The sequence below is a fragment of the Anastrepha ludens genome, chromosome 3 (assembly GCF_028408465.1).
Source record: "Anastrepha ludens isolate Willacy chromosome 3, idAnaLude1.1, whole genome shotgun sequence".
Classification (NCBI taxonomy): Eukaryota; Metazoa; Arthropoda; class Insecta; order Diptera; family Tephritidae; genus Anastrepha; species Anastrepha ludens.
The window spans coordinates 79,907,609-79,979,697 of NC_071499.1; the positions used below are offsets into that span (position 1 = coordinate 79,907,609).

At 36.0% G+C, this 72,089-nt stretch overlaps 4 protein-coding genes across 5 annotated transcripts; 3 read left to right on the forward strand and 1 right to left on the reverse strand.

Moving 5' to 3' along the window:
- Positions 1–4,824: 4,824 nt before the first annotated feature.
- LOC128857570 (probable cytochrome P450 309a1) lies at positions 4,825–24,477 on the reverse strand. The gene is made up of 9 exons (XM_054093322.1): positions 24,416–24,477; positions 21,262–21,477; positions 19,556–19,694; positions 14,706–14,816; positions 14,547–14,648; positions 11,128–11,550; positions 10,927–11,050; positions 10,597–10,860; positions 4,825–5,115 (listed from the first exon to the last, which is right to left on the reverse strand). The coding sequence occupies exons 1-9, from the start codon at positions 24,475–24,477 to the stop codon at positions 4,949–4,951; spliced, it is 1,608 nt and encodes a 535-aa protein (XP_053949297.1). The 3' UTR covers positions 4,825–4,948.
- A 3,394-nt stretch (positions 24,478–27,871) lies between these two features.
- LOC128858279 (probable cytochrome P450 309a2) lies at positions 27,872–39,091 on the forward strand. 2 transcript variants are annotated; one of them, XM_054094429.1, is made up of 8 exons: positions 27,872–27,977; positions 35,390–35,528; positions 37,434–37,544; positions 37,638–37,739; positions 37,795–38,217; positions 38,282–38,405; positions 38,470–38,733; positions 38,797–39,091. In XM_054094429.1, exons 1-8 carry the CDS (start codon positions 27,931–27,933, stop codon positions 38,958–38,960), a joined length of 1,374 nt encoding a protein of 457 aa, XP_053950404.1. In that variant the 5' UTR covers positions 27,872–27,930; the 3' UTR covers positions 38,961–39,091. The 2 variants fall into 2 exon arrangements, with proteins under 2 accessions (XP_053950404.1, XP_053950403.1); XM_054094428.1 differs by lacking the exon at positions 27,872–27,977 and adding an exon at positions 30,042–30,269.
- Positions 39,092–45,722: 6,631 nt separating this feature from the next.
- On the forward strand, positions 45,723–53,803 carry LOC128858280 (probable cytochrome P450 28d1). The gene is made up of 8 exons (XM_054094430.1): positions 45,723–45,977; positions 46,221–46,359; positions 50,743–50,850; positions 51,313–51,405; positions 51,489–51,941; positions 52,056–52,173; positions 52,259–52,528; positions 53,586–53,803. The coding sequence occupies exons 1-8, from the start codon at positions 45,775–45,777 to the stop codon at positions 53,750–53,752; spliced, it is 1,551 nt and encodes a 516-aa protein (XP_053950405.1). The 5' UTR covers positions 45,723–45,774; the 3' UTR covers positions 53,753–53,803.
- Positions 53,804–62,749: 8,946 nt separating this feature from the next.
- On the forward strand, positions 62,750–68,526 carry LOC128857571 (probable cytochrome P450 28d2). Its single transcript, XM_054093324.1, has 7 exons — positions 62,750–62,779; positions 63,068–63,175; positions 65,623–65,715; positions 65,809–66,276; positions 66,385–66,499; positions 66,573–66,842; positions 68,179–68,526. The coding sequence occupies exons 1-7, from the start codon at positions 62,750–62,752 to the stop codon at positions 68,343–68,345; spliced, it is 1,251 nt and encodes a 416-aa protein (XP_053949299.1). The 3' UTR covers positions 68,346–68,526.
- The last annotated feature ends 3,563 nt before the right edge of the window (positions 68,527–72,089 follow it).

Genomic DNA, 72,089 nt, shown 5'->3' on the forward strand with positions numbered 1-72,089 from the left:
TGTTACCAAATTTATTTGCATAGCCTAGAATTTCTTCAAAACTTTTGTTTTTTTTATCGACAGGACTCGACAGAAACCTTTTCAATAGTCGCTTAAAATCTATTGCTGATCATGGAAGTACTTTCAAAGAAATTGAGTTCCATGTTCAGCTACAAATATTAAGTTTTTAATCAAAATTAATATCAATTGATCTTTTATATTTTCAACTAAAAATTATCGTTTCATGAGGCTTGGCATCAGGTCAACTCCGCCAATGTGGGAGCCATATTCTCGGATAATTTGCGGGCAGCTGAATTTGGTGAATCTCGTTCCTTTTCAATCCTATGGATTTTACATCTGAAGATTGATTCTAAGTAAAAAAATCAATTTTTCAAGAATTATTTTGCGAAACAGATAGTGCTAACTAAAGGGTAATCAAGTTAGAGGTAACGGATTTTAAATTGGAGTAAAACAACGGAAACTCAAAGTGATGGGCCAATCTATCAGGTCAGTCCATAAGTTCGTGCGTTTTTTAAAGGTGGTTTTAAAATTAATAAAAAAGATGTTTAAAGTATTTATTAATCAATGATATATTTCCCTTCGTTATTTACAATGTCTTCCCAACGTTTAGGCAAATTTTTAATTCCCTGCTCAAAAAATTGTTTGTCCTTGGAGCCAAAATACGCTTCGATGTCCCTTTTTATAGCTCCTTTGAGGAATAATTCTTGTTACTCATATGGGATTGAAGTCCAGGAAAAGATGATAATCACAAGCTGCAATATCCGAAGAGTATGGTGGATGTGGGAGTAGCTCCCATCCGAACTCGTTCAGCTTACCTAATGTTTGCCTTGCGGTATGAGGACTTGAGTTTTCGTGCTGAAACAAAACTTTGCGTCTATTCACTAGAAACGGTCGATTTTTTTTAAGTGCCTTATTCAGGTTTGATAGCTGATGGGAATAATAATCAGCAGTTATCGTCTGGTTTGGTTCCAGAAGTTCATAATAAACAATACCGGCCATATCCCACCAAATAGAGAAGAGAATCTTCTTGGGGTGAAGGCCATTTCTAGGGGTCGGTTCTGGTGTTTCATCTTTATCTAACCATTGGCGTTTCCGAACAGGATTATTGTAAAGGACAGATTTTTCATCACCAGTAACGTTACGGTTCAAAAAAACTTTCATTTTCAAGCCGTTGCAGCAGCTGAGAACACACATTCACTCTCTGCTGAAGGTTGCCGACGGAAAGTCTATGCGGAACCCATTTTTGGAACCCAGCTTTGAAACCTTTCCCAACTGAACCAGGTGTCTGTGAACTGTTCCATTCGATAAATTTAACCTCTGAGCTATCATATCGACTGTCAAATGTGTCTCAGCTTCCGCGAGTTCGTGCAAGGCGTCGTAGTTAAGGACTTCAGGACGACCAGCGGGCATCCTCCACGTCTCAGTTACCACTTCGGAATTTTGAAAACCACTTTTGCGCAGTCCTTACACTCACGGTATCCTCTCCGTGAACAGTGTTTATTTCTGCAGCAGCAGTTGTTGTATTTTTACCACTTTTATAAAAAAAATACAAAATATGCCTCTTATACGCGTTCGAACGTTCCATTTTATTTTTTAACCACACGTGCTTCTATCCGCGATTAAAATCACTTGTTGAATGCACAGTATATCAAAGAAAATATGTATAAATAGTTCCGTTATATTCCGCGAATAATTTTTTGTATGCAAAAATCGTACAAAAGTGAAATTATGGTAAAATACGCACGAACTTATGGACTGACCTGATATTATATTTTTGTGTAGAACTATTCATGACATTTTTTTAAGGATATATGTTGGCCGCAACTGCGCCGTATTTCGGCCATTCGCAAACACCAATTTGTAATATTGGCTTCCAATGCCTCAATCGAAGGTGGTTTATCCACAAAGCAATTATCCCCAACAAATAAAAGTCCAAATGTGTCACATGATCTTGGTGGCCAACCCAGTGGTGAGAGCGATAAATATCTCACCGAAACGGCGACACAGTAAATCCATTGTTTCATGGGATGAGCGGCAAATGTAGCCATATTGTTGGAAGAAAATATTGTGGAGATCACGGATCTTAATTTTCAGCATCAAAAAGTAGATAGCGTTGGTCATTCATTGTTACATTGACGCCAGCCTCGTCTTTGTTGAAATATGGGCCGATAATTCCTCCAGCACATAGGCCGCACCAAACTGTTGCTTGAGATGGATATAATGGGTGTTCTTGAATGACCTCGGGGTGCTCTTTAGCTCAAATACGGTAATTTGCTTATTAATGTAGGGCTTATCGCTCAACAAAATTTGGGTCACAAAATGCGGATCTTCGGCGAGCTTTTCAAGAGCCCAACTACTGAAAGCTTGATCTCAATCAAGATTTCTCTATACGAGATCTTTGGGTAAACCCTCCCAAGTAGATAGACCAAGTTGTTGAGACCGTCGCCGAATCGATTCACCTTCGAGAAAACTCTCATAAGCTACAATATTATCTTCACTTCGGGCTTTACGTAGTCTAATCGATCAAATGTTGTGCAATAATGTAAAATTATTCTTAATTTAGCAGATGGTTTGTCGAATAGTGCGTTCGGTGAACACTTTTCAGAGAACATCGAGTTTTATAATAGGTCTATTTATAAGTTCGTGCGGTTTTACAACAGATGGCGTAACTTGATTATTATTCCATCGATCCACATTTCCAAACATTCATTGGAGAGCTACTGTCGTAAGGCACAAACGTCAGTATAAGTTTTTTATTTGAAGCGTAAACAACAATATTTTTACCACACTTGAAAATGTCGAATTTCGTGCCAAATAATGTGTTTTTGCGGGGAATTCTTCTTCATTATTTTAATATGAAGAAAAAAGCAGCCGAAAGTCATCGTATCTTGGTGGAAGTTTATGGTGAGCATGCTCTATCTGAGCGAACGTGCCAGAAGTGGTTTGCACGCTTTAAAAGTGGTGATTTTGGCTTGGAAGACGAAGAACGCGAGGGTGCGCCGCCAAAGTTCATGGATACCGAATTGGAGGAATTGCTCGATCAAGATCCGGCTCAAACGCAAGAAGAGGTTGCAAAAACTTTGGGAGTTGATCAATCAACCATTTCCAAACGTTTAAAAGCCATGGGAATGATCCGAAAGGTAGGCCATTGGGTGCCGTATGAATTGAAGCCAAGAGACGTTGAACGCCGTTTTATGGCATCCGAACAACTGCTTCAACGGCACAAAAGAAAGGGTTTTTTGCATCGAATTGTGACTGGCGATGAAAAGTGGGTCCATTACGACAATCCAAAACGTCGGGCAACGTATGGATACCCTGGCCATGCTTCAACATCGACGTCGGCGCAGAATATTCATGGCCTGAAGGTTATGCTGTGTATCTGGTGGGACCAGCTGGGTGTTGTGTATTATGAGCTACTGAAACCGAATGAAACGATTACGGGGGATGTCTACCGACGACAATTGATGCGTTTGAGCCGAGCACTGCGAGAAAAACGGCCGCAATACGCCGATAGACACGACAAAGTTATTTTGCAACATGACAATGCTCGGCCACATGTTGCACAAGTGGTCAAAACATACTTAGAAACGCTCAAATGGGATGTCCTACCCCACCCGCCGTATAGTCCAGACCTTGCGCCATCCGATTACTATCTCTTCCGATCGATGCAACATGGCCTGGCTGACCAGCACTTCCGTAATTACGATGAAGTCAAAAAATGGATCGATTCGTGGATTGCGGCAAAACCGACCGAATTTTTCACAAAGGGAATCCGTGAATTGCCAGAAAGATGGGAAAAAGTAGTAGTAAGCGATGGACAATATTTTGAATATTAAATTTGTAACCATTTTACGTCAATAAAGTTTCAAATTTCGAAAAAAACCGCACGAACTTATTCATAGTCCTATTATTTACTACGATTGTACGATTTGTAATCGATTTGTAATGTCCCGACTAGAATTACAGTGAGGCATGCCAAAGAATTAGGCCCGAATTCGGCAGGCCTTACTGAGGCACGCCTTACTATTACCTTACCAGGCCCACGTTAGGCAAGGCAAAGATTGGCATACCAGAACAATACGAAATTTGGTTGTGGTCACGAAAATCTGTGGCAGTGTCTCACTTAGGCATAAATTGGAATCCCTAACTTTTTTGTAGAAGGGCATCCGGAGTATTACCGAAGTTCGGTTCTTCGAACCTGCGCCTAATGAGGCAGATGTGTGGCGATAACTTTCGAGAGTTGAGCCTAGTTTGGCTGCCTTATGAGGCCCAAATTTGGAATGCGGTCGGCCATATTTGCGCCTAATCACAGCCTTACCAAAATTTTAGTCGGAGTCTCAACATAAGTCTCTCCGTGATGAAATCTTAATAAATAATGAAAAAAAATAATATATCATTCATCTGCAAATCACCATTGCCATCCATCTATCCAAATTTGTAATTACTCGTATTACAGTTCTTTTCAACCTTTCTCAAAAAAACTAAAAAAAAATCATACGTATGCATGCTTGTGCGGCCGCCGTAGCCGAATGGGTTGGTGCGTGATTACCATTCGGAATTCACAGAGAGGTCGTTGGTTCGAATCTCGGTGAAAGCAAAATTAATAAAAAAAAAACATTTTTCTAATAGCGGTCGCTCCTCGGCAGGCAATGGCAAACCTCCGAGTGTATTTCTGCCATGAAAAAGCTCCTCATAAAAATATCTGCCGTTCGGAGTCGGAACAACATCAAGACGCACACCACAAATAGGAGGAGGAGCTCGGCCAAACACCTAACAGAAGTGTACGCGCCAATTATTATTATTTTTTTTTTTATGCATGCTTGTGTTATATATTATTAATTTTATTAATTTCATAATTTTATTATATTCCGAGTAGTAAATCTACTTAGTTCAGTATCCTTACAAATAATCCATTTGGTGTACATTCCACGCTTTTCCGCACCTCACCTCATAGCCTTTCGTACTCTAGCCAAAAATCCCCATCGACACCCACTATGAATGTCGGTGAATCAAGTCTCTTTCCCAGAATCGGACCTTCTTTTCCGCATTTAACTCTATAAGCTTTGAATATTTCTACAATACAGCTTTTGATTTCCAGCAGAGCCAAGTGCATGCCTGAAAAAAAAATGTCATGTTATAATAATTGAAGAAGAGTGGAGTTTAATCAGTAAAGAAATTTAAATTTTGAAATATACTTGCACGAGCATGTTACAGATATCTCGTGTATTTAAAAAAAAAAAAAGATGAATTTTAATTTTTCTCAAATAATACTGATTTATTTATTATTTATTTATTCATCAATTTCTATTTTATCTCCTTTAAAGTAGTCCACTTCGGATATAAAAAACTTGTGCCAGCGCCTTTTCCAATCCTCGAAGTAATTCTGATAAGCATTTTTTGGTATGTCCTTGAACTCTCTCAGCGATTCGGCTTTTATCTCCTGAATTGTCGCAAAACGCCGTCTTTTCATGTAACTTGAAGTCAGTATTAAATTATGGTTCGGAAACCTAGAAATGTTCAAAATTTATTGATCATAAGATCGTTTATTGATCACAGGACTTGAGTCCTTGTAATAGATTCAAAAATTTTGGTGACCTACTCGCACATCAAACGAAGAGCTCTGGTATCCCAGAACAATGAGCAGCAATGAAATTAAGAATCGGAAATGGCAATAGACAGAATGAGCAATGGCGATAATAGATGAGATTTAGAGGGATTGTCGAGTCCCTATGCTTCACTGGGAGAAGAGGAAAGCAGTAGCAGATGAAGTACTTTGTTGGGGAATATTATAATTTGTTTTATTTTACAACGATTCATTTGCTGTTTGGCAAAGGGGAAGTACTCATTCGATAGAACTCTTTCTGATGTACAAAACTATATTAATTGTATTTTTGAGTTATTTAATTTTTCATTAGTTTTGAGGCTTAGAAATGGAATACCCAGGAGGCAAAAATGAACGTTTTCGACACCTGCCCTTCTTTGCTTTTCGTCGAGGTCTCAAAGCTGCCGAAGAGGTCTGGGAAATTTGCGACGCGTATGGAGAAAATGAATCTACAGTTTCAATCCGTCGCCAAACGGTAGCTATTTTTTTATGAGAAGCTTTTTTATGGCAGAAATACACTCGGATATTTGCCATTGGTACTAGAAAACACTTTCTCTTCATTTTGGTATTTAAACCGAAATTCGAACCTACGTTCTCATTGAATTCTGAATGGTAGTGAATTGGCATTCAATGGGATTTACTGAACAATTGCCTCAAGTTCAAGCCTTCAGCTCAACGAAAAAAACAAATTGCTTCTCAACATCTCGCCTGCAATCGAGCAACACGCGGTCGTAAACAGCGATTTTTGTATCGAATCGTCACGGCATATGAGAAATGGTGCCTATATATTATAGTAATACAAAGAAAGGAGTGGGTGGCTCCAGGAGATACGCCAAAGCTAAGGGTCAAGCCGGATCTTCATCCAAAGAATATGAAGATGGGCCATGTAAAATTTGCTTTTTGAATCGGCTATAAAAAAAAAAAACTAATCAATATTTTTTCAAACTTTTTGTTTTATTTTGAAGATTGAACATTGTGATTTGAAAATTTGAATGAAAAATAATATCGTTCAAATGACTACCAGGACTGGCTTTACAGTAGGGCATTCGATCAACCCAATTTTTAAGCACATTTTCGATTGTTTGGGCTCCAATTTCATGAATGGCATCTTCGATTTCGTGTTTTAAAGCATCAATCGTCTCTGGATGGTTCGCATAGCATTTGTCCTTAACGGCTCCCCACAAAAAATAGTCCAACGGGCTTAAATCACAGCTCCGAGGCGGCCAATTGATATCGGAATTTCGCCTGATTATTCTGTTTTCAAAAACGGTAGCCAAAAGTTCGCGTGCAACTTTGGCAGTGTGACAAGTTGCACAGTCCTGTTGAAACCAAATGTCGTCCATGTCATCCTCTTCAATTTTTGGAAACAACTCGTTGATCATGTCACGGTAACGCTCGCCATTTACTGTAACCGCGGCTCCTCGCTCATTTTCGAAAAAAAATGGCCCGATGATGCCGCCAGACCAAAAACCGCACCAAACAGTGACTCGTTGTGGACGCATTTGCTTCTCTGCAGTAACGTGTGGATTTTCTGAGCCCCAAATCCGACAATTTTGCTTATTGACGTAGCCACCGATGTGAAAATCAGAAAAGAAGAAGAAGACTTACCACTTTGGAAATAGGTTTTCAATATTTCCCAATTTTGTTCAAGCGTATAGCGTCCCATTTCGTAAATGTCAAACCTTTAAGTAAATTATGAACACATTTGACATGTCATTTGAGTTACCATTCTCAAAAAAATTGGTGGTTCAAAAAGCAAACGCTATATGGCCCACCCTATATGTGTTTGGTGGGGCAGGGAGGGCATGGTGCACTGGGAAGTGCTCGAAAAGAATGCCACGGCCAACAAGGAGCTATATATTGTCCAGGTCCCATTTTGTAGAAGTCGTCGAAGTCGCAGTCCAAAAGCTCGAATAGGAAGTACTTCAGCACCCGCATTACTTTCGATAACAAAGAGGTCCTTAAAAACTGTCTCAACAACTTCTTTGACACCAGACCAACCGATTTTTGGCAGAACCGTATCAACAAATTGGTCGAGAGGCGGGAAGAGATTGTTAATAGCAACGACGAATATATAATTGATTAAATTACTGATATAATTATTTTATTCTAAAAGTCTTCGATAAAAACGCTACGATCTTATTCCCCAACTTAGTAGATGAGATGAGGTGTAGGCACCACACGTGGCTTCTTTTTATGTTGGACATACGCCCAGTTTGTTGAGGTTTATTCTGGAAAAGTAGGATTTTAACCAGTTACAATATCCAGCTCGAAGTGGTGCTGGTGTAACGCGGTTGGTTTTTGGTCTCTGATGTCTGATCAACGGTTAGCATGTACATACTTATAGATTACCAAACCTCCGAGGCGACTCGATTTCGGTTAATACGGATCAGCCAATGTTCTGAATGTTACAAATAAGGTGTGCTTGCCTTTGTTACCACTGTTGCCGGTCAGCGATTTAAGGACTGTCTTGCCATACTGTAATTTGGTTTTCGGCTTATTTACGGTCGATATGGGGCGTTGCTGAACTAACTATAAGCGTCCAGCTTGACCTCTTTTTCCAATGTTGTGAAACAAATAGATGTTGATTTCGTAGGGCTGAGTTTAAGGCTGGTGGCAGGGAAGAAACAAGAAAGATCAGCGAGGTAACCATTTACTTTCGTATACAAGCCATCAGTGCCATTACCTGCCATGATTATTGGGCGGCCAGAGGAAATTGAGATCAGGGAAATCATTATGACTTTCGAGGACTTCCGAAGGATGGAAGTTAAACAGGAGTCCCAGCAGACACCACGCTGCCACTCAAGCAATTCGCAAACTACGGCTTGAGACCAAGGGCGTTAGGTGCTTTCAAGGTATTTCAGCCTCAATTAGCCTGAGCTATTTCATTAAAGTAATCCAAGTATTTTGGGCATTCGATATTCACGAATTTTGGTTTATTTGTAGACCTCAGTTTAAAAAGAAGTAAACTGAACATATTTCAAATAAATTTTATAATTTATCCAGTGTTAAGTACTTTAGTATGGAGTTCTTTAAAGTAACATATCTTCGATCCTTTTGCACATCTTCAATTTTTTGTTTGTTATTTTTTAGGATTAAATGTATTTCAAAAAAATTTCTTAGAAAAATATAAATTATATTTTGTTAAACATTTTTGCGAAAATCTTATTTTGAGAATTTGTGAAAAATTTGTGATAGAGCTAGATTTGTTCCTTATTTTCATCATTAATAACATAAGCTCCGGACACGAAACATCAAACGATAGAACAATTTTTTTTCTAATAGCGGTCGCCCCTCGGCAGGTAATGGCAAATTTCAGAACATTTCTGTTCCTCAACAAAACCTTCTAATTGTAAAACAACATCAAAACGCACAGCTCAAATAGAAGGAGGAACTCGGCCAAACTCCCAACAAAAGGTGTGAACGCCAATTATATATATATATGCATTAGGACGGGTCGATTTAAAAATCGCTCATTGCTCTGTGAAAATCGTATTCTGGGGATCAAAATAAGAAATTTTGCCGAAGGAACCATACCTCTAAAACGAATTCTGATGTCCCCCAATTTGGGTCGAACTTTTTAGTTTCTTTTCTCATGTAAATGCCTGCTCAGAAAGCTAGCCCTAGCACAACCCTCAAATCCCAGTTTGCGGATGGAGAGATCAGTGCGAAGAACAGAGAAGAAAGGGGAGACCTGCTTCAATATGCTACTATGCCCTACAGGAAATTGTCTCCAAAGGTCAATTTCCTTCAACCTAATAGCACTCTGAGCAACAATGAATTTAATCTGCAGATCCACAGGAAGTAAGTGCAGAATAATGTTGAGCGCAGCAGTGGGACATGTTTTGGACCAGTGATGTCCACACAGCAGTTTTCTGCACTCTCTCTAGTTTAGTGGTGTTGTAATCCTTCTGAAGAGCTGCCCACCAAACTAGGCAACCGTATGTCAAAATTGGCAGAATCACTAAGTTGTACATTCAAAGTACGACACGTGGCTTGATACCCCATTTTTTGCCGAACATAGATTTGCAAGCGTAGAAGGCTATATTGGCCTTCTTAGCACGGTTTTCTATGTGCAGCTTTCAGTGGAGCTTGGGGTCAAGTATTACACCAAGATACTTGACTTCCGATGAGAGTAAGACACTGGTTGTGTAGTCTTGGAAGCTTAAAAGGTGGAGGCTTGTATTTTCTGGTGAATAGCATCAACTCGGTTTTGCCAGAGTTGACTCTGAGACCACAACTGGCAGCCCATCTACTGAGTGTAGCCAGTGCACCTTCCAAAATTTCAGCCATTACTGATGGGAAGGGACCTGAGACCATTAGGACCAAGTCATCGGCATATGCTACCATATACGAGTTAAGGCTTCATCCATAGCTACTAGCCCAAGGAGAGGCGAGAGGATGCCGCCCTGCGATGTACCCTTATGCACGAACCGAGTGATTCTAGCTCCTCCTGCCACAGCATTTATTTCCCTACCACCAAGCAGGGACCTAATCCAGAGATAGATAGATAAGTCTTTCTACCCCTAGCCTATTTAGAGCAGTGACAATTGACTAAGCCATAATATTATTAAAGGCGCCCTTTATATATATAAAAGCCGCCAAAGTAAATTGTTTCCCTTCCAGAGATATCTCTACGGTCCCTACTACAATGTAAGGCTGACTCGATAGGTGTTCCTTTCAGGTAAGCGTGTTGGGCTGGATAAAGTCTGGTTTCAAAGTGCTCTTGGATGTGATAGTCGATCACTCTTTCGAACACCTTGAGAATAACGGAGGTAAGACTTATAGGTCTGAAGTCCTTGGCCAGGATGTGGCCCCTCCTTCCTGCCTTAGGAATGAAGACCACCTTGGTTTTCTTCCAGCTTGCAGGAAAGTGGTTTAGCGAGATACACACCAAAAAGATCTTTTGAAGAACGGGAACCACCAAGGTTTTAGTCATCTGAAGCATTACTGGCATAATACTATAATAATATTTTCTTGAGCCCAATACTTACCCACGCATATGCGCGGCCCGCTTCCGAACGGCTGGAATATACCCTTTTTCATTAAATCCCAAGGTGTCTCATTATTGAAGCGATTAGGATTAAATTCGTAAGGCTTTGGAAAGTAATCAGGATCATGATGATAACTAAAAATTGGTACACTGACTACTTGACCCACGCGAACAGGTATTTTATGTCCATTACCCACTTCTAGTTCAGTAGGTTCAGTGCAAATGCGAGTATAAATAGAAACTACGGTGAGCAACCGAATGGTTTCTAAATCGAAAACGCAAAATTAATAATAATAAATGTGGAAAGAAAAATTGTTACGGGAACTCTTACCATTAACGCACTGATCCAAATATGACAGACCACACAATTTTTGATAGCTCACAAAACCATCCTCTTCAAGATTCGCTAATATTTCCTCACGCAACTTCTCTTGATACTCGGGATGATGCGCCAACTTTTAATAGAAACAATTATTAAAATTAAAATTTTATAATTTTTAAGATTTTTCAAATATTCTACACTGAAGCTCACATAAAAAATCGTATGGGAGATCACACTCGCCGATGTTTCGAAGCCATCCAACATCGTCGTCAACATATGTCCAACCACATCATCGTGTGATAAATTTTTCTTTTCTTGCATCTCTCGCATGTAGTTGAGGAAATCTGCTCTATTCTGGCTATTCGCATCACTTTGCCGAAATCTAAGAGCATCTTTAGTTACTTCCGAAAAAAATTGATTGGTTTCTATAGAGAACAAGCGAGGTTGGGCAAAACGACGCAACCAAGGTACTGGCAGCAATTTAAAATAGCGATCTAGTGACTGTAAAATGCTTGACATCCACTGGTGTCCCATTTGCAGAAAAATATTGGGCTCATCTGGTTCGGCGAGCGTATTCGTTTCAATTCCCCACAGAAACTCGCCTAAAATGTTGGAGGTGAAGCAAAAGCTGAGCTGTGAGGAAGAATTAAGTGACATAAAAATTATAAGCTATATTATAATAAAGCTTTAGGACTATCGTATATATTTCAAAAATTTACAAAAAATGCTTATGAATGAATCACATATATCAGAGAAGCAGAATATAATAAAACATTTTTTTTTTAATTTTGCCAGTCTGTAATTAGGAATCTCCGGAACTGATGAATTGGATTTTATGAGATTTTCGCTGATAGGTGTAGCAGTTACCACGCTCGGATCTACCAGAAATTTCTAATGCATGCTACGAATTGACTTTTGGTGTTGACAAACGTCGTTGAATTAAAAATAAACAGGAGGAATCGAATATACAGGGTGCATATCTATTTGTGGCTATAAGTTCCCGAAACCATTATTTTTCTTTTTGCTCTTTTGCAAATAAGACGTAGAGGACTACAACTTAAATAAATAAATTAATAGATATATCTGCAAATCGCATCGATTTAGAAAACTCTAATTTTCTTAAGTGCACTCACATTTTTTTTGTTTTTTGAAACCATTTATTTATTGCTATCTGTTTTTTAAGATTCAGCATAACTTATACTTAAAACTAAGACATTATATTAGGCATGCATGGAAAGCACCCAGTGGTGCAACCATTTCTAGATTTTTACTTAGTAGCATAATAAGTCCGTTATTGACTTTCTCTTCAGTCTGTAAAAGGAGATCAGATTGAGAGTTAATCCTTCAGTTAAAAAGTTTGGGTCCGTAGGTCCATAGGTAGGTTTTATTATGGCTGTGTAAAGTGAGATCCTGCTTTTGATAGAAACATCAGAATTTCGATTAAGTAACCAGTATAGATTTTGGAGTTTGATTCCAAGTGACAATCTTTCTCCCATCTCTTAGCCATTGAGTTAAATTATCAAGTCCTTTTTGGAGTTTACGTGAAATCTTCTGGGGTTTGAGTCAACCGCGAGAACAGCGGTGTCATCAGTGACTGGTAAATCGTGGGTGTAGAACAAGTATAGGATTGAGCCCATTATACTGTCCTGGGGTACACCAGCTAAACTTTCACAGAGCTCAGAGTGTTATTCGTTTTGTTTAAAAAGGAGGTAGGACAGTGTAATAATTTATGAGTAGAGTATCTTTTATCAAAGGCTTGGGATATGTCGAGAAATCTTCTGCTTAAAAGCTTTGTGTGTACTACGATACTTATGTGTGTCTGTGCAGCTGTTCGATAGTACCGTGTTTCTTTCTGAAACCGAATCGGTGATTTGGGATTAATTTCCGTTCTTCAATTTTGGACATTTGTGGGATAATTTTTATTTGTGCGACTTTCCATTTGGGGAGGAACAAAGCCAGTTAATATGATAGCATTGTGTATGTACGTTAGAAAATAGATTCCTTCATCTGGTAGTTGTTTAAATACTTCTCCTGTGCTGAGATTAAATCCAGGGGCTTTCTTTGTTTTAAGCTGGCACTACTTTTACTTCTTTGTTGGAACATTTTTTTTTGCGCGCGGGTTCATTTGGAGAAAAAGTTCTAGGGTGTTTCTGACTTTATGAGCAGTGGTTAGCGAGGGTCATTCATTCGCTCCGCTCATTTGTTCATAAAATTCTTCATGAGTTGGAAGCATTAAGCAGCGATGCAGAATTTGTTGCAAAACACAAAAAACACGAAGAACGTTCTGCCACTATTCGATCTGTGAAATTTATACGACATGTGTAAGCGATCATTTACCCTGAGGGTCCTTGCGAGGACATTGAGAGCCCTTGCGTGGAAGCTTAATGCTTCTGAGGGCTTTATTCATCGAGATGTCCATGAAGATCTCCGATATAGGACCTAAATTATACGTAGAAGACAGTTTATATCGGAGAAAATACGAAAATATCCGAACAAAATTAAATACCCTGAAGCGCCAGACGAAAAAAATTTAGACCAAAACCAAAAGAATAACCGCATAGTCATCTATGTTTCAATCCTACAGAGCTTCCTGCCTTCATGCACATATAGTTTTCACCCACTGGTATGGTTTTAGGTGTAGTGATCAACAAAATATATGTCATGCCACCCCACTTCTTAATTCAAGGAGTTCGAGTTAATTCTGCTGCATACCTGTGTATCGAGGTTCTAGGAGTAGTAGGAAACCCTGAATTGATAGTGTACGGTTGACAGACCAGCAAGACTCTGCTCATCCACAAAAAGCGATGACGACACAAGATTGGATGGCCTCTAGATTATTATGTAGAAGGCATAATTGACGTAAAAGCATTCTCTCAAGTTGTTCTCAAATACTGTACGCACCCTTTATGAAAAGAATAAAACAGCTTGCCAGAAACATGAGTAGAAGGTGAGCGCATCAGTAGAAAGTACAGATCGGAAATAAGTTATAATTAGACATCGGATTCTTATGCAAGTGCATATTTTGATTAACATCACATGAAGTTCGCACTTACGTAGAAACTCATCATAATAAAATATTCAATTTGCATAAAAATCCGATCTCTAGTTATAATCTATCAGTATTTTTGAGCAGATTTTATAAGTTGGGATTGATTGTATCGCGGGGTAAGGCCGAAAGTGCACCATGTTGAGACGTCGCGGATTTCACTTTGAACTAAAGTGTACCTAGTAAAATTTAAGAAATTATTTGCTTGCAAGGACATAACAGAAAGTAAATTTTGGCCCGCAAACCACGTTTATTTAAACATTTGAAGCTTTGAAATTACTTGGAAAAGATATATCTAGTTTTAGGGCTTCATTTCATCAGAATTGTTATTTCAATGAAAATATAAATGTCTTATTTTTACTTTCTACTTAGCTTCTGTCTAAATACAAAACTGAGTTTCTAAATATTCGGCACAAAAAATGTTAGATCTAAGCGGAGGCTGGATAAAGCAAAATCAAATGGTTGTAAACCAACAGCTCACATGTCATACAAAGAAACTGGGAAAGAATTAATTACGTCTATCAGTTTCGAAAGGAATAACCATTGATGATGAAGCTCTATTCGGTCTTAGCTTAATACTTACATTCTTAGTTTCAATGATGGCATTACCCTGTCTAGTTCTTTCCTCAAGGTATTTGGCCAGTTTATTGGCGCAGCACTTCCAAATTGGATAAGCCAGACTGAGCTGGAAATAAGGTATGAAATAATTATTTTTCTCACATTTCGATGAGAATTAAATTACCTTATTTTGCGTTATCCCTCCATTCACTTCTGACCTTTTCGATTTCCACGATTCATCGCTGATGAGGAAAGGATTACAGGCAGCGAGTTTATCTTTCTTTCTATCGTAAATCTATTTAAAGTGTAAGAAAATAAAATCGGGCATTTTTACACGTACGTATACATATAAATTCCCATAGGAATATCTATAGAACCAGTAAGTATAAGTAAGCATATATTTTAGACAACTGTAAATAAAAAGTTAGCTGAAATTGCTCATAACTTTGAAAATCACAATTTATTCTTCTATTTTAGAACCTTACAAATACTAAATCCAGCATATACATACAATACTGCGTTTAGCACCAAATGAAATTTCCCTGCAGGCACAAACACCTTTTAAAATATAACATAAAGTGATGGTCCTGAGGTTCGTCAGCTGTTTTCTGATAATCAGCAGTTGAAGCGAAACTTGCCTTAAATACAGGGTTTTTAATAAGAGGTGTTATTTTGATACGTTCACGTTGGCAGCGGCGAATATCGTAGGCTGTATGAGCTTTACGACGACATAGACATAGCGCAGCGAATAAAGATCCAGCGGCTACGCTGGCTGGGTCATGTTGTTCGAATGGATACAAACGCTCCGGCTCTGAAAGTATTCGATGCGGTACCAGCTGGTGGTAGTAGAGGAAGAGGAAGACCTCCTCTGCGTTGGAAAGATCAGGTGGAGAAGGACTTGGCTTCACTTGGTGTGCCCAATTCGCGCCGGTTAGCACGAGAAAGAAACGACAGGCGCGCTTTGTTAAACTCGGCCAAAATCGCGTAAGCGGTTATAGCGCCAATTAAGAAGAAGAAAAAGTTATTTTGATATTCGAAGAAAAATGCTATTTTTTATATAACTGATCGGCTGTTTATTTCATTATAAAGAGAAAGGTATGCCGTTAATAGTGGAAATTAACATCAGGCAAATGACCACCACGACCTACAAGACGATACCCTTTTCATGAAATTTTCAATAACCGAGTGGATGCAAAGTGGCTGCCCTATGTCTACGATAGTCTCACGAATTCCATCTGTGAGGCCTTGAATCTACCCAGGGCTGTTGGCGTAGACCTTCTCTTTCACATGGCCCCAAAGAAAAAAGTCTCAGGGTGTTAAATCACAGGATCTCGGGGGCCAATTATGATCACCTCCTCGAGAGGCAACACGGTCCGGAAACTTTTCCCGTAAAAAATTAACGGTTTCGCTGCTTGTGTGACACGTAGCGCCGTCTTGTTGAAAATAAACGTTGCCCAGATCAATACCATCCAATTTTGACCATAAAAAATCGAATAATGTCTCGATAGCGCAATCCATTCACCTGTAACACCTGTTATTGGAAAGCCCTTTACCTAACAAATGTACACGCTCAATCGAAAAATAACATTCCTGCTGTATACTCGTACAATGTACCTATGTAGTATGAATCTTCAACCCGGCCGACAATAATGTTGTGTTTGTCGGTTCGGCATCATTATGTAAATTCTTGGAAATTTTGTCTAAAATTCATATTATAGTGAACAAATTTATTATACTTATATATTAATATCTATATATATCTATATATCACTATAATATTATAAATTAATATAATTGTTGGTGTTCACTTGAAATAGATTCTTGACAACATATAAGAGATTAATTTTCAAAAAATGGATTTTTTTTTTATATTTCGAAAGTACAGGCTTCTAAAAATACACTGTCAAATTTTTGTATTTTCGATTCTACAGCCGTTTTAACAGGTAGAACCAGATTCGTCACGTGGGGGCATCAATGGAAAATATCCACTCTCAGAATTTTAAACTCAATTATCTCAAAGGTACTTTTTTCGAACTGTTGTTCTCAAAAAAAAAACAACCAATATTCGACAGAATCGTCTGAAATTTTAATATGTATTTTACAACGTCACTGGCTATCGCCCGTACTATAATAATAATATTATTTCAATTATTTCGTATTTTTTTTATTAAAAAACTGAAAACCAAACCTGATTTTTAGAGTGCCAAATTCAAAACCGCGCCATTTTGTCAATTTTTATTTTATTTTTTTATACAGGGTGGGGAATATAGCGTTTGCTTTTTGAACCACCTAGTTTTTTGAGAATGGTAACACAAATGACATGTCTAATGTGTTCAAAATTTACTTAAAGGTTTGATATTAACGAAATGGGACGCTATACGCTTGAACAAAATTGAGAAATACTGAAAACCTATTTCCAAAGTGGTGAGTCTTCTTCTTCTTTTCTGATTTTCACATCGGTGGCTACGTCAATAAGCAAAATTGTCGGATTTGAGGCTCAGAAAATCCACACGTTACTGTAGAGAAGCAAATGCATCCACAACGAGTCACTGTTTGGTGCGGTTTTTGGTCTGGCGGCATCATCGGGCCATTTTTTTTCGAAAATGAGCGAAGAGCCGCGGTTACAGTAAATGGCGAGCGTTACCGTCACATACTCAACGAGTTGTTTCCAAAAATTGAAGAGGATGACATGGACGACATTTGGTTTCAACAGGATAGTGCAACTTGTCACACTGCCAAAGTTACACTCGAGCTTTTGGCTGCCGTTTTTGAATTCCGATATCAATTGGCCACCCAAACAATCGAAAATGTGCTTAAAAATTGGGTTGATCGAATGGCCTTCTGTAAAGCCAGTCGAGGCAGTCATTTGAAGATATTATTTTTCATTCAAATTTTCAAATCGCAATGTTCAATCTTCAAAATAAAAAAAAAAGGTTGAAAAAATATAGACTCTTTTTTTTTATAGCCGATTCAAAAAGCAAATTTTACATGGCCCACCCTATATCAGTAGCGGGGCACAGCTACAGTCATACTGATTAATATTTTTTTTGGTTTTGGTGTTTGAGATAAATAGAAGAGCCAAAATGGACAACACCGTCCAGTTCCAGGTTTTTCGGGAGGGCTTGCTTCCCCGCCTTTTTTTTTAATTATTAAAATTAAAAACAAATTTTTTTTTTTCAATTTGGTTGTAAAATTTGTTAAATAAAAAACCTAAAAAATTCAAATACCGTTTTTCATTTTTTTATTGTAAAAGAAAAATTCCTGAAAATAGTGCTCAAGGTCGAGCTAGGGGTTCGCTTATGACTGGCAGTATTCAGGCAGCTATTCAGCTCTGTGGCGAACGGCTCTTTGTGAAAACTGTTTTCGATTATTGAAGACTTTTGGCTTTAGTAAACAGCGAAACCTTAAATAATCAATTGTGCATTTTTGAGCCCAAAATCATAGATATCCTTAATGCGTTACTTATCAGTTAATTTTGAGGTTCATTTTGGACGAATTTGCCTCTTCTTCTCTAACTTCCAATGGTGTGTCCCACTTGTAAAAATTTGTTTAAATAGTGTGAGCAAACGAGGCTCTCTGTACCGCTCAATTTTTCTGTGATGAAAAACTAAAATTTCACTTACACCCTCTAATTATAGAAACATATTTAGAAAATTAATGTTTTGTGCGCCAGAATTACAGACACTTCTTCTCTGGGGTCATGAGCCTCATTCCGATAATAAAAAATTACCGAATTTGGAGTTAAAAAAATTACCAGTAAACTTGGTAACCCGAAAATGTTCCAACTAAAATAAAGGAAGGGTATTAAAAGGGTTCCCTTTTAAAAAAATACCTAAAAAAATTATAGCTGAAAATTATATGTGAGATTAGATTAGATTACAGCGTTTGCCACTCTTCATTTGTGCTTAGATGGACCCACTCATGACTGAAATACCATCGTTTTCTTCCTCTAATTTTCAATGTGGTGAAGCCACTTCGTCTCTACGGCAATGAAAGAAATATTGTGGATGCTATGTCTGACGAACACCCAAAGAAGTATACAAGAGTTTAGATGGCGATATCGCGTTCACGCAAAAGTGGGATAGTGTAAGAAATAGTGCTCAACACTCAACATCTGTGGCAGAAGTCATTGGAAGGATATCATGTTGTTGTGATGATATCACCTAATGTACTATTCGATATTGATCGGAAGGTCTGTCGAGATTGGTGAGATACCTAATTTTCTTCTCATTCATTCTAAGACCGATCTGTCTCGCTACCTCGCAAATGGGCTCCGTGATCCAGCTATTGTTGACCTGCGTGAGGTAGACCGAGCTTGTTTGAAGGATGCCGACATACTGAGCAAATTTGTCTGACTTGAAATCAGCTCCTCTTCTAGCCCTCCTGGAATGCCTCTGTGTCTGTGTCTATGAGACCACGTTCGTGGTACCGCTTACCCAGCTCATGTAGAATAGCTCTATATTTAGTTGCACCTTTGATTGAGGTATTATTACATTATTACTTAATGGTAGCTTGACTGTCAGAGTAGAAAGTGATGGGTTGTGATACCTCTGACGAGTTTTGGACCCTCAATGCAGCTTCTTTTACAGCAGTTAGCTTAGCTTGAAATACATTGCAGTGGTCTGGTATCCGTGGGTTTAGTTCAATTGCAGCCCTACTGAGTGAATGCTGCTATCGACCGTATTATTTAACCTTGAGTTAGCAGTGAAGGTGGCCACCGGCCCTGGATCAAGGTCCTTAACATTATCGCATTCCAATCTTTCTTGGATTTTTATAGCGAGCTTATTTTCAAGGCAGATTTGTACAGCTGAAATCTTTCCAGAGGAAAAGTTTAACCATACAAAATATTTTTGTTGCGTTGGGAGACCGAGACCCATAAGAAAAAAATAATAAAAATCCGGGATATATTTCTTTTGATTTTGTTGCTTGGTACTAATGGTGGTTTCATAATTTAATTTTTTTAATTAGCTTTTTTGATGCCAAAAGGCATAGTGCAAGGTGTTCAAAGAAAACGGAATGAAAATATTTGCTCACCCAATTTGCTGCTAAATTGCCTCGGAATTTTCCAAAATTTGTCACCATAATTTCCTGCGCCAGTTTTGGGTCCAGTATTAAAATTTGTGGATTGCGAGAGAGGAAGACGCCAATAGCGCGGTGAGTCTTCTTATATTTACTGAAAATTTAAATACATGTATTGACCTACATATATCAAAACACATGCGAAGAATAGATAAGACAAAAAATACATGGAACAAAAACGAAATAGGGAAAATTTGCGGTTTTGAAATCTTCATTAGGGAGTCACAGTATACAAGTGGATATGTGGTTACTACATATCTCAAGTGGAAAGTAAGATATTTGAAATTTAGGCCTGCAGAAATTAGGAGTAACTAAGTCTAAGCCCTCCAAACAGTTCTCACAATAGGAGGTTTAATAATAGATTTCCTTCTTATCGTGCTTATCTAAGACCTTACTAATACACATAACCAAGTTACCAGTGAAATACTTCAGGTGTAATGCGTTTGGTTTCCATAAAATAAAAAATATCCCTAATAATGAGTTCAGATCCTTTTTCTTACTTCGACAGCAGCATCTTCGAAAGGGCTCACCCAGTTTTTTAGGATTCTCGCTTATTAAGCAGTACATGATAAGTACTTTGGGTAGTACTTAATGGAAGTGGATATATCCTCTATTTTTAGGGAGTACGCATCTACGGTCCAATGACAGATAAGTGTGCCGGAACTTTTTCTGAGCTGTTGCCTACAAGTGACATGCGTGTTACCATTTCGCGATTTTCCAGGAAGAGTTTGTTTGGTCGTACCCTGCCTTGAAGATTAAATAAAATAAACATTTATTTATTTTTTCGCATTATTAGGGGTCCCGATTATTCAATTAAATTATGTAAATTATGTAATCCGTTGTGATTAAATTATGTGTGAATTAAAGAACCACCACAAACCATACATATTTCGATTATATATATATAATTAGCGCGTATACCCTTTTCGGGTGTTTGGGCGAGCTCCTCCTCCTATTTATGGTGTGCGTCTTGATGTTTTCCCACAAATGGAGGGACCTACAGTTTCAAACCCACTCCGAACGGCAGATATTATTTGTGAGGAGCTTTTCCGTGACAGAAATACATTCGGAGGTTTGCCATTGCTTGCTGAGGCGCGACACTTTTTTCTTAACTTTTGATCTTTCACCGAGACTCGAACCGACGTTCTCTCTCTGAATTCCGAATGGTAGTCACGCACCAACCCATTCGGCCACGGCGGCCGCATATTTTGTTTCAACATATTTCGATTGCTCATACATTTTTTTATATGGAGAAAATAGGCAACATAGTGAGGAGGAAAATCATCAAAAATCAACGAGAAGGTTGAACCAATTTAAAGCTGCACCTTATTGTATTAAAATTTAATGGACTATACAATTCCATACCCAATTATTTTTTTTTAATTATTTGATTTATTTTAATAAATCCTACACATAGTTCGAAACTTGAATTACAATGGTCTTTGTTATAAAATGAGCTATCTTTTTATGAAAAAAATTTAAATTAAAAAATAAATAAATAAATTTTTTAAGCTTGCCAATTTGCTATGGAGTATATAACATATTTGTCAAGCCGAAATAAAATGACCTGCTGTCCTCGTCAAACTGGCCACTGCTGACATTTAAAGCACTTGCAACAGTTTGAGAATAGGCTCCTTTATTTTTGAGTACTTCACACTTACTTGTAAATATCATCGACATCATAGAATAGCGGCCGTTTGCCGGTGAGAGCGCTGGGAATATTCCCGAAAAATATATTAGGCTTTGGGCCATCTAATCCAATCTCTTTGAATACACCATGATACCTGGTCAAATATTTGTAAACTAACAGAATGATAGCTCCGAGCGAGGTTACAGTGATTAGAAGCGTTTCCATTTCTTTACTGATCGCTCGTAAACTTTTGCTCGAAAACGAAATTTTGTTATCAGCGTAGAACTGTTATCAGCAGAAACTAATTCTGGATTTACTTTATAGAATGCTAACATACTAGGTGTGATTACAAATAACGAGACTGATGTTGTCAAATAAGATGGTTTAATTTCATATACACATATTTATTTATTATCATCTTCAATACACACCCCCCCTCCAATAAAAAAAAACAGCTTACGAATTGTCTATTCCTTTGAACAGTGCTAGAAGTCTTCTTTAATCGACTTTTTCAGAACTCGTAACGCTGCCACTTTCACAGCTTAACCGAAATCAAATATTGTGTCTTTTAATGCAATTTTCTCCATTGAAAACAGAACACAAATAGAAGCAACACAGCGCTAAATCCGATCCACGACACTGGGATGATTTAATTGGCTGGAGCTTGGCTTGACAGACAGCATTGCTTTGATGGATCTTCACTTGTCTTTTCAAGATGCCTGAGCTAAAACGTAAAGGTAGTAATGGTGACTAATAGTTTGAGCTTCAGGAACCCACTGAAGATGAAGGCAGATTGAATCAAATTACCAATTTTTTGATACTTTCGAACATATTCTGAGAGCCCTCTGGAAGAGACTGAGTTCTCCCCACGTGCGTGAGATACACAGTCATATTCGTATAACGCAGACAATAAATTGTACGTTTCGGTAGTGGTTTTTCTAAACGTTAAGTAAAATTTTCCAACATTATCTTGCTCTATGGCTGCACTTAATATTTTTCAGGCGAAAGAAAGGAACTCTACTGAGAACAAATCTATGTTTAACTGATTTCTTTACATAAGCTAGAAGTAGTACATCCAAAACGGATGCCTTCAATCCAAACAGTTGTCAATCGCTGACATTTGGCGCTCGCGGACTGCTTCTATAGCAGCGACAGATTAGTTATTTAATAGCTCCACCTCGTAATAAGGTCAAATGGATCAATTACTTAATACATAGTTATTGGCTACAATTAATAATAGAAATAGATTTGACTTGGTCCGTGAATATTGTGATTTTTGAAATTGTTAGTGTATATATTGATGTGGTTCCATAGGTGGAATATTTTGTTTACTGTATTAATGGTAATTAGTTGCCTTCTGTTTTTTTTTTTTAGTAAAGACACCCTTTTCTAATATTTATAAATTAATTTATTTAACAAATGCCATTGCCATTGTTTTTTTTTTCCTAAGAAATCAATCAGTATCATCCGTAAATATGGGGCACCTTCGATTCGCCGAGCGTTAGTGAGTGGCAAATAGATGATGAACCATAAATACATTAATAAATAAATACATAAAAATTACATTAATTTCGAGGCACTTAATGAGTATTAGTAAGACCGCGTTAATACAGAGCATCTTTTGCTGATTCAGCTCGTTACTTTTTATTCTCGCGCTCTGTCAATGCTCATTATATTCTCGTTCTTCTCAATGTTCTTGTTGGGTATAAACTAAAAATCAACAATGGGAAGGTGTGCGAACACGACCAGCAACACTAAATGAAAATTCGCCAAGTTGACGCAAGGCGGCCGCCTTAGCCGAATGAGTTGCTACGTGACTACCATTCGGAATTCACAGAGAGAACGTAGGTTCGAATCTCGGTGAAACACCAAATTAAGAAAAACATTTTTTAATAGCGGTCACCCCTCGGCAGGCAATGGAAAACCTCCGAGTGTATTTCTGTCATGAAAAAGCTCCTCATAAAAAATATCTGCCTTTCGGAGTCGGCTTGAAACTGTGAGTCCCTCCATTTGTGGAACAACATCAAGACGCACACCACAAATAGGAGGAGGAGCTCAGCCAAACACCCAAAAAGAGTGTACGCGCCAATTATATATGTATATTAGGGCGGGTCGATTTAAAAATCGCTCATTGCTCTGTGAAAATCGTGTTCTAGGGATCAAAATAAGAAACTTTGACGAAGGAACCATACTAAAACGAATTCTGATGTCCCCCAATTTGGGTCGAACTTTTTAGTTTCTTTTCTCATGTAAAGGAAAAAATGGTGATATTTTGAAATGATTGTATGGGGAACCCCCCAGGGGAGTTCCAGGGGGTGTGCCACTGGCATGGGTGGATCGGCCGTCCAAAGTTAGTGGGGGTCGGTCATACATTTGGACTCGATTGGAGCACTCTAAATGGGTCAAAGTGGGATTTTTCCTTCGACCCAAATTGGGGGACATCAGAATTCGTTTTAGAGCTTTGGTTCCTCCATTTCTGTTACTATTACTGTAAAGTGGATTATTTTTATGCGATTTTAAAGCTGTGCGGATTATATTTCATCCAAAAATTTCTTGAGCAAACGTACATATAGGCTTGTATAGGAAGCCCGCGTATAGACAATCTCCAAAAACCGTGGAACCCTCAAAGCTCACACCATTTGTGTCACTGAATACAAGCAAAATAACCATTCAAACATCAACACTATTAGACGAAGTAATTTCTTTGGCACAAGAAATTGGCGGAGATGGTTTTTATACCTTCAGCCATGATGATAAAGATGAACTACTTACGGATGAAGCCTTCAGGGATAATTATATTATTGGTCAGATGTCGTAGTAGGTCTAAAAGGAAGAAAAACTGAACGATGAGGAAGAAAAACCAACCCCCCTCAATGCAAGATTAATCCGAGAAGGTCTTTAACTTTGCAGTAAATTAGAAAATAATTTTTTTATTAATAAGCCCAATTCGGAAGAAGCCTTTGCATTACAACATAAGCTGCAGAACTACATGTCTGGACATTGTGAGCTACAGAAAAAATTAGGAGAACCATAATCGCAATGTTCAATTACTGATTACATTGCCAGAAAAGAAAGACCTACACTGAATGAGAATAAAGTTTATGAAAATCCATCGCTTCTACCCCAAATATCTATATATATAATAAAATAAAATATAAAATAATATAGTTTGGTTCTATAGGTACATTGTGGTACCACCGTTTCGGGCATTAGTCTCCTGCTCTAATTCCAGATATGGTAAAACCATTTTATTGCGCTGACAAGCGGCGAAATACTATCGGTAGTGGCAGATTCTACCAGACATGCAAAGAATAATCTTTGGCCAATATTCCTACTTTCTTATTTTTTTATTTTTTTTGTCGTAAGATCCAAGAAACCAGCAACATGAATTTATCATGTGTTGTCAACCAATGTTCTGTCAATAGCCAATTGGGCTACCAAAGTCACTAGTGTTATTGGAGTTACTCTGCTCTGCGTTACTAGAGTCAATAGAAGTTCCAGTGATCTGCAAAAACATCTTTTCAATTATTTTGTCAAGTAAGTAATAGCGACCGCCGTACCCGAATGAGTTGGTGCTGACTACCATTCAGAAGTGCTTAGATTGGAAACCCCGTACACGAAACATCAATTGATAATTAGAAAAAGTTGTTTCTACTAGCGGTCGCTATTTGGCAGATAATGGCAAACCTCCGAGTGTATTTCTGCCATGAAAAAACTCCTCATAAAAACCATCTGCCGTTCGGAGGCGGCATAAAACTTTGTGGAAAACATCATGATGCACCAAAAGGGGTTTAAGTGCAAGTTATATGCACATTTAAGTAGTTATGATATCTAAAATCTGATACACTTTACGAGATTATTTGGATTATTATTATACTATTCAAAACTCCTATATCACTTCAAAAGTAGTGATACATTTTTATTGTTGGAGTAGTGTAAGTGGAAAAACTAAAATCCCGAAAATCCCGGGAGTGATATTTTACTTACACTGACTACATACTTTACTTTTTATTCGTCTGTTAATCGCTTTAAACCTGGAAAATTGTTGTCCGGCGCTTATCAGTGGTTTATATGTAAACATAAATAGAAGCGAAGAATTATCGCAGAGGAGTTCACTAAATCTAGTCGCTCGAAAAGCGAACGTAAAATTAAGTACAGTACTAAATAAATTATAGTTGCACATACACATGTACATACATATGTATGTATAGTAATATATTTTATTTTCCAATTGTACAGTCCAGTAATTATAATTATGAAAGAGAATATCTCCCAGACCAAAGACAGTATTAGTCCAGAAGCTCTGAATTCCCACGACAGTCGGTTCTACGTTATCGGAACGACCCGGATTTATATCCGGTTGGGACTGCCATTACCCGTACATTTATGGGAGTGCTTATGCTGCTACAACAACAACAACATGTTCTGTTTTGTTCTTTTTTAGGTGGATTAATGTTTTAAGATTTTGAGCGAAAGTGCGAATAATTTATCGAAAATATTGCGAACAGAACGTTTTCAAATATAATTTCTGTCCTCAGATATCCAGAATATAATTTAACGAGGAATTTTTCTCACAACAGGTATAATGTACGTTCATTAAATTAATTTAATCAGGTAGTTAAAAAGTTAAATTTGTACACCAACATTTTAAGCAGACAATTTTTAATGTTCACACATTTGCTACAGATACATATCAAACACACGCAACTATGAGTATTAGGGAGGATCGATTTGTATGGAACAGAGTTTTTGACTAACTATAACGCATAGGTTGAAATAAAGATGTATTAGAAGTAATTTTTCCGAATAAAGTAGGCCGCAGATTATCTTGAGCGAGTAGTTCGTTTCCGGCTACGGCAAAATGACAGGAATGTCATTGAAACTGAAATTGCTCCATAAATTGCCACGCAATTCTCAATTGCCTTAAAACCAATGTGCGAACGCTAACATTGAGTCGAAATATGGTACGCATGCATAAAAAAAGTATGCCTACAAGGAAACTTTTGCTAGAATCATTTGCCTGTGTAACTTACAGGCTTCGCAGCTCTATTTTTCCGAGGGCTTATGAAAGCAAAAAACTCTATCAATTGGCCGAGTAGCTAGAAAATGTCAATCATCCCGGATGTTATATCGTATATGAATATTAGGCTTTGAGTGAGTAGTCTGATCTCAAGTAATAAAACATTGATAAGCATACACCTCGTGGACTCAAGGGATTATTAAAATGAAGTGAACTCTTTCAATTCTGAGAGAATGTGAGGAATACATCTGATTTCGGATGAGGCAGGTATAGTCTAACTTCGAATGGACTAAAAGTTCTTTGAACAAATTTCTTTATTGCAATCTGTTTTTTAAACATTAAGCAATATTTTTACTTAAAACTGAATGAAATACATTTAAGAGAAAAACAACATTTATGGAATACACCATAATTTATTAACATATGAGGACTTTGGTAGATTTTCACTTGAGTCTGGTGAAGGTTACGGGATTTGCAATTATTCCTATGGCAAAAGCGTTTGAGTGCGATTGTAGTCGTGTGTTGTGTGATGTGGCATATTTTCTTATTTATTTTATTATTGTGCGTACCTTAAGATCACGATGAATTTGTTTGAGATCATTCTGAGGGTTTTCGACTGGAATCTTTGAAGTATCTCGATGTTGGAGTCAGCTGTAGTGCCCCAAAGTTGAAAGCCATATGTTGATATCGGTTTCAAGATAGCTGAGTAAAGTGAGAGCTTACTTTCCAGAGAAACCTGGCACTTTCGATGTAGATAGTAACCAATTAAGGTTTCTAAGTCTAAATATGGGTTTTCCATGTGACTTTGCTATCAAGATGCATCCCGAAATTTGTGACGTTAGTTTGGGTGATGATTATATTATTGAGTTTCACGTGAGGGCAAGTTTTTCGATTTAGTGTAAAAGTAACTTGGGAAGATTTTGTCTCGTTTGGCTTAATGCCAATTAAGAATTAAGTAATATTTTTCTAGTATACGGATCTTTAAAATAGCTATTGTATCGCCGCGAAAAGCTAAGCTTGTCCTAGCAAATGCTTTCGGAAATTTTTAAACATTTTTTATTAACTAAAAACATAAGGGCTCGAACTAACATTTAAAAATGAATCAAAAATTTGCTTCATCATTTCAGGTTTTCCCTACAGGGTTCTTTTGATTTTTGTTCATCAGTTATTTCGAACAATCAATCCTCTTCCAGCACAAAGTGATGAGCACTCAACTCACCACTCTCTTGCTTATTGAAAAATTGAATGTTAGTTGAGAACTGGACATTTTAAAATTAAATTATTATATGCAAAAAAAAAAAAAAAATTATCAAACAATTGCAAGCAATTTATTTGTCCCTGAGAAGAGTCAAGTCTATAAAAACTTTCACGCTACACACCTACATTACGCTTGATATACAGATGTACTTATTTTGATGATTTGTTATCTTATTTATAAATAGTATGTAAGTATTATTAATCAAAGCAAGCAGTGCAAAGTATATATGTATGCGCGTATCTGCATATAAATGTGTGCTAGTATTGAGATACATTAGAATAGGCAGCTATAAATGGGTACAAACTAAAAAATTAGAACTGAGTTTTATAGAGGAAAATGGTGAATCGGTATATGTTCATATATTATATCCGCTTTAATCTATAAATCGTCCATATAATTTCTCTTCTCTGGGTTTTTTTTCGATGTTACATACTGCCCCCGGATATTATTACAAAGCCACCACATATTGGTAAGTTTTGACTGATTACATATTTCTTTTTTATATCTATTTAAATATGTTTTTATAAAAATTTAATTCATTATATAACAAAGACCTTAGTAATCCAATTTAAAATGTTGTACAATATTTACGACAAATTTTCATCAAAATTCAGCTTAATCAGAATTTTTTAATGAAACGTACGAGCCCAGTTCCATAGCCTACCAAAGTTTAGTAAAAGGTGTTTCAGAATTAATCAATGAATATTTTTTAATAACTTTTTTACTAAGCAAAATCGAAAATTATTTTGAGTGATAGAAATCTTTATTTTAATCTTTGCTCGCTCCATCGCAGCTTTTTTGCAGCTTTCTACAAGGTGAAGTTCAAAATAAACAAGACTGAGTTAAAACACAAACGACAGGAGCTTTGTTCTGATAATTTCGAGTTTATTTATTCAAAATAGTCCCCTCTGGCCTCAAAACACTGTTTTGCGAATACAGTGAGTGATTGATGGTTGAAATGCGATTTCTAGTCATAAAATCAGTCTCAAGAGTGCATCGATGAGATGGTGCATTATCATACAATAAGCGTCATCTTCCTCCCTTGCGGTATTCAGGGCGAATTCGACGAATACGATGCAACACACGCTGCAAAACGTCAAGATAGAAAATTGCGTTGATGTGGTCTTCCATTTGGCACTTTAACGCTTAGTTTCGGGTTCATGTTAGAAATACCACGTTTCATCACCAGCTACAATGGTGTAAAGAAGTTTTCATTTGTTGAATTCTGAAACAACACAGACCTTTCGGAAGTCCAAATGATCAGTTAAAATGCGATAAATCGATGTTTAGGAGATATTCAATCAGATTCCAAGAATTTCAACTATGATTTCGTTTCATTTTTGATAAATTTACGAACTCAATGGAGTTTTCGGTGATTACTGATTTTAGGTGACCCGTATGTTCATTGTCATTTATGTCCTCACAACCATCTCTGAAACGAGTAAACGACTCACAAACTCTGGCACGAGTTAAACAATCATCGCCATCAACTTTTTTCATCAATTTAAATGTTTCGGTAAACGTTTTACCGATTTTAAAACAAAAGTTGATATTATATTATAAATGTTCGAAACTCGTTTTTGTGCCGCTGACGCAAATATACTGACACTTTAGACGCAATAACTTCACTTTCACTGAACCGAATGTCACCAAGCTTTCACTGGAAGTCAGCTAGGGGTGTAACTTCCAATGCATTAACTCAGTAAAAATATGGCACCATCAAAAACATTTTTATGACACCAGTCCTATTTATTTTTAACTTCACCTTGTAGTTCACAGATATGAAATATGATTGACGCAAGACGGCACGTGAAAAATATATACAACAAATTTTCCGATAAGGCAATTACTTTTGCACAAGTTTGAAGTTTGACATTTTCGTTGATTTTTGATATATATTTTTCCATTTTCGTCGATTTTTGATATACCTATATACGGCGGCCGCCGTAGCCCAATGGGTTTGTGCGTGACTACCATCCGCAATTCACTGAGAAAACGTAGGTTCGAATCTCGGTGAAACACCAAAATTAAGAAAAAAAATTTTCTAATAGCTGTCAAGGGAATCAAGTGTCTAAAACAAAATTTTCAAACCAATAAAGCTTAGAATTTTCAATTATTTTTCACTGATATCAGAAAATGGGCTTTTTGATCGCCTTTAATGTTTTACATATACACACATATATATATATATGAATAAAACTATAGATACATACTTAGTATGCAAATATTGTTGCCGTTGCACATTGTGAATTATTAATAAATCGACGATCCAGTACGCTAAACACACTTCTTGATAGAAGGTATTCACAAGATAGAGCAAACTAACAATCAGCCATCAGAATGCCTTATCATGTATTGCTATATCTACTGTGCTCGATCGTGCAACAGGTTCTCGCCTCCGACTAACTCAGCACGTTCTGATTGTTCGCGGCAATGCGTATATTTACTTTTTATAAAAGGCATTTTCCACGCTGTAACGTGAATACACCCGCTCAATTACTAATAATGTATATTAAAGTGGCTGAAGCTAGTCATGCAGTTAACATTTGATATTTTACGATACGATGCACAGTCTCGCAATGCATCCGCTCCTAGTCACAATCATTTTGTTCGCCTTTGCTGTGCTTTTGATATATAAATATTTGACATGGCATTACGGTGTATTCAAGAAACTAGGCGTAGCCGGTCCGCAGCCAAAGGTCTGGATAGGCAATTTCCCTGGCAAACAACATTTTGCCTACGAATTGGACGAAATTTACAAGTGAGTATTGCATACATACATACATACATATCCCTCAGTATCCCAAGTAAATGAGCGATATGGCATACTGTACGGGTACAAGAAGTTTCCACGCAAATGAAGAATTAATACGCGAAAACGATTATAGTGGCTCAAAATTATGTAAAATTGTACACATTTTATATTTGCATGTATAAAAAGAATGCATAGAAGACTGAGGCTTACACAAGCCAATTTAAAATTAATTAAACAAACGTAGGGTTGGCTATTTAAAGTGAAGGAAAAGTAAATAATAAATATATTAATATATTAAGAAATCAATTTGTTCGGTGTGCATTTAAATAAATATTTCTCTGAATTATTGAAAGTGATTTTTCTCTAATAGTCTTATTAGGCAAACGTCTTTTTTTTTTATTTTTATTTTTGCATTTTTTCAAGTTTGCCGATATGGCATCGATTTCACGTCGCATGTTGACTTTAATTTGGTGAGATTTTTGGGTTTTTGGCGTATACCTGGAACTTCAAACAATATCGCAAATAAAAGTATGTTAATCTGGGTGGCCAGTCAAAATCGTCGTTTTTTGATATCAGTCGTTTGTGTGGCATACATATGTCGTGCTGCATTGTTGTTGCTGTATAAGTTCATCAAGCCCTGCCGGTACAGGGCAGTTGTCATTACACAGTGCGACATCAAAAATCAAACCGCACCGGACCTTTTTTTTCTGAAAATATACCTATTCAATAGCAAACCCCTCGCTGGGTTTTTAAAAGTTAGCTCGATTTTTTTTTTTATTGCGTTTTGAAGTTTTCTATTTTCATGAGATTTTGGAGTTTTACCTGTACGCTAAATTTGACTTATAAATGGACCTTTGTTTGATTTAATCGATTTATTTTTCATAGCTTGATGCAGAAATTTCGTACATGTACAAATAAACTTATTTTGAGAAGAACCTATATCTCAATACGCAATTTTCAATACCAAAATTTCGAAAAATTGTATGTTTTTACCATTTTTTACTGTAATTATGAAAATAATTTTATACGTAACCACCCGTTATACACATTTTCAGATTTTTCTATTTTTGCTAGTATTTTTTCCAGATACGGTTTTCCAATGAATATTGGATGTAACAAAATGTGATCGTGAGTAGTGAAAAGCAAGATTGGTCTCACAAGACTTTTAGCCTGTTAAGTACAAAGAAAAGTGGCTAGCACACATTCCAAAATAAAAAGTATAAAGAAGGTTGTAGTCTGTCTTATCAGGAAGTGTTTGTTTTAGAAATTCCAAAATTTGTTCCCAACGATTTTACCTGTTCTAAGATCGCAGCAGTCTTGCGAGATCAGGTTCGTGCATAACAACTCCTAAAACACATTTGACGCGCTAAATATTTTGTGAACAATACGGTTTTTGTTAATATATTTGAATTTATTAATTTCATTTACGTGAATTTTTTATGAATTAAGAAAATAAAAAATGTACAATTGTCCTGCAAATATTAACGTTTTCTGCTATTGTTGTGGACGTTTCACAACAGAGTATAAAAAATTATTTTTATGAAGAAAAATCTTGTTAAAAATTTATTTTTTTAGAAAATAACAAACTTAAAGTTCAGTTTTATGTTTTTATCTTATAAATGACTTTTTTAATACATTTTGCAACATTTTTGATAGAAGAAATAGTGAGAAATTTTAATTATTTTCATAATTACAGTAAAAAATGGTAAAAACATACAATTTTTCGAAATTTTGGTATTGAAAATTGCGTATTGAGATATAGGTTCTTCTCAAAATAAGTTTATTTGTACATGTACGAAATTTCTGCATCAAGCTATGACAAAATAAATCGATTAAATCAAACAAAGGTCGATTTATAAGTCAAATTTAGCGTACAGGTAAAACTCCAAAATCTCATGAAAATAGAAAACTTCAAAACGTAATAAAAAAAAAATCGAGCTAACTTTTAAAAACCCAGCGAGGGTTTTGCTATTGAATAGGTATATTTTCAGAAAAAAAAGGTCCGGTGTGGTTTGATTTTGATGACCCCAAAATTGTCGCACAGTGTTATCTTTCTTATCTAACGGTAGACAGTAAGTCGACAAAATACATTAAAGATGAGTAGTCAAACTCATTGGACTTTTCTATAATTTTATTCAATATGAATATGCAATAATGAAATAAAGGGTAAGAGTGGAATATATAGTTTTGAGGGTCATCTTTTTCACCTTTCATAAATATAGGGATCGTCATATTTGTTTTCCATTCTCATACAATTTCTAATTAATTATTAAGGGGCTACATACGTCCAGCAGCACCACAAATGCGCTAAAAGAAAAACAGTTTTTAGAAGGGATAGCAATAGAAATAAATATAAAAATATTTTACGCTTTTTTATTAGTACTTAAACTTTATAGAAAAAATCATTTTAATCTTTCTTTACAAAAATTAATACATAAAAAATCACGTGCTCCAAAGTACAATGAAAAAAAGTTGCTCCACGGGCTGCATCATTTCTCTTTAAAATGCTAATGGATCTGGAGAAAGTAAACAAAATTCTTGTAAAATAGAATTGTAATTATAGTCTGTTGAGCCGGATTTTCGAGTTTCCAAAAATTTTGCAATTTACGGCATTTTAAAAAAAGTATGCATTTTACGTCGTAAATGTCACACTCTAATTATGTTTATAAAATATTTTTATGAAAATATCAAAAATCCAGCTCGACAGACTAAAGAGAAACACTTTTGAATATTTAAAAATAACCACATCAAAAAATATTAAAAACTGTATGAGTTATCATGCAGACCGTGCCGAAAAAACGAGTTTCGCTCGAGGTCGCCTGCATTTAAATTAAGAACTGAGTTTCATAAACCTTAGCATAACGACTCTGCACATACTCTCATAATGTTTTATAGATGTCCCTATACATACTTAAGAATAACGAAAGAACCGACAGGTTGAAAGGCCCCAAAAGTGACGGCCACCTGCCCCAAACGAAGGACAGCTAGGTGTGCGCATTAAACTCTCGTTGCGCAGTTACATTTTTTAACTAACTTTGTATCCACCATAACATTGTATCCAAAAAAAAAATCAATTTTTTTAAAATTCTGGACGTCTGTAACCCAGACGTATGTAATACAGATGATCTCCTCCACATTTTTACATCTCATTTGTGATGCCGTCTTGGCCAGGTGCCTTTGAATTCTTTAAAATTTTTACCACATATTCTATTCCTTTAAATGCTACAATTTTATTCTCAGTTTCATATTAATTGGATCATCAACCTTAATTTCTCATAAAGGTGTTTGGGAAATGCAAAGAAAAATTTTTTTTAAATTAAGGATAACCACTCAAATATTCATTTTATTATATTAGTAAAATTAAATGGTCTGTAAAACTGCATACTCGGAAGTGTTCCAAGGATTCTAATTAATAAGATTACAGTTTTGATGATAAGTCGTTAAAATTATTATTATATAAATGAAATTTGTACAAAGTTTGGAAACTTGGATTTATAATTTTCTTTTATAAAAAATTTGCGAAAAAAAGTTTGAATAAAATATATTCGGAATATTTTAAGAAAATAGAACTACTCAATATATACGAGAATACATACCTTCTGCTCAAATATGAACGAGACGTTATCAATAAAACGGTCCGCGGATGACATATGGCAAAATTTTTTTTTTTTTTTGGTAGGACTGTTATAAGCTTACATGGCAAATTTCAGCGTGATAAGTCACATAGTTTGTTTTCTGTGCTACTGTAAACAAGTCAAGCTCTAGTGTGTTCTTCGAATTCTCTTTTATGACTTCAATTGTCTCAAAATGTTTTCCACGGAGCGGCAACTTGAGCTTGGGAAACAGGAAAAAGTCACATAGAGCCATATCAGGCGAATACGGTGCTTGCGGAACGATATTAACATTATTTTTGTTCAAATAATCGCGAACAAGACGTGCTGTGTGAGCTGGTGCATTATCGTGATGCAAGAACCATGACTTGTTGTCCCACAATTCCTTCCTTTTAAGACGAATGTTCTCGCGCAAACGCTTTAAAACGTCTAAATAATATTCAGCGTTAACCGATTTTGCGATTTTTGCCATTTTTAAGCACAATTTCCTTTACTTTTCCGATGTTTTCATCGTTTACTGATGTTGCTGGACGACGTTCATGAGGCAAGTTTTCAACCGATGTACGGCCCTCTTTGAACGATTTGTACCACTGGAAAACACGTGCACGCGATAGAGCAGAGTCCCCATAGGTTGTCTGCAACATTTTTAAGGCGTCTGAAGCCGAAATTTTGTTGGAATAACAAAATTTCAAACAAATTCTTTGTTCAACTTGAATTTCCATCGTTAAATTCGAAGAACACACTCGAGCTTGACTTGTTTACAGTAGCACAGAAAACAAACTATGTGACATATCACGCTGAAATTTGCCAATGTAAGCTTATAACAGTCCTACCAAAAAAACTAAAAATTTATTTTTGCCATATGTCATCCGCGGACCGTTTTATTGATAGCGTCTCGTTCATATTTGAGCAGAAGGTACATATAAATATTTTCCTTTCCATATACAGAACTTACTGAGATTTGGTATCTTCAACAAATCAGAGAATTACCTTTATATGGAGGATGGTAGAATTTAGTGCCCGATTTCGCTTATTCTCATTATCAACCTACTTTGGTTCAAGAGAAATGTGTCAGTATATAGTATTGTAGTTTCGTTCAGATATTTCAGTATTCACTTAATTTATCCATATAAGAATAATTCGAGCATTCGTTATATGTAAATCAACTCGAAGTTTGAGTCACTTATAACTTCCAATTAGTTATAATAAAATTGGATGAGCTACAAGATTTGCATATCCGGACTTTTCTAAAAATCCTAAATAGAAGACTTGTTGGAAATTTGTGATACTTTTAAAATTTTGTGCAAAGTTTGAAGCTTTGAGTTAACATTGAGCAAACATTTTAAGTATTATATGTTATTTATTATTTATGTATAATTTTAATTATAATATTGTGGTTCTTGTTGCTATATGCACTATATTTTCATAAGCAAATAAAAATATTAAACACCAAACAAAAACTGAAAATCAGTATTTTCTACACATTTTTGCTTTCTTTAAAAATTCTACTTTTAGCAAATACAAACATAACCACCAGGTTATTGGTGTTTTCTTCTCCAGGCTTCCCCATTTCTTAATACTTGATCCGAAATTGGCACACGAAATCTTAGTAACAAATTTCAGGAAATTCAGAGACAATTGGGGAAAAAATTGGGTAAGTTGTGACATTTATATTCAACACACACAGATACGCTTATATGTAGATGCATTGATGTGCCATAAAAGATAATACTATAGATAACACTATGTAACTAAGTCAAATTTTTTGCGAAATAACAAGGACTCCGGTAGAGGGAACAAAAAAGTTTAAGTCTGAATTTTTCTAGGGCAATAGTTCACAGTTCTTGTTCATTCTTATGGTAAATCGGCATAGAAAACTAAGTAATCGGACAACTAATTCTGATAGAGGTGGAGCAAAAACATGAAAGCGTGTTCCAGGCAGAAATATTAATCAGATACATGCAAAGAAATTGGTGCAAGGGCAGCTATCTTTTCAGAGAGCCAAGCAGCTATCAAGGCTTTAGATTCCCATTCCATTTCATTCAAACTAGGTTAACAGAGTAAAGGAACTGGAATCGCTTGGCAATTGGCCTGAAATTACTCTGGTTTGAATTCTCGACCATTGGAATATATAGGGTAGTGAAACAGCAGATAAGCTAGTAAGAAAAGGTTTGGCATTACACATAACAGAGGCGGTAGCATTTGCTACCGTATTAAATCCAAAACACCGTTGCTTCACACGAAGGAAGGTGACAGCAATTATGTACAAGTACTACAACAAGAAAACATGACCGTTGTATAACATCCAAAGGTCGAATTACGTATTCTTTCCGTCCCATCTGCAGAAGCTGTCATACTGAGGGAGAAAGAAAGTCCAGCTAGAGCAAGATTTCGATATTTCGGTAAGCTTTTCCTATAGCTAATTAATGAAATGCCAAGCATAGAGATAAAAAGTTTGCTGCTGTACATGGATCTCATGAAATGGGTCTGACTCAAAGAAAAAAAAAACAACAACAAGACATCACACGAGACAGGGTTGGACATAGTGCACTAAATAACTAATGCAATAAGCGGATTGTTAAAATGCTGCAAAATAGTTATAATGAAACCCTTATTTTAAATAACGCTAAAAATATAGTGATAGTGCAATTTAGTGGTAGTGCAAACTGCTCAATCCTGACACGACAACAAAAGTAGTAAAACGGCGCTAGTCGCTAATTAGGATTATTTCAGCAGAAATATTCAATCACTTCAAACACAACCATTGAATTCGGGAAAACCAGCGAAAACGCGTGACCAAACGTGGTGCTCCGTCGTCAATGGCCGATGTGTGTTGATCGGCAAATTGTTGCTTGTTAAGTCCAAGTCGAAATTCATAAAAACTTATCGTATGAAAATGTTAACGATTCAAGTAGTGGCAAGCAACACTAATAACACTTAAAACTGTTAATCTTTACGATCACTGGTTTTGGCATATCTCATCACTTAAGGAGCAACCTGCGTATTCCCTGCAGATTTTAAATTTTGCAGAACATTCAAATATCAAAAAGTATAGAGTTAAACGCCGCCGTAGCTGAATGGGTTGGTGCGTGACTACCATTCGAAGAACGTAGATTCGAATCTCCGTGAAACACCCGGTTGCTCCTCGGCAGACAATGACAAGCCTCCGAGTGAAATGTATTTCTGCCGTGAAAAAGCTTCTCATAAATAATATCTACCGTTCGGAGTCGGTCCCCCTTGTGGAACAACATCCAGACGCTCGCCAGAAATAGGTAGAGGAGCTCGGCCAAACGCCCAAAACGGGTGTTAGTTCCAATTATGTATATTTATTTAGTTAAAGGATTAACTGTTGCACAAAATTTCGAAGAGTTAAATTCTGCGAGATTAAAATTAAATTTAAATTGTTTTTAAAACAATTTCTGCTTTTATTTATTTGATGGAATGGGCACGAATTGAAGAAAGGTGGCTTCCACACAATACGAAAAATTATTTTTTGGTTTCCAGTTTCGCTGATTTCCTATCCAAAAACCTGATTAAATACAAAATTACATTATTTTAGATCTACGACATAAATGAGGATAAAATGGCTTCCTTCAATCCATTTTTCAACGTAGGTGAAGAGTGGAAAAACAGACGCACGGACGTTATGAGCGGGTTAACACAAAATAAGGTGAAATTTTAACTATTTTTTAGCTTACGAGAATATAAAACAATTGACTATATAAGTTTTAGTGAAAATAAAACTCTTTTTTAAACTCTTCAGCTCACCTCAGCGTATCCCATTTGGAAAAGCTGTGCTCAAAAACTGTCCAATCTTTTGAAGGCGCAAACAGCAGAAGGCAATGCCGTACTTGAAACGAAGAATGTAAGTACATACACACATACATATATATATATATGTCTTACAATGTCAACCACAGCTTATAACTCGTTTTAATTCCAATGTTTTGGGTGAGTTCCTTTGGGGCATCGAAACGCATACGCTCTCAAATCTCTACAAACCAAATACTTATCTGGAGATTGCACACAAAGTACCTCAACAAGTATTTCAATCTGTTTTGAGTTACTTCAAATTCTTAGCTTTCCCCTGGTTCCGACGCTTCGATAACCATCGCGTCTTCTCCGCCGAAATTGAAAGTTTTTTCTCCCAACTCACCAAAGATGCCTACGTGATGCGTGAAAGGGATGCAAGCAATAAAAATAGAGTGGATTTTCTAAATTACGTGCGTCAGTTGCAGGAAAAGAAGAATCTCTCGCATGATGAGGTAGTTGGTTACATGGGTACGGTTTTTGCAGATGGTTTCGACACAGCGTCCACAGTCACCATTCACACACTCTTCTATGTGAGCTCAGTTGCACGTATGATGCCGAGTATACTACTAATATATTAATTTTTCACAATTTCAGTTGACTCATCATCCTGATTCTCAGGAAAAAGTGCGCGAAGAAGTTTTAGGCAATCTGGACACCGATGGTACCATTAATTATCAGACTTTAACCAGTCTACCCTATTTAGATCGGTGTGTACATGGTAAGCCTATATTATATAATTTATTCCTGCTAGCTGAGATTCTTCTTCATTCTTCTACATGCAGAAACAATGCGTCTAATTAGTCCGCTGACCTTTGCTAGACGCATTTGTACCGAGTCCACCGAATTGGAATTAAATAATGGCCGCCTAGTGCCCATTAAAGAGGGTGATATGGTTTTAATACCTACTTTCAGTTATGTTCACGATCCTGATTACTTCCTACAACCTTGGGAATTCAAACCGGATCGTTTCCAGAATGTCGATCTCTCAGATTTGGCAAAAAGAGGTGTTTTTACTCCTTTCGGTGACGGCCCCCGCATGTGCTTGGGTAAATATTATTATATCTAATTGTTGCTATGATGCTGAAATTTGCAACTAAACTTCATTTCAGGACGTCATATGGCCATGCTAGAAGTGAAATCAGCATTGGCAGAAATACTTAGGAATTATCGCCTGAAAGTTTGTAGCAAGACCACACCGGAGAAGAAACCTGATTCGCAAACACTTATTTTAGGAGTTGATGGCGATTTAATGATTGAATATGAGAAGCTGTGATCAGCAAAATGTTAATTAATGATAAACTTTAAATTGTTTCTTTATTATTACACACTGTACAGGTACATACATATTTTCGAATGGAAGCTTTGCGAAATTTCTATTAAAATAAAAATATTTTTCAAGTGAAACTTCTTAGGCGTTGATGGATGAGCGAAAGTGGAGAGTAAAATTTCAAGGCCATGCAACGTTCTGGGCTTTTTTGTTCCGCGACTGAGAAAAAAGATATAACGTAGAGGAAAAGGAGAGCGAGAGCTATTCCTTATATATATCTTAAATACACTGTAGGCTATTTTTCCTGAGTTTTTCCTTGTGGTTGCTAATTTCTTGTTTGTTGGTGCAAACTTGTAGGAATTATATTTGTGGTGCCTACTGTTTGGGGCGTTTTTTGGTCCCAATTCTTTTGGCGTTTCTTTTTCTTTTGGCGCTTATTTCCGTTTCCTGGCTAGTGCTTGTGCGTACTATAAAGTGCTATCCATTCCGGCGTCGGATTTATTGGTATTGCCTTTCGGTAATTTGTGCCATTGCTGCGGTCCCCTGGAATCGCTGAGTTTGTGCGGGTGACAAACGCTCGGAGTAGTGCGCGTTGTTGCCACGGTTTGTGTCCGGCGTTTACCTACACCGGTCGCCCCTTCTCGGTTTTTTGTAAATTTTGACTATTTGTATTCTCTGCAAATGTTGTGAATTTATTTAGATATATATTATTTTTCTCTCTCTCTCTCTCTTGGCTCTCTCTCTCATTCTCTCTCGGGTCTCTCCCTCTTTCTTTGTCTGCCGTGAAAATTTCACTTCTGTACTACGCTGCACACACTTTTTTGTCTGGAAATATTTTACTATTTCACCTGCTTTCAATTCAGCGCAATTTATTTGGTATTGGTTGGTGCAACAGCATTAAACATTCCTCATGAATTTGTGGGAAACATTGCTGAGGTGGCAATTCTTGGCCCGATCTAAAACCTGGTCATTCTCATAATGTTGAACCGATTGTCTTCGGAAGGAGGGATTGTTCGGTTGCCAAGTGTGAACATTGATATTTTTTCCGAACGTGCGGCACACAGAAAATATGAAAATCAACTATCGAAATACATTCAAGTGAAATGAACGTGTATGCCGAAAGGCTACTATCGCTCAAAAACTGAAAGACGGGATTTGACTGTGGGAGGCAGTTTATCCATTGTGCTGAAATTTCATCAAATATTTCGTCAAAAGAACCAACCAAGACAAACTCGCACAAGATGTTAGAAGTAGAGTAAGTGATGGTATTGTGGTACAGTACTTCTCGCTTATGAGCACTAGAAAAATTGTCAGAAAATTTCCCTTATTTTAATATGCACAAGAATCAGCTTACAAACATCCATTTATAAGCATTTCCCACTTACAAGCACAATGAAATTAGGTTGGAATTAGAGTGGAAGCGAAGACGAAAACGAAGATGTTGCGGAAGCGATCAGCTTAAAACTGTACGGTACTGTTGTCAAAGACGAATCGCTTGCTGTAGTGGTATTTATAATAAAACTATGTAGAGTAGAATGGGGTAAGATAGGTATGGGGGCACAATAGGTAGGTGGGGTTTTCGTCGCACTGTTTTTGCAGAGGTCACTCGTCTTAAGTGAATTGAATACGTGGTGGGGAACAACGTTTGCGACTGTCATTTCGGCCGTCACCATTCATTAGTTATCCTAGTTCTGGCGTCGTTTAGTTTTTTGTGAGCTTTTCTCCGACATAGCATTTTTTTATTCTACGGTGCAGTGCATTTAATGTATGTAAATATTTGTCAGGTGAGTTTTATTTTACGTAGAAAATAATGCTGAACACGAATAATGTGTTAGTTTTTTGATATTTTTGTTTAAAAAAAAAATATCGACACTAACATAAAACATGTGCTTGGGGGCACTATAGGTCAGCCGTCTGTGGGCATTATAGGTCACTACTTTTAATTGAATAAAATAAATTTTAATTGTTTTTGCAGCAAAATGGTGCGTAATTATGTGCGAAAAACGCCGAAACGAAATGAAGAGGATGTAAAAAACGCAATCGCGGCAGTCCGAGATGGCGCTAGTGTTCGATCAGCCTCTAAACAATTTAAAATTCCGTTCGAAACATTACGTGCTCGCGTGATGAATTAAAGAAAAATTCCTAACTTTTATAACATGTTCAGTGTTCATACTCTATAAATAAAAGTTAAAACGTTAATTTCCAAGCCATGTACATTGTTCTTTTCCTCTCACACATAGTGACCTATCGTGCCCCCCGATTTTGAAAATATCGAAAAAAAGTACCTTTGTCTTATTGAATGCAGCTTCCAAAAAATATTTAGGCAAACATAAGTCAGTATAACCAAAATGTTAGCAGATAAATAACCTTTCAAAATCTTGCTTATTTTTCAAAATCAATGCAAAAACACCGTAGCAAGAGCTCTCCAAAAAAAAATGACCTATCTTACCCCATTCTACTCTACATGTCAAGTTTTGCACTGATCGCTTTGTAGTGACAGCAACAATAAAGTTTACTACTGAAAACTTAATACTTAGGCTCACGGCCTTCAACAAAAGTGGTCGATCACACAGAATATCGTATTTTTATATATCCCGTTCGTGCTTTCTGCGTAGCTTTTCGTGTTTGTAAAAGCTAAGTGGTGTGATACCAAGGATGATAGATTTAAAGGGTTTGCTTGGTAGCTATGCTGAAAAAAAAAAATTGTGCGGGGAACTTTGGCTGCAACAAATGTAAAGAGTGGTCAGTTGAATACAAGCAAAAAGCAAACGTGGTAAGCAAATTGGGAAACTAAGAAAAATTAAGTGTTTTAAATTAAATTTAGTCATTTGAAAAAAGAAACAGTATAATTCGCGCATCTTTTTGCAGCTATGTATATTTGAGTTACACGGAAGGGCTACATGTGCAAGAGCTAAATGTGAGTGTGTTACTACTGGCCGTTAGATTGCCTAAAACCGCGCACATCATTTAGATAGATATATATATAAATTTTAATTGAATAAAAACTTACTTTAAATAAAGCACAATAAAATAACGCGTTTTCGCACATTTGTATTCACCGCTTTCGTAAACAAATAGCTGCCATGGCATGAGCACTGGTTTGCTTCGTATATCACTAACACAAGCTAAATTTTGTTAAACACATCCCAAGTGACCTCATCCCATCAGCTAATTCTGTCAAATTCGCTCAGACTCGAATATCGGTCACACCTATAAAAATGTTTTCATCATGGTGTGATGCCTAAATTAAGGTGACATGCCTTACTTAGCTTAATTAGGTATTTTAAATGGATACTTATTTAATTTAATAAGAGATTTTCATGTAAGCACTTGCCCGCTAATAAGCATCGAACCTGATAAGCGTAATCAACATTTTAGGTGGTATTGGATGGTACTTAATTTGCTTTTTGTCTGAAATACTCAACACGTTGAATCCATTTTTATCAAAACCAGTTGATAATATTTTACGAATATTTAATTTAATTAGTTAATCATAATTCCACCTACGAGGATTGCCAAAAGATGGAATTAACTGGCGAACCTTTTTTATTCACTACGATTTTTAACGAATAATAAAAGAATCGAACTTTTGGCGTTGATAAGAAATATTACAGAAATTCTGCTGTGGTGGTTCAAAGTACGTTATCGTAATAGGCGACGAGTCTTGGATTTATTCATATGAGCCGGAAACAAAAAAGTAATCGTTAGTATGGGTGTTACAAAACGAGCTTAAGCCAACAAAAACCTACGCATCCTTCACCAATACAATGCGAGCCCTCGCATATGAGCTCACAGAAGAGAGTTAGAGAGCACTTAAAATATCGAATTAATGGCATCTAATGATTTCTTTTTGTTCCCGAATATCATAAATAAAGTTCGATTTCCACATTCTTCAACCCCTGAAGTTACTGTTCAAGCTTTTAAACAGCTCGTTTTGGAGGTACCCAGTTCTGAGTGGGAAAAGTGCTTTGTATTCCAATACTTCAAATAAATAAATAAATAAAACTTGGTTCAAGCGAATGCAGAGCTATATTGACTTCGAAGTATACTATATTGAAAAACAATAAAACTGTTTTCATCAGTATTCTACTGTGTTTTCATTATTGCCCGCAAAATATAAAGATCAATCTCGTATTCATCTGCAAAGGACTTTTATTGGACTACCAATTTTAGAGACTTTAAAAATTATACCAAAGCCCACAAACAAACCCTTAACAAATTAGCCAGATATCTGGTACAGTATATTCCACTAGCTCCATCTCCAGCAAATATCAAGGATGACAGATTACCAAATTTGACATTTAGCTATGGTGAAAAAGAAAATTGTGAGGGAAACTTAGCCTGCCACGTCACTTGGGGACTCGGGGTTCTGCACGATAATTTCGTACATATTCACACACTGGTGTCAATTGGTTGAATTTCTTTCGTATATCACCAACACAATCTCCGTTTTTTTCTGTAAGCACACCTCAAGTAACATCAGCCCTTCAGATTCTTTCAAATTCGCTCAGAGCTGAATAATGGTATGTTAAGGAGCTCACCTTCGAAATGTTTTCACCATGAGTAAATATCTTAATAGGTAATTTTCTATCGTTCTAGACAAAGTTCGAACTTCATCGCAATCCATTTGCATGTAATTCACCAAAACTTCCAATATATCACACTTAAAGAAGGACTCAGCAATCAATGGAAAGGCTGAATGCATGAATATTTTCTGCTCATAAATTTAAATAGGTAAAAAAATGTAAATGTTAAAAAGACCCGTAGATATTTCACTTTAAAAACCTTATAGCAAAGTTTTCAGCATTGGAAAAATCACAAACTTATTCCACTTTTTTAGTTTACTTTTTATCATCCTCAAACCAAAAACAAAAAGAAAAAAAAAACAATTCGTAGAAAAATTTAAAGCAATACCTAAAATACATAAACTCGTCCACATTTGGTGGCCAAATCAGCTAGTCTGGGTTTTCCCTATATTTGTTTTTAGAATGAGGACTTTGACCTCTGTGTTATTTTTGACTCAAAGCCTTTATTCCTAAGCCACATCATTGTACCATTGTGAAATCTAATGCTATGCTAGCTTTTATTTGCCATTTAGCGCTAATTTTAGAAGTAAAGTACTAATTTTTTTTAGTACTAGTACCTGCTTTAGTACTCTGGTACTAAAATCCGTGCTGGTGTACTAAAACTCTTGTATAGAACTCTAGTTCGGTCTAAACTTCGTTTGTATAACTGCCATAATTCTAAAAAACTTCAGTGTATCCAGAGGCGTTTGTTCGCTTCGCTCCACGACCTCTGAATTTTGCGGATCATTTTATAATGCCAGATGTAAACTAATCAATATAAAATCCTTTAACTATGGGATAACTATGTTCCCTCTCATTTGCCTTTGCTTTCTTTCAAGCAACTTGCTTCTAGAATGCATACATTTGCCCATCCTAAATGCTGTCTTCGGAATAATGAACTTTTTTTTGAAATAAGGTAGAACTAGATAATCTTTAAGCTTTAAGAGTGCTGAATTCCTTCTCAAATAATTTGGCCTTTGATTTATTTTATCTAAGTCTGCCTTTCTTCTTAAACGAATTTTACAGCTAGTAAACTCATTCAATCTTTAAAAATACTGTAACTTCTGAAAAGTAATATTTAATAATTAATATAAAATATAATAATTTTAATTTAATGCTAATAAATCCTCTAAGCGTAGAATTGTCAATATTCTGTAAGTGAAAAGTAGTTACTTAAGGGAAATAAAATAAATAAAGAAACAATATGAAGGCTGATGCATGGGTCTACCAGTGAGTTAACTGGTGTGAGTGTGACACGGAAGCTCGACCTGACCATTGTTTGCCATGATGCGGCGCTAATAAATAAAAGAATTACTTCGCTTATCTATTTTTTCATATCCATAGTGAAGTCATACGACTTTTAGATTTATTGCAGTTCAATTTCATCACAACGTTATACAGAAGGGTCCACCGAGTATTTGGAATTTGAACTATCGATTTTTTTTAAATTTGCAGCTGTATTAAAATCCACGATATACAAGGAGGTGCGAAATTATTCGCTCAATTAACTAAATTAAAAATATTTTGAGTAATGGTAACCTTTATTTCGACCTATGCGCGCTCCATTGTTTTTGAATTTGTATACTGCAGCTGTCCGGTTCAAAAGTGATTGACGTACGCCGTCATTTGCAAAAATTATAAATCTGCCGATAGGTTGATTAATTCTGCGCTATCTTGTGTAAGTACTTTAGTGTGTGGTTAAATATTTACAAAATGTTTGATTGGTTAAAGTTGTAAATAATTAAAATCGAATTTCGGAAATCGAAAAACGATTGAGTGAGGTTAATTGTGCTGCTGTATTCGAAGTTGTGATTTGACTAAAACCACTTCTAGAGTTGGAAGAAGAAATGGAACCTGTCATTGGTGAGATAACTTCAGAAACTTCCCAGAAAGTACTAACAAATTTGGTTCCTTGAAGAAAATTGCAATGCATATTTAATAGGAAGCTTTAGTCTTTTCAATTTAGCTAAACAACATTCTGAAAAATTTTCTAACGTTAGAAGGACCACCCTGTAATTATAAGTATAAGCATATACTTACATACAAAACAGATGGGAACCAGTTACAATCTAATTTCATATAATCATTTTTTACACAAATCTCAAGTAAATACAAATTATGATTATATCTTATCAGCAAATTGCATCTGTAATAGAAAGCGGTGCATTTGAAGGGCCTGAAATGTAGCCAGTATACTCTAAACAGCATTGGCAGTCGCTCGAGATTTTTAATTGCTTGTGGAGGCTATTCCGAGCATGTTGTCATTTACAGTAATTGGCGTATTTTGTTTATTCGTTTCCGTTATCTTTACTCTTGTGACATTATATTTGCGTTGGCATTTCGATTACTGGCGTAAGCGCGGCGTGCATGGCCCCCAACCAAACTTACTCACTGGAACATTTCCCAAATCAAGTGCTGGGCAGTGCAACTTACTCGAGGAACTACACGAAATTTATCTGTAAATTATACTATAAATTCTGCAAGCGTTTGATTTGCTTGGAAGAATGTAAATTTGCAATTGCTTCAATTCATCTTAAAGACTATCGGGCCAGGGTGCGAACATTTAATACCATAGAAAAACACGAAACCTCAACAATACTTTTGAGTATAAAATAAATTCGACATTATTTCGAGCGAAGAAAACACTATTCAATAGCTCTTCAGTATCTAATTTAATTAAATAATTTTTTATTACTTTCAGTCGTTATAAAGCAACGCAAAAATATGTTGGCATATTCACTGCGCGCACACCAAAATTGTTTATCTGCGATCCTCAATTGGCCTTGCAGATTTTGACGCAACATTTTAAGCATTTTCGTGATAACGAATCTTCGCAATGGGTAAGCAATTTTAATAATGTAAACAAATCACGTAAGTACTCGTATGTATGTATTTGTATTTGGCTACGATTATAGCGTGAAATATTATTTCACTTTTTAATTAATATACTTACATACATAGAAGATAAGTGCACTCTCTACATCTAATGGAATTATATGGTATGGCATTATATGCTTAGGTTCGGTCACTGTGATGATATATGAAACTTCAAAATGCCTGTCAAGTTCAAGTCTACCAGACCTTCAAAGAAATGTTTGCAAAGTCACATTTTAGCCAGAGCAGGACAGCAACAAAGACGATGTTCGACGATTTGCAAATCATTATTATTAGTTTATAGAAAACATTTAGCATACGGGTTATTGTCTGACTACCTTTTGGTAAGGCTCGGATTGGAGACCCACTGTGAAAAATGTTTTTCTAATAGCGCACGTTCAGATACGGCATAAAACTGGATGATCCTTCATTTGTGAAATAATATCAATATTATCCTTGATCGCTGCGTAATTTTGTATTTTGTTAAGTTATTACAGTATGAAGATCATTCCATAAAATTAGCCCCCAATGTGAGTGGTTTCTGGCTCTAACTCAGGAATCGATTGCTTGATATTCGCATCAACGACTTGAAATAGCTAACGGAATGTTCATATAAGATCCTTCACGGCACCTCAAAAAAATTCCAAGGGCGTCAAATCTCATCTCCGTGGTGGTCAATTAACATCCCCGAGATGACTGGTAGCGCGATTACTGAACTGGGGGCGCAAAAGAACGACTAAGGCGTTGCGTGGCATCGTGCTGAAACCGAATATGATAATGAAACCGAAGACATGGACTTGGTCCTTAATTATTTAAGATGCTTTTGTAGCGCTAACCGGTGACCGAAATCGCCTTTCCAACATTTCAAAGGCAAAAGGGTCAATGCCACCGCTTTATGATCCGCACAAAACTGTCACTCTCTAGGGATTTATTGGCCTCTCGACTGTCACGAGTCTTCCGATATGAAAATGCGCTCCTTTAGAAAATTTAATTTTGACTCCTGACGTACTTTTTGAGCTACACTCCATCGTTGTCTTCGGAAATAACTAATTTTTTAATATTTCACAACTTTGTTCAAGTGTAAAGCGATGAATTTCTTTGAAGCAGAGATATGATAATGACTTTCTGTCAAGATTTCCAGTGGAAACGGGTTGCCACTCTCAAAATAACATATTATTCGGATAAAACATTACATGGATTACCTGTTGAAGGTCACTTATATTAAAGTAGGAAATTTCAAAAAGTAATCAAAAAATTAAAATTTTCACGGATTTAAACCAAGTCGGCGTCACAAATGGAGTGGCGGTAAAAATTAAATAATCGCTTAGACTATGTTCAAACAGACCTCTTTTTTTCAATTGCGTTATGGTGTTCGCTGTTCACACATATGTATATAATTTAGCTTGCCCAATTAGTAAATATATGCCAACTGGAAATGTTGTCATTTTATTCGTGAATAATTCAAAGTGGGGAAAATGGGCAAACACTTAACTTCAGAACGAATTTTATCAGTTTATAATGAGCCGTAAGCCCTGGCAGCTAGTGCTCCTTTTTTTTATTGTAAAATAATAATTTATTGTTATTTTCCATATATTAAATAAATAAATAATATAAATATAATAGATTTATGCAACTTTTTCAATCAACACAAGCCAGTTTTGATTGTATCCCGTCTTTGTTTAGAAAAAAGAAGGATAATCAACTTGCTTAGTCCTGAAGGTCTGAGAAGCCAAGCAGTCATTGCTCTTTGCATCATTACAAATAAATGCAACGCTCGTCGTGGGAGCTGCTAAATGAAATTTAGATCAGTTTTGCTTCAATTATAAGTTTTGTTCGTTTACTATAGAAACGGAAATTTTTTTTTGTGTGAGATTAGTTTTTTAATACTAGAATCGATATCCGGCGGACTGGCTGCTCAATAGCGGTCTTAATTATGCGTTTTTATATTTTAAAATTGTTAATAAAAAACATTTACTCAACATATTTTATACCACTTGAAATTTTAACAGAATTTCATTTACGGTCTGTATAAAATGAAACGATGGTTGCCAGCCCATTCTCATGGTCCCAAAGCCCATGTTGAAAGTGCGTTGATGGAAGCACAAGTCAACATATTTTATACCGGCTGTCTTTTTTACACGACATTGGCAATACAATAAATTGATGAAATGTGTAGAGCCAGCCCATTCTGATGGTTCTATGACATGGAAAATTTGGAAAATTTCATACCTGTGAGTGCGAGCGAGACCGACTTACGTGAATGTGAGTGCGCGAGAGAGAGCGTATATTGTTCATATTCTGTCTCTCCGTACAGTCTTGCAAAAATGGGAAGGATGAAAGGTTTGTTCATCAAAAAATTAGCGAATGGGATTTTTTTTCTTTTTCTTAAACAAGTTTTTATTTCTAATTTACTTGTACTGTTACTGTACTTTTTCCCATGGCGGTTCTTTGACAGGTCCCGAGTGACCACTGTCAAACTAAATATGTACATAATTCTTTCAATATTCATTGACATTTCATCATGGAAATACTACGTTTACAAATCTTACAATTGTATTACGAAAAACGACGCTTTGTGAAAAGTGTTTATCGCGCGCTCAGGCCAATTTATGGTGTTGAGATATGAAACCCAGTTTTGGTCTAATAGTAAAATTGCCATATTTGGGCTGAAGAGTAACCTGAAGCCGCTCAACAATAGTCATTAAGCCGTGTGCCCACTATCAAGTTTTCTTGCGGAAGTTGCTTCCAGAAGTTTTTGTCGTATAAACCCGTATTAGAAGTCGATTTCCAGAAGGGCTTACAGAAGTTACTTGCAGCAATTATGTGGAAATACGAGTTTGTTGCTTGCTGGAAGGAACTTGAACGACTTGCTGTCAACTACATGTGTTTTGAAGACTTGCAGAAGTAGTCGGGTATACGTGAATAAACGGTGTGTATTCTCTCGGTATTCTCTTCTGTTTTCAGTTTTGTTTTGTGTTTTTTTTTTTGAGTTCTTTCCAAAATTTTTAAAAATGAACAAAAATAAATTCGTTTGGAGTAGTGAAAAAACCCATTTGTTAATTGAAAAACAAGAAAGTTCTCCTGAATTATAATTATAATGGGACACGTGCTCAAAAGACTAAGAGGAAAAAATAAAAAAAAAGTGCTTTAAAGGCAGTGGCCAATGGCATAGACGCACCCGAAGAAGAGGTCAAAAGGAAATTGCACAACCTCCGAACGCAGTTTGGTCAAGAAGTAAACAAAGAAAAGAAAAAAAGTGGCTAAAGTACTGATGATATATAGGTATGTTAGCAAGTGGGAGTTTTGTACTGACATGAAGTACATGACGTCATCTCATGTTCTTCAAGTAATGTATTTTGAAAACTAAAATCTACGCGCCGCAGCCAATTTTTCACTCAACACTTTTTTTTTTTTTTTTTTTTTTTTTTTTTTTTTGAATTTGCTGCGATGGCAGCCGCCAATCTTATTTTACCACAAGACATTTTTACACTGTCATTCGTAAAAAAAGTAAACTACTTTTAGCTGTACTCACATTGTGTGGAAACACGTCTGCAATTTCTTGCAGCAAGTTCGTCAGGATAACTTCTACAAACTACTTCTGGAAGCAGACTTCCGCAAGTTTTGGTTTGAGTGGAAACACTTCAGCAAATACTTGCAAAAGTTCTTCCGCAAGTGACTTGCTAGTGGACACACGGCTTTACATCCATTGAAAACAACCCTTCGGTGCGGCTTATGTTTGGCCTGGAGGAATCATCTTCCCGTATTTCTTCAAAAACGAGACGAGCGGCAATATAACAGTGAATGGTGAAAGCTATTGTGGAATGATAAACGACCTTCTTATACAGAAAATTGAAGCCCGTAATCTACTTGCCATAAAGGCCGTGAAACAATGGATTTACTATGCCGTCGCTTCGATGAGCAATTTATTTCTCGTCTCATACCAGTGGATTGGCCACCAAGATCGTGTGATATCACACCTTTGCACATTTGTGTGGGTATGTAAAGTTTAAATGCTTTGTGGATAAACCAACTTCGATCCAGGCATTGGAAACCAATATTACTCAAGCTATTTACGAGATTCCGACAGAAGTCCTCCAGCGAGTCATTCAAAATTAGTGTTTAGAGATGGCCGAATAACATCGCAATTGCGACCAAAATAAATGTCATGAATGATTCTATAGAAAAATAATAAAGATTGCCCATATCCGATACCTCTAAACTGATTATCCTTTACATATGTAAATCTTTAGGACTTTGTTTATCGATTTCATTGATGTCATTGAATTTTTCAATTTTTATATCTTTTAAGTCCTACGTAATTATTAAAGAAGTGCGTTAAAACTTTTCAGACTAATGCGCATGTGGAGCAAATGCGGCTTTCCAGTCCTTTTGTCTCGATAGGTGAGGAGTGGAAGGCTCGACGTTCAGAATTGGTGCCAGCGCTAACTTTGAACAAGGTAAATAAATACAGGGTGGCGAAAAACTAGTGACCTCATTTTATTTTAACATTTTTATCAACTTAAAAAAATATTTTGAGTGATGGAAATCTTTATGTATGCTGAAGCTGTCTACTTCAGAAATGTCAAATATGACTGACGTACGACGCCATTTGCAAAAATTGTACATTTAGTAATAGGATCATTAATTTTGCGCCACCTTAAATATGAATTTTTAATAATTATTTATTTCATTGTTTCCTGTTTGGTGAAAAATTTAAAAATTGTTGCACAAATCTAAAAATTGGGCAATTCATAATTAAGTGCAAGTGGCTTGATATTGAGGTATCAAGGAGACTAATTATATATATTTGCCTTGAGTAAACTTTCGTTGGTTAGTTCATACCATATAACTACATTTACAATTCCTTTCAATTGCAATTTCAATAAAAAACTGCTATCTCTACATGCTTTTCCTCTTAGATTCGCTCCTTTTATTCCGTCATGCGTGACAGTGCTCAGAAAACCATCGATTTCCTTGCGGCTGCCAGTACTCAAACTCAGGATGTCAAAGAAGTGCGTACTTATGATCATTCACTTTACATATGTATATTTGTTTCTCTTTACTCACTTGCCAAGTACTTTTGAATACTACACAGGTAGCCAATCGATACACCGCTCAATTCATGTCCAACTTCATTTGGGGCATAGAAGCGAACGCCTTCGCTGTGCCATCGAAAACGACTGCTCCCAGTGCATCCCTTTCGCCTGTTCATTGTATGGCGAGAGATATTATTTCACAATCATTGCAATGTGTGCGTTACTATGGACGCACTGCTGCCTGGCCATGGCTGCGAAAATTACATCCCGTACGTTTCTTCCCAATCGCCGCCGACCGCTTCTTTCAACAGCTACTTGTGGACGCTGTGAAGGCGCGCTCCAAACAAGCAACTGAAGGTGGTGGAGTGCGGCGGGGTGATGTGATCGATCACTTGCAACAGCTCAGGGATAAAAAATCCTTAAACGGCATACAAATCGCTGGACATACAACAACAATTTTGATTGATGGCTATGAGACGGCAGCGATTCTGATTGCGCATTGCCTGCTGCTGGTGAGTGAAAATGAGAAGGATACATTTTTTTATCGTTGTTAACAAGAAAATATGATTTTATTAAGTAGCCATGCTTTTTCTTTTTAAATTTCTCTTATGCAATGAACTTTTCAGCTTGCACGAAATGCACGCGTTCAACAGAAGCTACGAGAGGAGCTACTCTCCATTGATGGCGCTGATGACAGCTTTGATGTTCTCAATGAACTGCCTTATTTGGAGCAGTGTTTACAAGGTGAAATAGACTTTTTAAAGAAGCTCAAATATTTCCATTAAAACATGATTTGCTTTTAACTCTTTTCACAATTTTCTATTTATAGAGACCCTTCGTCTGTTTCCGCCTCTATCAACGCTGTTTAAACTCTGCACTAAAACTATCACTTTGCAAAATGCTGATAAATCTATTGTAACTTTGCATCCTGGCGATGCAGTTTATATTTCTACCTACTCTTTCCACCGTGATGCTGATTACTTTGAAAATCCCGAAACATTCTGGCCGGAGCGCTTTGCTGAGGAGTTGGGTGGTGTGCGCAAGTATAGAGAAATGGGTGTTTTTATGCCATTCGGTGATGGCCCACGGATGTGTCCGGGTAAAACTCATGTAAATTTTTATTGAGTGCGCAGTCAACAGGCGGAAGAATCGATTTTGGATAATTTTTTTTAGCACGACATTTAATTTTTTTATTAGTTCTTAATATTTTTTGCTGCATAACTTCGAACTTTTACGTGGATATTTTTTTGCTTTAAAATGAGGCTTTTTTAAAGCTGCTGTAATTGGTTTCCGGAATGCCATCCATAAAAGATGAAGAGCTTGATATCACTAGTTTGAGTAGTCTAATATCAAAAGAGAAGAAATATTTCCTTAAAACGAGATTAAATCTGAAATTTAACGAAAGAGCAAGCAAAATACAGCCTTCGAGAAATCATAGTTCCACAATATGTTGACGAGTTTCGACTACCTAGTTTTGTTTTTTTAATTTTTATAAATTTTTAATAAAAAAGTTCATTTTACAAAAAACGGCATATAAATTAGAGTTTTAAACTTTGTACAAAAATCATAAAATAAAATTTTCATCAAAGTTTCCAACTTTTTTATCAGAATTCCAGAAAAAGTGGGTACGCAATTTTATAGTCTATTTATTTTTAGTATAACAAAGTGGAGGTTTGAATTGGCTTAAACTTCTCGTTGATTTTTAATAATTTTTTTTGTTGACTGTGTTGCCTATTTCCTCCATATAAAAACATGTAACTTATTCATTATACGGTGAAAATACGTAACATCGCACCTGTGTACCTAAATTTTTTGAATTCTTATTAAAAGGTCTGAAATTTTGTTTTTTAAATAAATAAAAATTAAAACAACAAAAGAAGAGTAGCCAAAATTGGTATGGATCTTGTGGTACTATTTATATTTCGCGTTTTCTATTACACGAAAAAAAAATTATCGTTAACATATTAACCTTAAAATTTTTGTTTTTAATGACAATTATCGGTAACAAATACAATTAGTAACAACAAATTTATTTTTTTCGAATATTACTAAAATATTTAAAATGAAATTAAAAAAAAAAATGTAAATCCTGACTGCATATAAGCCCTGAAGCCCTCTATGTTTCTTTGTGTAATTAATTAATTTATTTTTTCAAGGTATGAAACTTGGTTTGGCTGAGGCCAAAGTCGCCGTCTCTGAGTTGGTACGGAGTTTTCAAGTAACTCCTGCGTCAAATATGCGGACCGATAACAAAATCGCTGCTGATTCATTTCTTCTGACGCTCGATGGCACCATTGAACTTGAGTTCAAGCGGCTGAATTGAAATGCAATTATGCATAAATATATGTACATCCGCACATACAAGTATGCATGATACTCTGTGTTTGAATTTTGCTAGTCACACTTCCGTTAGATAGGCGGTACAGATGTGTGTAGGTGAATACATTTTTGGTCGAAAAACCCATTTATTTTTTCAAAGTTATAAAAATAAAATTATGATCGCATATTCCACCTCAGAAAACTTCAGTTAATTCAGAAATTAGTATTATAGTATTTTAGCAGAAAATTCTAGGTTTTTTAATGATACTGTACCAAGGTCCAAAAACATTAATTTACCAAATGAAGAATACAAATTTTATCTTTTTTAGCAGCCTTTTTATAATAGGCAACTTTCAACATACTTGTATTTTAAACAATGCAATAATATCAAGAGGCTAATCAAATTTTGTTTCATTCTTTTTTCATGACAATATATGTATATATTGGATAAAAGATGGATAAAAAAACTCTATGCTTATTTAGTTTTTTAATAATTAGCTTAAAATTAAAACTCTAAACTAACGAAGATTTCTCGATTTGTCAGCGCAGGCTTTAAGCTGTGCTTCGAAATAAAGTTATGAGTTGAAATAATGTTTTGTAATAATAGCAACGTACATATTGCGCACAGTAAATATTATTATAAACGAGCATAAAAAGAATTGCGTATTTCAAGGAGACATATTTGTTTTTTTGTTTTTTGTTTTTTATTTTCTGTGGCCTTTTACGTTATTTGTGCAACCATATTGTTTGAATTTTGCATGGAATAATTTTCTAGAACATTTTAACCACCTAAATGCCTTTTTATTTGGACTTTTCAAAGAAGGGGTCTTAGCAACCGATTCGTGAGGCAGCTAATGGGTTGAACCGCTCCACAAAAGTATTTCTCGCTGAAATTTATTATGTGCACTCACACCGCATAACTCAAACTAACTAAAAAAAAATTAATTGATGAAATATTTTCATAAATCTTTCGAAAACTTTAATTTGCCTTCTTAAATCGATTAAAGATTAAAAAAGCGAACTTATAAATTTTTAATGCTGCAAGCACCAAAAATTCTGAAAATTTTAAACAAGGTTTTGTGTTGTGCTCGACCAGATCCATAGTGTCTAATATGGCAACTCAAAAGTACAAGAAAACTGTAGTACGGTGTAATTAATTACAAGAAAATATTATTGTGAAGAGGTCTTTGTTAAAACTTTAATTTTTATTCAATTCTTTCGAACCCTTTACATTTATTTCATATATATATAACGGGTGCTTTTTTAGCTATTATCTTTTTAAACAGCTGACGCCCGTTTCGTGTTTTGTTAGACTGTCCAACATCTTCAGTTTGGTCTATAATTTAACCAGGAATCGTCTTAAAATCGAACAACGCTTACAAATCATTGAATTTTATTATAAAACTGAGTGTTCGTTAAGAAAGTTTATCGCGCGCTTTTTTATCGAAAAATTTTGTTCAGCGAAGAAGCTCATTTTTGGATCAATGGGTACGTAAATAAGAAGAATTGTCCATTTTGAAGTGAAGATCAGCCAGAAGAATTGCAAGAGCTACCAATGTATCCAGAAAAGGTCACAGTTTGGTGCGGTTTATGGGCTGGAGGTATCATTGGACCGTACTTCTTCAAAGATGCTGCGACTCGTAACGTAACTGTGAATGGTGAGCGCTACCGTGAAATGATATCCAACTTGGTTTCAGCAAGACGGTGCCACATGCCACACAGCACGAGTAACAATGGACTTGTTGAGAGGCGAGTTCGGTGAACATTTTATTTCACGCTCGGGACCTGTCAATTGGCCACCCAGATCCTGCGATATAACGCCTTTAGATTATTTTTTGTTGGGCTATGTTAAAGCTCATGGGCGGCCGCCGTAGCCGAATGGGTTGGTGCGTGATTACCATTCGGAATTCACAGAGAGGTCGTTGGTTCGAATCTCGGTGAAAGCAAAATTAATAAAAACATTTTTCTAATAGCGGTCGCCCCTCGGCAGGCAATGGCAAACCTCCGAGTGTATTTCTGCCATGAAAAAGCTCCTCATAAAAATATCTGCCGTTCGGAGTCGGCTTGAAACTGTAGGTCCCTCCATTTGTGGAACAACATCAACACGCACACCACAAATAGGAGGAGGAGCTCGGCCAAACACCTAACAGAAGTGTACGCGCCAATTATTTATTTTTTTATTTTATTATGTTAAAGCTCATGTCTATTCAGACAAGCCTGCTTCAATTAACGCATTGGAAGACAACATTAAAGCATTTATATGTGAGATACCGGCCGAAACATTGGAAAGAGTATGCCAAAATTGGACTAAGCGGGTGGACCATTTGAAGCGCAATCGCGGTCAACATTTGCATGAAATAATCTTGAAACATTAAATTATATGGACTGTACTATCGATTTAAATAAAAATTGCATGCATTTTTCTGAATTTTACGTATGTTTTTTTGAAAAACTTTCCTATAGCTCCTAAAAACCACCCTATATCATATATAATGTATATTTATAAATGTGAGTAAATTTAAGCCAGGTGATAAAAAATTCACTTGAAGCAGTATTTTATTGCATGTGTATTTAACACATCGCTGGCTGAAAACTATTTGATTTATTCATTTATTATTTTTATTAAAACTGTTTGTAAATAATTGTGTATCTACGAAACAATTGTGTATCCAAAAAACAGTAGCTCGCCAACACTGCTGCAGTTTTTTTAAAATCTTCTTTCTAAATGCCTTTCAAATGAGTTATTAGGCAGTTTCGATTAGCCACTTCTCAACTCGCTATATTTGGGCACTGCTCGCTTGACGAGCATGCGAAGCATGTGGTTATATTTCATAAAATTTGTAAAACTTACTACTACTTCTGCTTTGCGAATTATCTCTTGGTTTTGCAATGCATGCAATTGTTATTTTTTAGCCTACAACCAACAACAACATTCACGATTAATACAGTTTACTTGTCAGCTATCAACTATCAAAATATAAATTAAACGAGAAAATTTGATATCATTATGATATTATTTAATCTCAATTATTTTAAAAATTAAAAAAGTGTAATAAAGTGCAAGTTAAAAGTGGTTCAATATTCTACATGATTGTTGAGAAAATTTTTCTCCTGACAGTTTTCGTATTTTCCCCATATGACGAATGCTAAATGTTTTTATATGAAGAAAACCACCCAACACCATCAGTGGAATATTTCCCAAAATTCAACACGAGTTTTGAGCCACTTGACTCTTGCACGAAATTTGTCTAGAAATTCGGAGTGTGAAATTTTAATGAAAATTCGCCGAATTTTTATAAATTTTGTACAAAGTTTGAAGCTTTACATAATATGGATTTTGTTGTAATATGAACTATATTTGAGAAAACTGGTGAATTTGTGGGGTACATTTTTTTGATGCTGACTATATAATTGAAACTAAAATAAACTTAGAGATAAATATAGGAATAATCAAACGCATAGATAGGAATTATTATTAGGATTAATAGTAGAAATGAGAGTGACATGGAAATGATCTTTCTGACAAATTATTATTGTTGGTCATGTCCTTTGGAATGTATGTGCATCCTCTCTTTGAACGTGTGTACTTCCAAAACGGCTTAGAGTTTAATAGAAAATCGCCGAACACGCAAAACACTTATCTTATTTATGCCTCTCACAAATAAACTAAATATGCTATATTGCTAAAACCGTGAACATATCTTCGAGACGAGTATACCAATATAAAAAAATAATTGTAATCGATATTCGAATGTACGCTGCCCGCAAAATTTGAAAATTCGCCTTATTTTTTGAACACACCTCGTATATACATATATAGATTACATAAAAATTTGTCAAGAACATTGAATTGATTCATTTAATATTCATACTTAACTTTAAATGTAGTACTGTTTGTGTTTTTGTATAGATTGAAAAACTTTTTTCTTTGATCTCCATTTTTTTTTAATCGTTTTTGTTACTAATGAAGTTTATGTATACAAGCAGGAAGAATGAACGGTTTTTGGGAAAGATTTCAGATAAAGTGACAAGAAAGGCCACAAAGCACTCAAATACACTTTAATCACAAAAGATTCAGGTGCAATTTATGATATATCCGAGATTTCAGATTTTATGGAGTTGAAGTCTGCGCTATGAAAATCGAAAGACATGACAAGACAAAAAACTCTAGGGGCAACGAAAAAGGCACGTGATGCATATCCAATTTACATACTAGGAAGTTAAATTTATGAATGTGAAAAATAATAAAGGGTGGTTGAAGGGGCCGATGTTGAATGTCAACCACACCTAAACGTCAAGTTTTTTCTGCATTTCATTTGACATTTTTCAATTTCAGACTAACTCAATTTGAACCACGGAAAGATACATAATCGAGCAACGCGTTAAAGTTATTCAGGCTTATTCTGAAAACGGGCGTTCATTCAAAATGCATATTGCGCACTTCGTGAGGAACACTTCCACCTCAGTTGATTCGTCAATAAGCAGAATTGGCGCATTTGGGCGAATGATATTCCAAGAGTGATTGCCGTAAAACCTACACACACACAAAGAGTGACTGTTTGGAGCCGTTTATGGGCCGGCTGCATCATTAGGCCGTATTTTTTCCAACATGAGACCGGTCAACCAGTTACTGTGAATAGCGTTCGCTAGCGAGAGATGATAACGAACTTTTTATGGCTCGAATTGGAAGATATGGATGTGGACGATATGTGGCTTCAGCAGGACAGTGCCACTTATCACACAGCTAACGAAACAATGGCTCTTTTGCGCGAAAAATTTGATGACCGAATAATCTCACGTCGCGGCGATGTCAATTGGCCGCCAAGATCATGTGATGTGACACCGTTGGACTTCTTTCTTTAGGGTTATTTGAAAGAAAAGGTGTGCGTCGATAAGCCAGCAACAATTCAAGAGCTAAAAGATAAGATAATTTGGCACATTAATGGCACAGAACCTCAATTATGCCTCAGCGTCATCGAAAATTTGGACCATCGGATGGAGGTGTGCCGCCGAGGCCGCGGCGGCCATTTGGCCAATATTTTGCTCTATACGTAATTGAACTATACCAGTATTATCATAGTAAAGAGAAATAACAATAATTTTCTAAAAAAATTGTATTTCATTCTAAATGAACACCGGCCTTTGAAACTTAGCCACTCTTTAAAATCACTAATAACAATAAAATCGTTTTATTCTAAGTTCTTACTCTTCGCGGTAGTTTTATTTTACTAGTGAAGTTTTGCACTCAAAGTTGTACCACTAAATATAAAATAAGTAAAGATGTCTAATATACTTTTAAATAAATTAAGAATAATTTAATTCTCGCCTAAAAAGTTTTCAATTAATTTTATGAACAAAGAAGTTATAGCTACATAAACTTTTGATGCAATCTTATTTTTAAGCGCTTAAATTTTCTGATTTTTATTGTTGTGTCAAAAGTTAATAAAAGTAAAAAAAGGTGGATTGTATGTATGTGGATGTGGATGTGTATGCATAATTTTACATATTTACTTTTCACATAAGCTTTCAACGGGCTTTTCAAAGCTTTATTTTTATTTAGACCCTGTCTAGTGCACGTACCACATATCCAATCTGTAGCTATTGTGACTTAGCTTAGATAAAGAGTCCCTATTCAGAGAAATAATTGTTTGCCTAGATGTCGATAAGCAACCATTTGTCTTCGTAGGCCCTTTAATTTATTGAACTTTACATGCTTCATTTATTGCTATGTAAACAGAAGAAATGATTAACGTCCGATTGAGTTGTAATCAGAGTTATTACGCATAATTAATTGGGTGCAGTCTATAAAACCCCATGTAATTACAATATCCGATTACGTAAATTATCGAACCGATTCACACCTACTTTTGCCATTTCATTCCTTGCGATAATCAGCGAACGAATTAAATTTTATTTGATTATTTTTTGTCAATACATCCACCATATACGCGTTGGATTGCATAACTTGCGATAAGGAAAGTGTAAACAAATAAGCGGTTCACGACCTCTTTCCTCATATTAATCTCAAGTAAAAGTAATGGTCAATTAATGAAGATTATTCTTACTAAGAGAAAAAACATTAACATTTCAAAATTACAGTCTTGTGCAAATATTTAAGGACACTAAAATGAAGTCAAAAATATTAAATTTGGTATCCCGAGACGTTTATGTTCTTTAAGCTATTATTTTCTGTTTTTAATTATTGAATTTTGAAGAAGGCAACTAAAAAGAAATCTAAGAAATTTATTTATTACTTTCTTGCATTTTTTATAAAAGTTTTGGTAATCTCTGAAATTTATGTTCGATAAATTTTTGTTTTGCAGCAGTAGAGTTTTTACCAAAAATTTGTTAGGAGTGACCCGAAAACCAATAGAAGTGTCCGTTAAGAATGAATATTGGCAAAGTTTTAGCACCAGATTGCGGTACTGCACAAATAATACGAGCGTTGGTGTTTACATTTCTGGCCTCAGATTGGAAAAATGAACTTTGGGGTTAAAAACGATATTATTGTTTTTCAAAATGTTCTCCATGATGAACAATACACTTTTGCATTCGTTTGAACTACTTTTCGAAACACTTTGTCCATTCACGTTTCGAGAGTGTTTTTTAAATTGTATGGAATCCAACGCGAATATACCTGCCTTACCACCAGGTGAACATGCAGAATCCTATTGATGGTTTTCATACTAATCGTTTGCAAACAGCCTGGAAGAAAGAGATGAATACAAGATTACTTTTTGTTGAGCTATGTCTTTGAAAGTATCCACTGATCTATGAATTGCGGGCAAACAACCCTTGAAACCCTCCACAATTTCTTGTTTTCTTTGGTTGAAGATAAATTGCCGCTGTAGGTAACCTTCTCCTACAGGGCGATGCAAGTGCACTTATGGCACTTTATACTTCAAACTGGTTAAGAAGGCAAACGTTTAAAATTCTTGAGTGGCCGCTGTTTAATAAGGCGTTTTTCAATAGGTGCGCTTCAACTTTTTTCCGATAGGGAGGGCGAACGAAGCAATATTTTTTATTTTTCGCTTGTCATTTGTAAACTTCATTAGTATACATTTCATCATGGAATGCTACACACTTGAGCAACACTTGCAAATCACTGAATTTTATTATAAAAATGCGTGTTCTGTTAAGAAAGTTTAAAGTCGAAAAATCATCTTCAGTGATGAAGCTCACTTTTGGCTCAATGGCTTTGTCAACAAGCAAAATATGCGTTACTGGGCAGAAAGCAATCCACACGTGATTCATGAGGCACCGTTGCATCCCGAAAAAATCACTGTTTGGTGCGGTTTATATGCCGGCGGCGTAATTGGCCCATATTTTTTCGTTGACGAGAACGATCGCCACGTTACTGTGAATGGAAATCGATACCGCGACATGTTAAACGATTATTTTTGGCCGCAATTGAATGGTATGGACTTAGACGACATGTGGTTTCAACAGGACGTGCCCACAAGCCACACAGCACACGCTACAATTGATTTGTTGAAGAGTAAGTTCGATGAGCGCATTATTTCCAGAAATGGATCGGTCGAATGGCCGCCGCGCTCGTGTGATTTGACGCGTCTAGACTATTTTCTTTGGGGTTATGTGAAGTCATTGGCCTACAGTAACAAGACGGCGACGATTTGTGAGCTCAGAGCCAATATTGAACGCGAAATTGCTGGAATTTCGGCCGATTTATGCAAAAGAGTGGTCGAAAATTGGGTTCAACGATTGGACTTCGTAAAACGTGCACGCGATGGTCATGCAAAAGAAATCGAATTTCATACTTAAATGTATATGTTCAAACTCGATAATAAAAACAAAATTAGTTAAAAAAGTCAAACCGTTTGTGTTTTATTCAAAAAAAAAATTGAAGCGCTCTTACTGAAAAACGCTTTACTATTCAGAATTGTTGGAAGGTTTTGAGTGATCGTTGTGCTACTCGAAATGCAGCCAATATTTTTCAAGCAAAGCAATTTTTAATTCTTGAATGCTAAGAAATGACCCAAGTATTGGCGGAAAATTTAGTCAGTTTGATTCACCAAAGAGTTGAATTTGAAAGATACAGAGCTGTCTTTTAAATAATAAAATACGAGACTGTAGTTAATTTAAATGTGGTAACTTAATTTTTGCATCAGACTAAAGATATTAGGTATTCGTTTTTTCAGAATTCGATTACTTATGAAAGAAAAGCATAACTCATATATCTACTTTTTTAAGCAGTACTGTCTCATTATGAATGTAGTGAAAATTTTATGTTTTACATTCTTAAATTAAAGAGTCTGATATACAAATAATACAGCGATCTTAAACTTTTGCTCAAGACTGTTCTTGTAGTTTGCAACCATTACGCAATACAGCTTCTTAATTTTTCGTCGTATTGGCAATTAAAATATGTAGGTACAATTTTATTGGAAAATTCGGAACTTTACATTCGCCAAACTCAATACTACACTCAAACTTACTGTTTCTATAAAATGTTGCCCTTCGTCATGGCATCAACGCAAATAGTTGCAGAACAGCATCCCAACCTTAACACTAGGATCTGTTTGTTGCTTCACGAGTAGGCTCTAGAAACTTTTCAGAGATGTTATCCTTCACAGTATTCTGCATATTTGGTTTATTTAGTGTCATTGTATGCTCGCTAGTAGTATTCTATTTGCGCTACCACTTCGATCATTGGCGCAAGCGCGGCGTTCCAGGACCTCAACCGAATATTTTAGTGGGAACTTTTCCCAAAACCTCTGCTGTTCAGTGCAATGTCATCGAGGAACTGCATGAAATTTATCTGTATATATAATTTTTACTCAAATATTTTCTAACTTTTCAATTACAAAACTTGCTTGATATGTATGCTTTTTTAACATTTTTTCAGTCGCTATAAATCGACACAGAAATTTGTCGGAATATTCACTGCGAGGAGTCCAAAACTTTTCATTTGCGACCCAAAACTGGCTGCGCAGATCTTAACGCAACATTTTAGATTTTTTCATGACAATGAATCTTCGCAATGGGTGAGTGTACTCAACCATCTAATTGTGTAATTATTGAATGTAAAATTTGCTTGAAAGAATCCAAGTTTTGGCTGTGATGTGTAACATATTATATGGGTGGTAATCAAACTTCTGGTAATTGTTCCTTTCGTATTGTTCTCACACTTATAAGCAGTGTCTGCAAGTATGCACTTGTGAGGAATTTTTGTTTCAAACGAATAAGTGACTGGCATTCGCGATATATGATTAGGCAGCCTGCACTCGTGACAATGATAATCGATCTGCTTTGTTTTCTCTATAATTCTGTAATATTTTTCTCCACCTTTATTTTTCAGACAAATACTAATGTAGAGCTCATGCGTACATGTAGTCCTTTCGTTACTACCGGCGACAATTGGAAGATGAGAAGATCTGAGTTGGTGCCCGCATTGACTATAAATCGGGTAAATTATGTTATACTAATAAATAAGTTGTTTTTGTCCGGGCTAGTTTCTACGATGGATTTATTTGTGGATGGTACGACCTTCGACACAAGGGTTGGGGATGCATTTTTGGCAAATGGCAATCACTTTGAACCAATCATCAGCCTTTGGCTCGCTGAGAGTGCATTCGAAATTAATCGTAGAGTGCCTCTTTTGAATACTTCTTTATCGAATTGATATGGCTAGCTGGTGATAGTGATAGGAAATGGTGTACTTGATAAAGTTAAGTTTGATAAGCAAGGGGGATTTCCCCGAATAAGGAGATTGTGGTATTCTTTTTACCACCTGTTCTTGGCTGAGTGAGCCTTAGATGTAGACAAAATCAACAATGCTGATTCAGTGCCTGCATAGTGAAGTCGACTGGCTTGGGTAGAGAGAGCCAATTACCCAAGCTAATACTCTCGTGTCATCCCCCATATGTCAAACCTTATTATAGTAGCGATTCGAGTTCGAGGTGTGGAAATTAAGTTCTGGGAACTATCAACAAAACACAAAAGAATTAAGTTGTGCACAAAATTGTCTTATAAATCTTCACAAAAGCCTCCGACTAACTCTACCGAGCGACTCTGACATCGGTCCTACGATTGGAAGCATCTTAATTTCTCCCACTCTTACCAGTTTGGCTTCCTTGCAGAATAGGAAAAATCCATAGCAGGCGATATTGGGACTGCAAGGTGGGTGCAGCAGCGTTGGAATGCTTTTTTTTCGTCAAAAGCTCTTGCCTAGGAACGGAAGTGATCCAGCCATGTTTGGCGGGCTTGGGTGACACACGGAAAATAAGTAATCGCTTCAAGATGGTCAACTTTCTATTTACTGTCTGTTTATCAAGAACATTTTTTTCCCTTGTTCACTAGTTTCGAGAGCATAGTGCCTCGACAAGACTTGGCAATCACTCCTAAGTAGTGGGAATGCCCACTTGTCATTGCTTACGTACAACGCCTTCTTACTGCTTGGAGCGACACCTGTGTGTCACATTTCTCTGGCAGAAGGATCGTACAGATGGTTGCGCACTTCGCTAAAGTAGTGTATCTGCGCTATTACCGCGGCTGCCCGCTTCCTCTTGCTGGCGCATCCTGATGCAATGTGGAAGTGTGTGCTTTTCTTTTGATTTTTTGCTTGTTTGGACAGCCAAAATGCACATAATGCGCTGACTATTCTGCGGGAGTAAGGATGTAAAGAATAAGACTTTGGTTTTGAGGAATGAGATTTTTTTTTTAGGAGGACCGTGCTTTACATTGGATTCGAATCCAGAGATTAATAACGTTGAGGGTATCCGAGCAAAGCGATCAACATTTCTTTTCGTCGCAATTTGGGTATCCTCGCTATAGTTGACCTTTTCCAGTTTTCACTCGTTGTTGACTTTGTTTTCGGGTCTCAGCGCCATACTCAACTGTACAGGTGCCTAATCACTAGTGACCAGTGACTATTTGGTTCTTTCTACCCCTGTCGTCGTTTGCTTTTTCTTATTTCCACGACGAAATTTAATAAGTTACTTTCGAAAAATTCGTATAAAATATAAACTAAATGTACCATCGATTTGTAACTTTGGCTGGAACTAGAGAAATATTCCCTCTTTTCACACATATGTGCCAGTTCTGTAGTTATAACTGAATTCATGAAACGTAATTGCACGCCACGTATCTTCACTGTATCTCCGCAGCTGCCCGCAAGACTAAGATTCAAAGCACATGGCGCCCATATCTTCAAAAATCTTGAGGATCTCTTTGGGTGGATATCAGGTGACATTTTTGGAATTGTAATTTTTAATATTCATCTGCCCCTAAATCGATTTTCTGTCCGTTTTATAACAGCATACAAGTTATTCATATTGAAGTTTGCAACCTTTTCAACCAGTCTATCTCACAGCCATCATCTGGGAAAGCTTTGCTTTCCAATTACCATGGGTATTACGTAGGAATAGGAAATCCATTAGTGGCAAGTTCTTCCTCCTATTTGAGGTGTGTGCTTTGATGTTTTCCCACAAATAAAGGGACCTACATTTTTATGCTTGCTCCGAACGGAAGATGGTTTTTATAGGAGCTTTTTCATGGCAAAAATACTCGCGGAGGCTTGCTATTGCCTGCCAAGGGTCGACTGCTACTAGAGTGATCTTTGTCTATCATTTGGTAGTTCATGCCCGGGTTCGAACCCCCGAGTAGTAGTCACGTACTAGCCCTTTCGGCTGCGGTGGCTGCCCGTAAAGACACAACTTACTCAAATAATTATTCATAAGCTCATAAGCTATATAACTATTTGCTTTTATTAAACTTTTCGAGAATTATATGAACTCCATGCAAAAGCATTCATCTTGCCTGATATTTTCACCTTAATTTCGATGGTTTTTAATCAACCATAATTTTTCGCAAACCGTAATAAAAGTGTCTTACATTTTCGATTCAACCGTCTAGATCCGTTGCTTCTACCCTGCAATGCGTGACAGTGCTCTGAAGGCCATCGAATTCCTTACAGCTGCCAACGCGCGACCTCAAAATGCCAAAGAGGTGCGTACTTATGACCATTCATTTTTATTTATCTATCGTTATGCACTTACTAAAATACGTTTATATTTCAATATCTTTTACTTAACCTTTTAGCTCGCCAACCGATTTGCCGCACAATTCATGTGTCATTTCATTTGGAGCGTAGAAGCGAATGCCTTCTGTGATCCAACCAAAGGTAACGCTTCCCCTGACTGGCTTTGCCCATTGCAGCGTATGGCCGATGCCTTCATCTCTCAATCATTTAAATGTGTACGCTATTTTATACGCACTGATATCTGCCCATGGCTACGTAAATGCTGTCCAGTTCGCTTCTTTCCCGCAATCACGGATCGCTTCTTCCAGCAACTACTTGTCGACTCGTTAGAGGCGCGCGTCCAACAGGCCGCCCAAGGAAACAAAGTGGGACGATATGGGTTGCGTGGCGATGTAGTTGATCACTTGCAGCGGCTTGTGGATAAAAAATCCATAAAAGACATATTGCAAATCGCTGGACATACAACAACAGTTTTGATTGATGGCTATGAGACGGCAGCGATGCTGGTTGCGCACTGTCTGTTATTGGTGAGTGAAAACGATGAGGTTGTGTTTGTTGAGATTATTGCTAAGTCGAAGTACTCGCATTATGTTTTTCATGTAATATTTGTTTTTTGTATTTGCTTTTGTCCTCAGCTTGCACGTAATCCACGCGTTCAACAGAAGCTCAGGGATGAGCTAATCTCCGCTGACGTTGCAAACAGCTTTGACACACTTAACCGGTTGCCTTATTTAGATCAATGTTTACATGGTATGCATTTAAGGGCTTCCATTAATTTTCAGCGTTTTTAGCTTACTTCTTTTGGACTACTTTTCCTTTGTAGAGACGCTACGTCTGTTTCCACCGCTCCCATCACTCTTCAAGCTCTGCACTGAAACTATCACTTTGCAAAATTCTGATAAATCCTTTTTAACTTTGCATCCTGGCGATGCAGTTTATATTTCTACTTACTCTTTCCACCGCGATCCTGATTACTTTGAAAATCCTGAATCATTTTGGCCTGAACGCTTTGCTGAAGAGTTGGGTGGAGTGCGAAAATATCGAGAAATGGGCGTTTTTATGCCATTTGGCGATGGGCCTCGCATGTGTCCAGGTAAGTCTGGAAAAATTCAAATTTCTATTTTAAAGTGGTACATAAAGTGTATGAGTGGCAAGTGTGAATTAATTTTTGTGGGCCCAAAAACAAGTAAAAGTCATGAGTTTACAGGATCACTTGAAAGTGAAGGAAGTTTTAAATATTTGGTGAAACGAATACAGTAAAAATAGTCAGAAATATTATCGTCAATGTTTTGTAGCATAGTTTTATGTTTGTGGTACATTTTAGCACCTTATATATATAATTGGCGCGTACACCCTTTTTGGGTGTTTGGCCGAGCTCCTCCTCCTATTTGTGGTGTGCGCCTTGATGTTGTTCCACAAATGGAGGGACCTACAGATTTAAGCCGACTCCGAACGGCAAATATTTTTTTTGAGGAGCTTTTTCGTGGCAGAAATACACTCGGAGGTTTGCCATTGCCTGAAGAGGGGCACCTTAGCTTCTCCTTTTATTTTTTCGAATAATTCCTTCTATATAGAAAATTTTATGACTAAAAACATGACAATATTTGTCAGAAAATTCAATATGACTCCTTATATTCTAACTTTTACTGCCATGTAAGTAATCGGTTTCTATACTCAATCATACACCGTGTTGACTTTTTCTCTTTACAATTTGTTGCTTTTCTTTATTAAGCTTTTCTTTAATGTTCTCCATTATGTCGGCAATAGTCTAAAAACTTAAGGAGATATGTTTTTTACAAAAAAATATTATATTAAAGAGTAAATCTAAGAATTGAATATGGGTGACTTTCACGAGCTTCGTTACAGTAGAATATTCCCTCAACCGAGTTGTTCAAGTGCACTCTCGCGATTTTCTGCACTTGTCTCCTTTACGGCCATTTTGATTTCACGTTTTAACTCTTGAATTATCTTTGAGCGGTTGGCGTAACATTTATCCTTAACGGCGAGCCATAAAAAATTGTCTAATTGAGTCGACTTTAATGTTTCATAATTTTGTTTAATTCAGAAGCTAATCATTTTTTAAATGTCTAACCACAAACCATACCACGGATGGTCTTTAGCGGTCACAAAAAAAAAAAGAAAAAAATTATTTGATAGTTCAAATTTCAAACGCTAGATGGATCACTCAGATTTCTTTAACTAAATTAAAATAATCAGTACTGTTGTCTGTTAATTGCGTTTTATCAAACTAATTCTTTTTAGTATTTATTTGAATCTGTTTTATGACCTAATTTTAGAAATTTCCTGCTTTAATAATAATAACTCTGATGCTCGTATTTGATATTAATATTATTAAAATTGATATTTTGATTATTAAAAAAGAAACCTAAAACCTAAAAATTCCACTTTTTAATGGTTTCTGTTTATAGGTAGGAAGCTCGGACTTGCTGAGGTGAAAGTCATCGTTTCTGAGTTAATTAAAAACTTTCTAGTGACTTGCGGCCGCAACACGCGCTCCGACAACAAGCTTGCTGCTGACTCATTTCTTCTGATGCTCGATGGTGACATTGAACTTGTATTTGAACGGCTGCAGTGACTTCAGTCGGAATTATCGATGCTATTATGTGCCCTCGTACGAGCATCGTAATTGGAAAGTATTATGTCAAACTTGAGCGACTCCTGTCAAGTGATCCATGAATTTTGAACACTGCAGTTAATTCTTTCAGAAATTGGTTTATATTTAAGTCTGAGTGTAATAAAAAGAACCCTGAGCAAATTTCGCAATAAATTGTTTAATTGAGCCCTTGATTTTGAAAATGGTATAAGTCAAAAATTTTAAAAATCTAGTTTATCAGCTATTTCATATTAAATCCTAATAAAATACAATAACATAATCTGAAGAGATTAGCAGTATGCCATGAAAATTAACTCGATAAAATGTGTTTATTTTTGGGTTGGTAAACAAAGTACAGTTACTGTTTTTTTTGGATAGTGGTACATATTATATAAGTCAGTCTGTTCACAAAGTTTGGCTAAATAATTAGTAATTTTGTTATGTCTTCAGATAACGGTTTAGGTAAGATCAAGTAATCCTTTTAATGTAAAAACGTACTATTTATAGTTAATTGTAGACATTATATGGTGAAGAAGTATAAGTAATGCTCCCAAGAAAAAGAAACGAATAAGACTAATATCGTCTTCAGATCAATCAGTTCATACTTTAAAAGTGAAAGAAAGAAGACACGAAATCAACTTAATTATGCAAAAAATATAATAAATATGAAGAGAAATAGTGGAGAGGAATATGAAACAAATGAGTCTAAGCATGTGAGTGGTAAACTTATCGAAAAAAAATATTGCCTTTGCCAAAAAATATATAAATAGAATCGGATATGAAGACAGGAAATTTAATTTTGAGTTGTTTTGGAAATTAGCAAGTTTCGAAAAACAGAATTTGTTTGGGTATGGTTTGGTTCGAAAACAATACTTTCAAAATACTTTTAAAATACGAGTATCTAACGGAAGACTACGCCGTTAAATTCTAGAACACCTGGAACGGATGGTCCTGGCAAAATGGCTGGTTTATCTAGAAAAACAGATGAAGAAGAAATTAAAGTGCTAAGAGCACATATTCTGAGCTTACCAGCATGTAGAGCCATTACACGAGATCACATCACACTTCAGGTCGAAAGTGTCTAAGTGCTGACTTAGATATTCGAAAAATGTATGAGCTGTATGGGAAATAATGTGATTAAAATATTACATGATGTGTGAAGGAGAGGACTTACAGGAAAATATTCAACACGGAGTTCAACTTAAATTTTCATACTCATCGTAAAGGCACATGCCAAAAGTGTGATACGCTAAAGCTAAAAATTGAAGCAACCAGTAATGAAATACAAGATTCACATCTTAACAGTGCCGAACAGGCTAGAAAAAGTGTAACAGATGTCATACAAAAACCAAAAGATAACCTGAGTGAATATTACATTTGATCTGCAGAAAGCACTTCCTTATCCAAAACTTTCTGTTTTGGTAGCGCAATATGTATGTATATAATTAAAATGCTAAAATGTGTGCATGGGATGAAACAATCACCTCACCATCTTAAAGCACATTCGGGATATTACCACTCAAAAGCATATCATAGCTTGATGCCTGCTCAGGACAAAATCGGAACATAGCTTTAGTTTGGTTAAAAATTCTTCAGTCATCTGATAATAATGATGAAACAGTTGATCATAAATTTATGGTATCCGGTCATTCTTTTTTGCCAAATGATCGTGATTTTGGTTTGATAGAAACTAGAATTAAAAAATGGAATTATTTATACATACCTGAGCATTATTATAATTTAATAGAAGTATATTATGTAAAAAGAAAAACCCATTTTTGGTAGTACAAATGGCTCAGAAAGATTTCATTTCGACAAAACAACTAAAAGAATCAACGAATAATAGAAAGAAAAACACCAATGGAGAAGCTGTGTCTTGGCTAAAAATACAATGGATCAGATTTCTAAAAAATGCTCCATATAAGATGTTTCATAAAACTTCCTTGGTCGACAATTCCGAATTCAAAGTATTACAACGCTCACCTAAAAGAGGAAGACCTAGAATATACGAAGATATTGATTTGCTTCCATTATATACAACCATTAGACCAATAACAGAAGAAAAACGTAAAGATATGATGGATTTACTACCCTATATCCCACCAATTCTTCACAAACACTTTATTTTCCTAAATACTAATAAATAATTTACTTAGTTACAATGAAATGAGTTTGAATAAAATGTTAATTAAAAAAATGTTTCCTTGATAGTATAAGTCATTCTTTAAGTCATGCAGTTATTTTAAGGGGGAAGTCTACTGTGAATTTTTCAAAAAATCGATTTTTTTTTTATTAGCTTAAAAAATACTTTGAACCCTCTTAAATAAGGTACAATATGTGTTACAGCTGGCTAAATTTTTCTTCGTTGAAATTTCGACCTTTTCCCGAAGCGCTCCAAAGCGCGTACCTGCTATACTGAAACTTTAAACGCATTTTTCTCGAAACTAAGTTTTTGTATACGGTGTACACGATATCTCGAGTTCTGATAAATGAATCAGCTTAAAAATTTAATTATATATTCTCTGTAATAGTGTCTCTCGTCTGACATAGGATTTTTTTGATATCGTTATTTGTTAAATTGTTATAAACAATAGTAACATCAATTTTAGGCAAAAAAAAAGAAAAAAATTTCAAGAATTTTTTTTTCAACGCCAAAATTTTTTATCGACATAATCCTACGTCAGACGAGAGTCAATACTATGTATATGATAACAATATTTTGTTTTTTTGTTTTAGATCACCGAAACGTAAGATTTCATGTACACCGTTTAGGCACCTAAGAAAAGCGGACCTGCGCTTGCAGAAGTGCCACAGCGGCCATTTTGAATATTTTGACTTAAAATTTTTTTTTCAAAAACTTAAATATATAATAAAGATAAGAGTTTAAATAGATTTTATGTACGAGCATTATTTTGTTAGAAATAAAATCCGGAAAATAAGCCTGTTTTTTCCCTTGTCACAGTAGACTTCCCCCTTAAAAGTGGTATAAGTTATTCCAACTTTCAAAACCACATTTCCTTTTATAAATTGGGTGTAAATATCACAATCGTAATAAATACTTGTTTGTTGGCGCTACTTTACTGTCGAAAATATGACTTATACCACTTTCAAAATCAAGGGCTCAATTTTGAGATTAATTCATTGCACAAATTTTGATTTATAATTTTTTATCATTTCTATATATATTTTATTTTATTTTTTCGGATAAAAAATAATTTTAAAAACTGTTTTTTTCTGTACAAAAATTAAATTTGATAAACATAAATCCGAGTCGTTCCGGGAACGCATAACCGGCTTTTGTGGGAACGCCAAAATACTGCTGTAGCCAAGCCAGTATGTACAAACCGCAATAAAACGATAGGCCACCAATTTTATGATACATTTTTTTTTTTTTTTTTCAATGTTCGAAAGCATTCGATACGCTACCAACTGATGGTATCAGAGGAAGAGGTAGGCCTTCTCTGTATTGGAAAGGTCAGATCAAGAAGGACTTGGCTTCACTCGGTGTCTACAACTGGCATCGGTTAGCTTAAGTAAGAAACTTAATAGATCAGAGGAATGTTGTTTCCTAGTCGGTTGGGTCTTTGATGCCAGTGCGAAGCAAAACTTTCATTTAAATTGAATTCAGTCATATTTTCTGGGTAGTGTTGCATGCTAACCGAAAAGTTATTATTATATATTAAATTAAAGAATTCTGTTGTATTCGGATTGCCGGCTCTACCAGCT

Bases quoted from the DNA above. Each gene is read 5' to 3' on its own strand.
- LOC128858280 (XM_054094430.1), top strand. From the start codon at position 45,775: ATGTTGTCATTTACAGTAATTGGCGTATTTTGTTTATTCGTTTCCGTT. The intron at 46,360-50,742 runs GTAAGCAATTTT...AAAACTTTTCAG, and splicing joins ATAACGAATCTTCGCAATGG to ACTAATGCGCATGTGGAGCA. The intron at 52,174-52,258 runs GTGAAATAGACT...TTCTATTTATAG, and splicing joins TTTGGAGCAGTGTTTACAAG to AGACCCTTCGTCTGTTTCCG.
- LOC128857570 (XM_054093322.1), bottom strand. From the start codon at position 24,477: ATGGTTTTACCATATCTGGAATTAGAGCAGGAGACTAATGCCCGAAAC. The intron at 14,649-14,705 runs GTAATTTAATTC...CCTTATTTCCAG, and splicing joins GAGGGATAACGCAAAATAAG to CTCAGTCTGGCTTATCCAAT. The intron at 10,861-10,926 runs GTAAGAGTTCCC...TTTTCGATTTAG, and splicing joins TTTGGATCAGTGCGTTAATG to AAACCATTCGGTTGCTCACC.
- LOC128858279 (XM_054094428.1), top strand. From the start codon at position 30,073: ATGCACAGTCTCGCAATGCATCCGCTCCTAGTCACAATCATTTTGTTC. The intron at 30,270-35,389 runs GTGAGTATTGCA...TTCTACTTTTAG, and splicing joins GAATTGGACGAAATTTACAA to CAAATACAAACATAACCACC. The intron at 38,406-38,469 runs GTAAGCCTATAT...TTCTACATGCAG, and splicing joins TTTAGATCGGTGTGTACATG to AAACAATGCGTCTAATTAGT.
- LOC128857571 (XM_054093324.1), top strand. From the start codon at position 62,750: ATGGGTGAGTGTACTCAACCATCTAATTGT. The intron at 65,716-65,808 runs GTGCGTACTTAT...TTAACCTTTTAG, and splicing joins GACCTCAAAATGCCAAAGAG to CTCGCCAACCGATTTGCCGC. The intron at 66,277-66,384 runs GTGAGTGAAAAC...TTTTGTCCTCAG, and splicing joins TTGCGCACTGTCTGTTATTG to CTTGCACGTAATCCACGCGT.